The sequence below is a fragment of the Tetrao urogallus genome (genome assembly GCF_951394365.1).
Source record: "Tetrao urogallus genome assembly, chromosome: 3".
Lineage (NCBI taxonomy): Eukaryota > Metazoa > Chordata > Aves > Galliformes > Phasianidae > Tetrao > Tetrao urogallus.
Window position 1 is genome coordinate 67,499,268 of NC_136815.1, and position 72,089 is coordinate 67,571,356.

The following is a 72,089-nucleotide window of genomic DNA, read 5'->3' on the forward strand; positions in this document are numbered from 1 at the left end:
AGCTAGACAGGTAGAACACTAAGGTCTGCTTACTTTGCTATCAGTATACCTGTTAACTGCACTACACGGCAGCTTCTGGCATTAAACTTTCTTCATTCTCTATCTTTCAGATAAATCCTGAACTGCCATAAATATCTGAACGTTTGGTTATGAGCATATTGTAAACTCTAATTCTTTTAGTTTTATAAGCTCGTAACACAATGCAATAAAAACATATTTTTATTGAAAGAAGCCCCAGCTTTTCTAGCTTCCTAATTTGGAGCTTCCATTGCACATTTACTTTCACATAGTTCATATTTTTTCAAAGAGAGAGTTTTCAAAACATCCTCCCAACATCAGGTTTTGGGTTTGCTTCTCAACGAACGTGCTACAGGATATGTACCAATCAGCCCATACAGTTGCCATGGCTGAGATGAAAGGAGCAAGTCAAAAATACTTGCCAAACACACAAACTCTGCTTTAAGAACAAACAATAGCAGTGACGTGCTCAGACCCAGAGAACTAAAGCCCACCTTCTGCACAAGGGTTCGAGAAAACACCTTTCTACCACATCACTGGTGTTTCTGACAGTCAGGGGAAGGGGGATTTAAACCGCATACAATGACTGGCCTAGATTTCTATGCAGAGCTGACAGTTGCAACCTGGTATCTAGTTGTGCTTCTCCAGACAGTTTACCAAAGAAATTTGTTCCTAACATTATCCGGAACAGTTGTCCTGGGTCCAGCCTACCTTTTCCAGTTCAATTTAATTCCTGTAATCAGGCAGTAGATGAGGAAAATTGAGCTTCTCAGCTAAGAATTTATGATACCAAGGAATGAAGAAAAAAGTCAAACAGACATAGCATTTAATATGCATGTCCAAAGCAAGAGCCTATCCTTCTATGAAATGAAAGAGGTTGCTCTTTTTAGCAATTAACTTTTTCTCCAAAACTCGCCACTGAATGATCATTATAAGCATGGTACATTAGGTCATAAAAGTTGCCATGGCTTGATGTAGTGCAGTTACTAGCATATAGACAGCAGATAAAGAAATGAGTTAGCACAGGAGCAACGTAGTTGAATAATTAGACATTTTCATGTTAGGAGCTTAGCAGTAACTGTCTCAGTTAGTAGTATTATATATTCCCAATACACTTATGAGCTACTTTTGAAAAGAGAAAAAAAAAATCCAAAGCAAATTCCTTACCCTCCAAGCTCCTCTCCTGTACAGATGCAGCAGTTAAATTTAGAGCGATTTTCACCACTTCATGGAAAGTCTGTCCCAGTGGCATCACAGCTAAGTCTTTCAATGATACTAAGGTACTGAAAGGTAAATTTAAAAAAATAAATAAATAAATAAATAAATCAAGCTCTCCATACACGCAAAACTGAAGGGGTTTGGTGGAAAAAGATGAAGCTCAAGCAGCTGAAAATTAAAATATATAGCTTGAATATATAGCTGAAAAAAGTGAACTTCTGTTATATTATGTTTTTAAATCAAAATATCACAAGGTGAGATTTTACAGTTAGAGTTTCACCCACTTCTCATTAAGAAAATGAAAGAGATCTATCAGTGTTCTCAGGAACGAGAGACAGAAAAAGAAGGAAATATGAGTTAAAAATGAGAACCAGAAAAGATTGCTAAAACACCACAGGCATCCTCCCAGTCTTCCCTGCAGCAAGACATCAGGATGGATATAGAATGCTTTTATTTCCACTCAATCTGCAGAGAAAAAAAACATTTAAAACAACAGCACAAGTATTCTCACAGTAAATTAGAGCAAATTACAGAATGTGTTAATAAAAATGTTTCTGTTGAATTTCTTACAACTACCAGTTTCAGTCCACCTAGCTGTTAATTTTTATTGATCTTAATGTAGCTGTAATTTACTACTTAAACTTTATGTTAAACTTTTTAGTTATTTCCTATAATGTATTCCTCTGTTACTTAGCAAATAAAAATCCAGCTTTTTTAGACTGGATCAGGAGCTGCAGAAACGCTTCTTAAATAAGTGAGAATAAACAGTAACACTAAGTTACCTGAATAAGTATGTGAAATGTTGGACCAGGACACGTCTCAACCAGATAGTTTACTATCCCCTCACAGAAAACACAAGACAAGGACAAATATACATATATATATATATATATATATTTTTTTTTTTTTTGGTAAGCTCTCAGGTTGGCTTTTAGTAGTCTCTTTTAATCTGGTGGGCTACTGTCTGCTAAGTACCTCTGAGAGCGTAAGAAGGATGGTACAGGGCAAAGAAACAGGAGAAGTTGTAAATTTAGAATCTTCTCTGCTAACTAAATTCTGCCTGAACCAGGACCTCTGTCTAGAAATGTAAGTTAGAAATATGAGGACAGTCACAAGGCAAGCATTGTTTTTTGTGGTTTCATTTCCAAATGCTATTATTTATGGAAAATTCTGTCATTCAAGGGCACCAACACTGTGAAAAAGCCATAAAATAATAAATGAAAATAGAAAAACATAAGCCAAGTCTCCTGCCATTAATCCCTTGGGGACTGACCCAGCTGGCAGCAAGTACCCACACATCTGCTCACACCCTTCTCCCCATCTCTCACTCTGACCTTCCTATGAGCTCAAGGTAGAAGAAAGCACTGCTGAGATATACTATCAGGTTAGTGGCTTGACCCAGCACAGCAGACAATGGTTACTGTTGTCTTTGGCCATTGCTGCTGAAGAAGATAAAAATGATAACCACAAGCTTACGGTCAAGTTTTTGCCTTAGGAGTGCTTAGATTCTGAATGAGTTCACAAACCTTTCAGAAAAAGCCTTCTGCTTTGGGGGTATTGACCTGAGCCCAGCTATCCAGCCTGTCTTCCTACCCCCAGGCAGATTGACACTTCCTGTCAACTTGGTGTCATCTGCAAACTTACTGAGGGCACACTCAATGACCTTATCCCAGTCATCAATAAAGATAATGAACAGAGCAGGCCCCAGTAGTGATCCCTGGATAACACCACATATGACCAGTTGCCAGCAAGATGTGACTCCAATTCACCACCACTCTCTGAGCCCAGACATCCAGCCAGTTCTTTCTCCTTTGCTCCCCAGTTTCAGAAATACCTTATGCTATTATATCCTTCATGCCTTTTTTAATGATAAAAAGACAGTGAGATGTTAGAGGATAAGCAGCAACAGTTGGCATTCAAAGTTTTTAGGCCTCTGCTGCCCAAGGAATAAGGCTGGGGAAGTTTGTGCCCAATCTTGCACAAGCAGATAGGTTTGGTGGCTTCCCAAAGCCTTACAAGTCTGTTCACTGAATTCAGTGACAATTTCTTATCATCTATTACAATTACCTACTCTTGCAAATGTATTTGTCACTTCAAGGTTTCCTTATTTCAATGAAAATTCCTGCAGCTCCTTTTTGTATTCCGTTCTTTTGATAGCATAGGTCTCTCTCTGAATCCAACTGCCCTTTACCTGAGGCAGAAACTATCACATCCAGAATACAGTCCTCTGGGTTTTTTCTTACTGCTTCTTTTCTTGCAGTAGAAACAAGAGTCTTGAGAAATGCAGTGGATATTGTCCAAATGCTAAATACGTATTAAGCTGATTACAATCCAAATTGTGAGATTTTCTTACATTCATATATAAATAATCTTTTGAAGAATGCCAAAATACATGGCAAAGTTTAAAGCCATTTTAACATAAACCTCCTTTTTTCCTAGAGAATTATCACTGAGCTGGACAGACATTTAAAAAACAGTTATGAAGTACTCAGAATGGGTGAAAGCACCCACAGTGTCTCTATAAAAGCAACACATGATCAAGAGAAAAATTCACCTTCCTTGCATGTTAAGAATACTGATTAAGTAGCCTGTGAAAAGAACAGGAGTTTCAGGTAAAATATTAAGAGAGTATTTATAAGTACTTACTTTTTAATAACTTCCAGAAACTGTGCTATGGCAGCTAATCCATCCTCTGAATATAAGTTCTTTGATTCAAGGCGAGGAAGAGAATGCAAAAGGTTCCAGAAAGATGGCTGTTTGTACAGGTTTTCTATTTTAGAAATGATTTCTTCTGCTTCATTCAAATCCATCTTCACGTGAGGAAAACACATTTACACGACACTTGCATTAGCAGAGAAAACCAGCAGGCATCTGCTACTTCCCCAACCCTGTTGAACTTAAAACTATTTCAAATATTTTTTTCAAGTATGAAGCGTACCCTCTAACTTCATTAATTCACAATGTCATTTTGGTGATACTTTGAACTAAGAGTAGTTATCTTGCACGTGACTTTGTCTGCTCTTGTGGTAAATGGAACTGGGAGAAAATCTGAGTAATCTTTCTGCTCAGACGTGCAAGGAGACACATTATACTCCCCTAAAGAGAAGGGTTGCCTATGCTATCTCATACACAAAGAGCTCTTTACCCTGGCAATGAACTTTAAGCCTAAGGATATAGGGCAGCATGCTGCCAGGGACATGCCATCCTCACCTCACAGCTCCTCCCATGGAGCTGGGACAGGTGTCAAATACTGCTTGGTGAAAATGGCTTTTGAAAGATTAACTGACTGGGGTAAAAGAACACAAAGCACATCTTTTGTAGGACTAAACCATCAGATGGATTTATCATAGTTGTTCATTATCCAGCCCTTATTTATCTAGTTTAATGTTTCAGTGGAGCTCTTCTGCATAATAGTAACATGAGAGACATTCTACTAAAAGATGCTTGCATATGCAAGCCATTAACAATGGTACACTTCTTTCAGATTTTCCCCCTCTATCTTTATGAGGTCTCCTCTGGAGTACTGTGCCCAAATCCTGGGGCCCCCAGCACATAACGGATGTGGAGCTGTTGGAGAGAGTCCAGACAAAGGCCACGAGTATCAGAGGGCTGGAACACCTTTCCTAAGAAGAAAGGTTGAGGAAGTCGGGCATATTCAGCTTTGAGAAGAGAATACTCCAAGGAGAGTTCATTACTGCCTTCCAGTATTTGAAGGGAACTTACAGGCAAGAGTGGGACCAACTTTTTACATGGTCTGATAGTGATAGGACAAGGGAAATGGCTTTCAACTAAAAAAGGGGAGATTTGGATTAGGTGTTAGGAAGCAATTTTTCACTCAAAAGGTAAGGAGGCACTGGCACAGCTGCCCAGAATAGCTGTGGTGCCCCATCCCTTGAGGTGTTCAAGGCCCAGTTGTTCCTGTCCCTGCGCAGCCAAAGCTGGTGAAGGGCAGTCCTGCCCACAGCAGGGGAATTGGAACAAAGTGATCTTTAAGATCCATTCCAACCCAAAACATTCTATTATTCTATGATATGATTAATAAAGTTCCATCCAATCAAGTAGCTTTTGAGTAATTGACAAATATTACTATGAAAATGCTATCTGATTTGTAGTTATGAATCAGAAATGTAGGTCTCATGAAATTGCAAGCTGTAATCAATTAACTACGGAGAAAAATAATTTTACAATATTTTGAAGTGAAACCAGTGTTCTGTGAAAGGTACAAAATTGACAGCAATTGAAATCCACTGCTGTGCCTGCTGAGTCGTCCTTGTTCTGTTGAGATTGCAAAGGTGGAAAGACTGCACAGAGCCCATATTCACTTCACATGCAAATGAGTTCCAGAAGGAGTTATGCTACATTTTACAATCTTGCCTGCCTTTATTCCCACTTTAGTCTTCATGTTGTATTTATTACATAATAAATCTGAATTCAAAGTAATCTCCAAGAGACCAATCTTCTCAATCTCACTATATTCCTTTTCTAAGGTGTTAGGGTTTTTTGTTTTGTTTTGTTTTTAAATAATGAGCACACTTTAAGAGTTGCTTCTGAGATGTTTTGTAATATGATTGATTTTATGGAACTACTCAAAGTTTGGAGACAGTTTTAATTTGCTCCAAATAAATATCTAGCCTTCAAAAGTTGTGGATTTTGGTTACTAACAACCTAGAGTTGTTTAAATCAGTGCACAAGAAACCACTGAAGCATCCAAGATATTATTTCCTTCAGCAATATAACAATTTTTTTAAAGGCAGTTCACTAAAACCTGACAGGATAGAAATTTCTAACAGTTACAATAAAGACACTTAAAAAAACAGAACTATTTAGAAATAAAATGTAAAAGTACTTACAGTAAGAAAAGTGGTGCCATTATGAAGCCCTGTAAAATCAGATATTTTTCCTTTACAAAGAGGCATTATTAACTTCAGAAGATCCATTTTATAAGTAATAGCAAATAGTAAACAAGGTATACTTCTAAAGGAGAAAACAGGTGTGAAACAAGTAATTCTGTAGAAAGTTAGCAAGCCACCAATTTTCTATGCTTTCCAATATTTTTACAATTATTACAGAAACAAAAGAAATGCATTACCATTCACTTTTCAGTACGACAAAATCATCACATCAATAGTAGGTGAGTGTATTAGCCCCCACAGAGCCAAGTATGAAATCAACTGCTTCACCTTAATCTTTCTTCTCGAAATCTCAGCCACCTGCTACACAGCAAGACTGAGCAGTATGAGTGGGAGCAGAGTGGGGAAAGTCAGAACATGGTGTTTCCAATCACGCCCTTTTAGTTCAAGACTGATTTGTTCACCTAAAGGTTACAAGGTGCAAGGAAATGAGTTTCCTATCCTTCTACTCTCTACTAAAACAGATATAACTGGGAAGACAGGCTAGGTTGTTATCCAAACCAACAGATCCTTCTGGCTAAACCTGATAGTTACACTTGAATGCATACTAGACTAAGTATCCATATACTCCAATTAATAATCATTACCTTTAAACCTTCACCACAGAATATTTTCTTAACAATCAATAAAAACAAGAGTACAGTTCCAGAAAGCTGAGATTTTAGAATAGCCACAGTAATAATAATCACTAAAGTGGCTTTTATTTTTGTGTTAGCTAAATTTGACTTTGCTAATTTTATTTAAAATAGAAATATTCCTTTGTCTGATGGGTATCGTTATAAACAAAGCAATTCATTATTAGAAAAATCAAGCTTACCCGAGAACTTTGAGCTTTCTTCCCACAGTTTTTCTAAAGCCATGGTTTTCTCTGTGGTTTCAGTAAATCCCTTTGCAAGTTCTTGTATCTCTGTCATAAACGCGAAGTCAGGTCCTGCAAAACTTTCCGAACCACTTTCAACACCTGAAGTACTTTTCCACAGAAAAACAAGAGGACAAGATAAGTAATTACAACCTGGAAGCTAGTCATTGAGAAAAATGTTGCCTTATAGCAGCATTCTAATTGTTTGTTTTTGTTTTCAGAACTATTATACACTTAGTTGGTTTTTATTTTGTTCATTTCATTAGTGTGCAAGTTTCAAACTGAGTCAAAACCTCAGGAAAGAGAGCACTGTAAATTTGCTGAGCTGAAGCAGCTCACCTGCTCAAGTAGTACAAATCTGACAGCAGATGGACACATACAGTGAAGTCAAATTTGTTCCCTTGTACATCAAGATTCCAGTTGATGATGATTCTTTCACAGCCTGTACCCTGAAGTTCACATGTTCCAATTTCATGTAAGCCAATACACTGCAACCAGTGTCCAGCACAGTGGAGACATCACCAGACAGAATGGGGATAAGGCCCTGACAAAAGGTGCTTCCCTTTTAGTTTACTAGGCAAAAGAATTGTCATAACAATTACATCACATTAACAAAAAAAGCAACACCACCAACACCTGCACACTGATTCCAAGTGACACGCTCCTCAAGGTACCTTTCTAATTGAAAAGTGAGAAGAATTGTGTCACTGGCTAAATATCTTTCCTTATGCTGACATACATTCTGAAAGTGTCTGTTAAGAAAACCTGTACCACTTGTACATGAGATTATGTATTTTTTTTTTTCCAGATACATGCAATAACTTACAAAAACGTCAAAAATCTCTTAAAAAGATATTGCCCGTACCAGCTTTCCTTCGGTTTTAATTTACAGCTAAACTCCCTCCAATGCTACCATCTAGAGGCTTTTCAGTAACACAACAGTTCTATAATAATACTTCCACTGTGAAATAAGTTCAACGATTTTTACACACCTCTACAGGCCAGCATTACTTAGACTACCCCAAGGCACCATAAGCAACGGAACAGTTATCTTTAACATGTTGCCAGGCATTTTAATTTATCTTATAGAAAGTTCAAACGATATAAGGGTGAAGTCAAGTAGCAAAAACATTGTGAATTTTCATTAGAAGAATAATTAACTGACGCATAAGCACTACTAAATAGTAGAATATTTATTTAAATAGTCGCATTCCTTTCTTGTCAGACTTGAACACGAATTTTAGTTTTCAGCATGATTGCTATCAACTAGTAAAGAAAGATCTAACGAGAAAAAGATCCACAAACTAATTCACTTGATTCAGCTTATCCTGTCTTATTTCTTCCAGTTGATTCCTATAAACATCACCATGAACATCACAGAGCAGAACTTCATTGCAGCAAGTCTATGAACAAGCATCCCAAAAGGAACACATCCTGGTTAGACAAACAGTTCCTTTGCAATTATTGTCAATTCTCTAGGTGCAAAATTTTCCAGTCAGCATTTTTTTGACACGCCATACAAACTTTCAGCAGTGGTAGTATCTCAACTCATTTAAGGCCACAGAAATCCTACGGGTACTTCAGCTAGAGAGGAAAAGAAAATGCATGAAAGAAGTCATGGCAGAATCCTAAGCTTGACTTAAGCTGTATACAAAGGCATGGAAAGTGAAATTCAGTGTCGAAACTCAAGGAACCTAATCACAAAGTTTGGGTTATTTTTAAACTGAATTGCTGTGAAGAAAATGTACATAGCCTACATACAAAGTCAGAGCATTAAGCTCCTGATTCTGCTAGAAAAAGGAAATTACTAAGGACCTGAAGTCCCAAGAGGCAGATAACTTGAGATCATTCACACATACATGGTGTTTACGTCCTTTTAAAAAATGAAAATAATTTTATTCTTTATCAGGTTATAGTTAAGAATAAATATTAAGCACTGTCAGAACTACTTAATTAGAATAATTTTTATTTCATCTATGATCCTTAGTTGAATCCATATTACTGTTTTCCTCCCAATTATTTAAATAAGATACTAAGAGTCATAAAATAAAAACAATAATGCACATAACTGGATCAGATATGTTCAAAAGTTCTGCTAAAATGCAGCCACCGAACAGCATGCAGATGAAGAAGCACCTTTCTCTTGCACTCCCTCCATAATCTTTATTTGTTCAGAGTTTCCTGCAACTTTAGATTACAGGCTGATGAGAAAATTTAAGCTAAGAACTACCAACAAGTTATTTATTGTTTCAGAGCAGTTTATTTTGATCCCAATTTAGCTGCCAGCCAAGAGGATTTTATAAAAATCTTTCACCAACTTCAAACTTTCACAGATTATCCCAGTATCCTGCATCTCTCTGTCCAAAACAGCATATGAGAAACAGAAAATAGCTTTCCACATGACTTTGACCATAAGCTTGACTTGGCTTACCATGTGCCTATTTCAAAATAAATGAGGCCCAGAGTTGTCTATTAACTTCTTGCAAATCACCCACCCACTTTTCTCTTTGACTTGATGCTTGATTTCATGTACTCCCCATACAACCTCCCTGCTTTTCTCAATGTGTGTTGTCCAGAGAAAGTCCCTGATACGGCACAAGCAAAATGTGATCTCAGCACACAGAGCTGTAAGATGATAGCTCAGTCATCCACACCAGTATCAGAATCAAGTCTACCCCTGGGCCTTATTAGATTTAATTTCAAGTTTTTGCAAGTTTAGCAAGTATTTCTTTTGGAAGTTATCAGGTCTTGATATTTATGCTACCAACTACAGCTGTTTAAACACTACATGCAAGGAGGTTGGAACTGACAGTCTCCAGAGGTCCCTTCCAACCCCTACAATTCTGTAATTCTGTGAATTTAATTAAATTCATCAACATTCTTAGAAATAGCAGTCTTGAGTCTTAGTTTTTAATCATCTTAAGTATTTAAAGTGCAGGAAAATCTAAACTTATTTTCTTTGTGGCATTGAAAAGACTAACAAACATTGATCCAGGAGTCTGAGTTGGGATTCTACCTTGCAACTCATTCTGCAAGATCTGCAATGGAATTAAAAGCATCAAGAATATATTATGTCTACATGCACATACATACTTATTTTTGCATGGGAACATAAAACTACTGAAGGACACTGTGCTGGATGGTTTTTACATGATTTGCATGCTCTCGGTTTTACTCTGTGCTCCAGTAAGATAGACTGGAGTGTGAAAAACATGGGAAAGAGAAGGCAAAAACACACATTGCTTTGGGAGCTCCTACATGCACTCAAATGCTAAGGAGGTCAGAGATACTGCTGTTTGATGGACTAGGGAATCACATCAAATTTCTGCAAGCAAGAACCTGTTGTAGTGACTGAAAAAAGGAGTAAGAAACAAAACCTTTGGCTAGTTGGGGTCAGCTGTCCTGGCTGTGTTCCTCCCCAGTTCCTTGTGCCCCTCCACCTCCAAGCTGACAGGGCAGCATGAGGAACAGAAAAGTCTTTGACTCTGTGTAAGCACTGCTCTGCAACAACTGAAAACAGTAACGTTATCACCACTATTACCAAGTTAAAAAAAAAGAAAAAAAAAAAGAAGAAAAAGCACAGCATCATATGACCCTCTATGAAGAAAATTAACTCTATACCAGCCAAAACCATGACAAAGGCAGGGGCAGATATTGCTGAAAAGTCAGTTAATCCTGGCCTTCACCTGACTCATCTGCTCACCAAAAGTCTGTTGATGGAGTCTGTTAGACTGGACAGCTATTTGGGTGTTTATGGTTTTCATAATGGAGGTTCCAATAAAAGTCACAGGATTTTTTTAATTTTTTTTTTTTTTTCCAAAAAACAGCTATATTTTAAACTGTCAGCATCAATGCAGTATGCGCTGTGAAATGTATCACATGTCCATGCAAACTAGAGTCCTTGATTTGCCTTTAACAAACACATTGTTCATGAGAAGCATTCCTGAAAAGGACCATAAAGAACCAGCTATGGTTTGACATAAATCCTCAAAGGGAAAATATTTAATATTACTATTCCTATATCACCCTGTCTCTCAACACAGGGACATTGTAGAGTTCAGTGGTATTTGGCTGACCAAGCTGACAACCAGGATTCCTAAGGCTGGCAGACAGCATAAGCCAAAGCAACATTTAGGCTGATTTAATTTATGCTGATGAACCTGCTGTAATAGACTGACCTCAGGATGAACCTAATGTTACCTTTTACCCTTTTCCTGACATAGGATGTGATATTCAGCGTAGCCTTCTGAGGATAGAAATCTACATACATAGAAGAATTTATTTTTCAATTAAAAAAGAAAAAAGCAACTGAATAATTTCCTTCATTTTTAAGTAGGTCTAAGACTGCCTCCAGGAAATTCCTTCCTGATTTTCTTCTGAGCTGAAATATAATTTGGGCAGCTCAGTCAAAGTAGTGTAAATAATCACGCAAGGCAGTTGATATAATTCATTGGTCCTAGGGGCTTAACACACTTAAAATAGCAACTGGAGTGGTGATGTAAATAAAAACTATCCATTTAGGAATTTTTTTTTTTTTTTAAAGACTAAGAGCTATTTTGACACCATAGCCCAATAATTTGATATTACTACTGCAAGTAACAAGCTTCACAGAGTTTGCAAGACCACAGCATAGAGGTTTGTTACCTTCTCTTTGTCTAAACCTGAGATGTGCCTCAGTTTTGTTTTTTTTCTGGGCAAATGGTTACGGTTTTTTATTTTACTTTCACACATCACTGTAAAATACTACTATAGTTTTACACCTATAGGCTTAAAACATGATCATTCAAAGCAGAATAAGATACTTATGACTAACACAGGACAGTATCATGACAATATCAAGAAAAAAATAACATGTAGGCCTTCCTACAGTTTACTTTTTCACATTCTCTTGTTTACAGAGGTTCTGCTACTCCTTTTTGGCTCTTTGTAGAACTTACTTAAGAGCTGTCTTTGTTTTACTTTTCTGCATGCATACTTCCCACCATATATGATCTCAAAGTATAAATCCACGTACGGTATATTTTTTTTTGGCCAGTCTCACCTTCACAGAACAATAGTCTTTCCTGTTAAGCATAGAAGTATGCTCTTGTGTGCAACAGTGAAGTGCAAGAATAGCACAAAATTTGTCCATGAAGGGCAAAGAAAATTAGAAAGAGACATAAAACAAAGCCTTGTGACTTCTGCACTCATAATGATACTAAAAGAAACTTCATGTGGTTACAAAATCCCCGTTCTTCCTATCTACAAGACAAAAATATTTGCTGTAAAAAGACCTACCGTGACTCTTATAGCACTGCATAGACTTGTACATCTTACCGTAAGCGGTTGTATTTCTGTGTTGAGTAACTGGTATTCCTGCATCTTGAGCCAACATTACAGAAAAGAGACCGCACGAAAGGATAAAGGCCCCGACTTGGCAAATCCCGAGCTTCTAAATAACCTAAAAATCAAGCAGCAACAGAATTAAAACTAGCAATGCTGCAGTTATAAAACTTGTACCATAACATTGTGTACCCTTCTCCTAGAAAGCTGCTCTGTCACCTGCAAATGATGATGTTGCATTAGTGTCAAGTGTTCCATCTTAGCACAACTAATTCACCACAGAAAACAGGTAACTCCCACATCAGACTATGGCAACGTAATGGTAGAGAGCACTTTCTGAAGAGCTCACTCTCATGGCAGTAATGCCATTGCTACACCAAAACCTTGCTAGCCAGTCAGTCCAAAATGTCTTGCAAGCTAGATCAGAACATATAATTACTCATTAAATATTATTTCCTCTTTTCTTCAAGGCTTTCATGAGGTGAAGGAACTGGTGTTGTTATATGTGAATTTACATTCAACATTGATTAAAGTGAAGTTTCTTTGTATTCTGAGAATTTAAACCTCAAAATGACAGGTTTTGTTCTCTTTTGTTTTTGTTTTTGCAACATAAGGGATAGCTATAGGGTTCCTATTTAACTTAATCGCTAAATTTAAAATAGCAAAAACTAAAAGCATCATTGAAAGATCATTCTGCTTTCCTCAACATAACTTCCTTTTGGCAACCAATATATCAAATTAAGGAGTAAATATCTAGAACTAGTCTGACAGATGGTACCTTAAACTCTGTATTTTTTCCCCCATCTAAAAATGACTTGCTCAGGACCACAGCTGGATAAGATCTAATCACACCCTAGGTTTCTATCTCTTGTCTCCACTACATGTAAGTCACCCCTCCTGGTTTATCTTCAGTATTTCCTGAATGCTTCTTAAAAGAGAGTCCAGAGGAAAAACAGCACAAGTGAAACAAAACATACAGTTTTCCTTATGTTTCGGGGGCTCTTGGAAGCGGATTGCAGCCAAAATCAGGAAGAGCATGCATGGCCAGAGTATTTCAGAGAGGAACAAGACCTGAAAAGGGAAACAAAAACAATATTAGTGATACAGAAAAGAAAAAAAAAAGAAAGAAAAAAAGAAGAATTTGGTAGCAAATAACTTAAGTCTGAATACCTTTTAATAAAAAAAAAAATCTCATCTACAAATGCTTACAGCAAAATAAAATAACAAAATAGCAATTTACAGTTTATTTCAAACTCCTTATAAATTTACCAAATATGTACAAATGCAGTTTTCAGCTCTTCTGCTGATAATGTTATGTGATACCCTCTGGTCAATACAAAATAAGCCCGACACTACAGAACTACAGCTTTCCTACAGCTGGTCCTCTTGAGAACCCTGTGTTGCAATGCATCTTGATGAAGTTCTTCATGCTCCCCTGTTGCCTTCTGTCCTGAACCTTGACTGGCATATCCCCTCATCCTCCTCAGCTGATGCAGTGTATCATTGCTTTCAGCTGCAGTCATCACTCTCTAAAAGTTGCCTTCATCACCCCAGCAGTAAGGCACTCTGAAGACTACCTAATAGACCTCAGGCTACCCATGGCCACCTCTCATTTCCCCACCTTCCCATTCCCAGGGCCACAATGGAAACATATCCAAGCTGGTACAGTGTGAGATGTATAGAAACAAAGCATATTTCTTATGAGCAAAAAGCATCTGCTTCCATCTCCAGGGAGAGGATGCAGCTCTCGCCAGAAAGATTCCATGAAGGAAAAGAAGCAAACAAAGACTCCACAGGTGCCTCAATTTCCAGCTGAAAAAGGAAAAAAAGACAGAACCTGACCTTTGGCAAAATTTCAAAAAGAAATCAGTGCTATTTTACTGCCTATAGAAGGCAGTAAAAGTGGGAACAATAAGGGAGTTAGGGAAGTGTGAAGACCAATCTTGAAAACAAGAATGCAGTAGAAAAGGCACATTAAATATCTCCCATTAGAGATACTGAAAGAGGCTTTTAGCTTCTCTGAAAATTATTGAGTATTTTTACTTCAAAACATAGCTTAGTTGTTGATCAAAATTCACTGAGAAAGCAATTTCTAAGCTTTGTGTTACAAAAACAGCTGAGAAAAGTACATAAGAAAAAAACCCAGAAGCAGAATCAGACCTATGAAAAAGGCCAGCTAAACCCATTTAAAATCAGGTAGAAGCAAGCCAAAGAACACCAGGTTAGGTACTTTTAAATTTTTGGGTAATAATGAAGGACAAAACTTGGCTGGACAAGAAGCCATCCCTGAGGTTCCCATGAGGTGAACAGGACAATCCCAAAAACTACCAGCTTCAACCAGAAGTTCAGATCACATCATAGTGATGAAGCAGATCAGAAAAAAGTCAGAAATCAAACTTGCAGATCAATGTAAAGTCCAATGAGAGCAACCAGAATCAATCACTATCTTATGCTACCTAGACAAAACCATGACCAGGCACAGTAGAGCCAGACTGAGCTAAATAGACCAGGCTGGGAGAGTGGCTGGAGGTTCCAGGTGAGGCTGGTTAGGCTGATCTAATTGGTCAGATCTGATCTGAAAAGATCTGATTGGTCTTAACCAATCTTTGCTCCTAGAGTCCTTGATTCCTTTGTTTGACTAGAAACTTTTGGTGCATTTATGTACTTATAACATCCTTCAAAAAGGGCAGAGGTTTTTTTCTTTCATTGTCTTTTTTTGCTTTCAGTTATCTTTTTGTAAGCAGTAGCAGCCAGGTGGAATTGTGAATCACAGAATTGTTTGGATTGGAAGGGACCTTAAAGATTATTCAGTTCCAGCTTCCTACCACAGGCAGGGCTGCTTCCCACCTACTCAGGCTGATACCCACCATCTCAGGCTGCCCAGGGCCCCATCCAACCTAGCCTTGATCCCCTGCTGCTGGCAGTATGTATCTCCTGAGCTTCTAAAATACATAGTTTAAAACTTCATCCTTAGTGATCTGCCTTGAATACTCTTGAGTATATGCAGATAAGGCACATTCATGGCTTGGTATTCATGCAGTGAGCATATAAGGAGATTTTCAAGAATTTCTCAGGGCAGTTCTGGCTCTAGACATGAAGAATTATGTTTGATTCAGGTCATTCATTATAGTTCCTGGTTTGGGGAATTTTGCATCTCACTAAGTTCTCTATTCAGGAAACGAACCGTTAAGGAAAGCTTAAAATTTAAAAGAATTAAAACTTTTTCCTTCCAAAAATATATTAGGCAGAGCAGGATGAGAGAATGATCAGCATGGAGGACAGCAGGAGGTATTAAGCCATTTAAGACACATAGGTTGAATTATCAGGAACTCGAAGCATTCAGAAGTGTTTGGGAGTGATGAAGAATATAACAAACAGTATCCCTTCCAAAAATATAACAATATTTTTTAAATATACCACGTGAAATCATATGAAAATGAAATTCTCTCTCTAAATCACAGCTTATGTAAAATATTTCTGAAATGGAAAGCTCTATTTTTATTTAATTGAAGTAATCAAATCTGAAGTAGCCATCATGCCTCACTGCAAATCCCTAGATTGACACAGACAAGGGAAATCAATGAGAAACTAGTAACTGTAGTGACATCTTTTTCCTGCAAAAATGTTATTTCACTTGACAGAATTCTCTCCTTTCTGACTTAAAATAATTAAAATTTGGTACTAATTACACATGCATTACACCAATCACTGGTATCACCAATGATTACTTCTAATGTGAAGGAAATTGATTTTAATCCTGGTTACTGCTACAGGCACTGGTAGTATCTAACGATAATTAGAAGATTATCTGTGGCTCTTCAAAAACTTTTATGAGATTTTCTATCTTAATTTCAAACTGTGAAGCATTACTGACTTCAGCCATTTTAGAATTAAATCACACTACTGTTCTATATTTGTATTTCCAACAACAAGGAGACAAAAAGCAAAACAAGAACCACTAGCAGTCAGCCAATCCTTTAACAGTGTGCAATGAGAAGGGAAAATCAGGACAGACTGACAGATACACTATTTCCAGCAGAGAGCTCAGAATACACTCTTCTTAGCAAAATAAGGTTTGAAATATTTATTTTATTTTATCATTTCCAAAAACTCACCGGTTGCCTCACACGGCAGAGCCAATTCTTCCAAAACAGTGCCTTGAACTGGCGTACTGCGTGCCCCATTATCCTCTTTTCTTCATCTACTTGGAGAATGGCTTCTTCAGGACTTTCTAGCCAAGGATCATCTCACCAAGCAGTCCGAACATACTGTTCAGTAGCTGAGTGATTCCAGCAGTGAGGAAAGGTGCAAGAGATTTGCCTGCTTGTTGAGAACAAATGATATTATGTTTCTGCCTCTTGTTTTGCTTTCATGGAGGAATCTCATCTTTCCTCTTGCTTCTCAGTGCAATGAACAGTGAGGGGATGGGTTTATATGAATGCCTTCAGGGTGCTTTACTCTCCCGCATATATTCCGCTCTTGTTTTTATTTTTCTGCCACAAAAAATGAATGCAAATAACAGGAAAGAAAAAAAAAATGGACAGCATGTTAAACACTTTTGTCTTTTTCCAGAGTTCAGTGACTTTTCATATCTGCAGTATTAACATCACTTCATATGCAGATTTGTAGCCTTTTGAAAAAAAAAGAAGTGAGGAAGTATGCTATTTAGCCTTATAAGGACGCATCTAACACTGTGGTGATCCCATCACATCATCTTATGTATATAATGTATATGTAATATATACATACGTATATGTAATTTTATCTTACAGTGGGTGTTTGTTTGACATTTATTTTTTCTTTTTCGCTAAACACTACCTATGGAAAAAACTGTATATTCTGGACAGAATCACACATACAAACTAAAACAGTGCTATGCATGAACAAGCATTCTTTATCTTTTTCTACTGCTGAATAAATTGGATCATTACACTTTCTGCAAATTGTATACAAGTGAATGAAAGAGGCATCTTAACATGCATGGCTGTTTTTCTTCTTAGAGTGTAAAATCCTCAAACACTTAAAAACCTTTTAGGTACAGAAGACTTTGGTGAGGAGTCTGACTTCCTCAAGATTTAAGCTAAGAAGGCAATCAAAAAAAATTTAAGAAGTCTGATATTTCTGCATTAAGCAACCGTTCATCACAGAATCATAGGATCATAGAATGACCTGGGTTGAAAAAGACCACAGATGATCATCAAGTTTCAACCCCCTGCTATGTGCAGGGTCTCCAACCACCAGATCAGGCTGCCCAGAGCCACATCCAGCCTGGCCTTGAATGCCTCCAGGGATGGGGCATCCACAACCTCCTTGGGCAACCTGTTCCAGTGCATCACCACGCTCTGTGTGAGGGGTATTCTATATACAGTCCAAATATGCATTTTTACAAATTTATTTGTCAATACTTGAATGCTATGAATATGTGTATGGGCTCACGCAACAATTTTGGAAGGCTGGAGGCCAGAATCTATATTGAATGTTTTGTAGGAAATGATAAACTAATCATTCAGTATAATGAATTTCAAACAGTTATTATCAAAGTAACTGATACGGTTCTCAACAGTATGCAAACCATCTGCCAAATTATTCTGAACAAGTAATTCTGCAAAATCTCTGCTCATCTGACCGTATGATGTACATAATTTGATATGCTCTATATAATTACATGCTCATAAACGCATTCCGATTTTTAATGCTAAACCGCTCTTTGTGAATATAGAAAACAACTGGTTTGTATGCAATTAATTTTCAGCACTAATTAGTAACCAACTCCTCATTTTACTATATAAGACACGCAGCAATAAACAACTTTCATTAGTGAGATCACAGAATCACAGAGTGATAGGGATTGGAAGGGAGCTCTGAAGACCATCTAGTCCACACCCCTGCTAAAGCAGGTTCCCTGTAGTGGGCTGCCCAGGAAAATATCCAGGCGGGCTTTGAAAATCCTCACAGAAGGAGACTTTGCACCCCCTCTGGGCAGCCTTGTTCACTGCTCTGATACCCCCACAGTAAAAAAGTTCTTCCTCAATATTAAATTCATTTGCCCTCGAGTATCATCGTCCCTTCCTAAAGAAATTCACTCCTGCCCATAAGGTGTTCTCCAGTAGCACACTTGTTTTTCTAGAACAAAACAGATGAAAGCCAAAGATAACATCATAAACATTCATCCAAGAACAATCCCTGTGGGGCCATTCTGGGAAATTACCTCTAAAACAGGTTTCATTGTATTATTTGCAGTGGTCTAGAAAGATGAGAAATATGAGATCAACCCTTCCTGACAAACCCTTGGCACCAAAGAGATGACTATTAAAAATAAAGCAGGCATGCAGATCAGTTCTAAATAGTTTCTGAAAACACATCAGCTGTTTTGCTGCCAACCTGGATGTTCCTGAGTGGTCTATGTTTCATCAGCACAGTGTCAGGGAGTCTTGAATATTACAGAGCAAATTAGAAGGTAATATATTTTACTATTTGCTCCACTCATTCTTTCTGGAATAGGAAATATATATATGCTCAGAATCAGCTGGACAGGGTGGGACAAAATAGAGCAATGCATGCTCTCTGATTTCCACTCAGCTTGAGCAGGCTGTCACAGTGCCGAATTGGACATTTCTTGTTTGAGCGCACAGGATATCTGGAACCACGGGGGCAGAAAAGGCAGCAAACTCTCCACCAGCATTCAGCCTCAGCTTCAAAACCTGACTGCTTTATGGCACCACCAACTCTCCGTGTCTGTCCTACAGCTTTAGTGCATTCTAATTACAGCTCAGCTGGCAAAAACATTCAAAGAAACTTAGTTTTGTATGTTAAGTATATTACAGGCCAGGAGCTACGTGTACTGGTTGGTAGACAGGAATACAGTCTAATTGTGCAAGAGCATGGCTGGGAATCAGGCAGACTGGCCTGTTTTCCTACCACCACCCACAACTTGTCTCACAAGGCTCACTGTGTGATCACAAGGCTTCCCTTTGAACCAGTGAGGAGTGCTGCTTGTGAATATTGACACAGAACAGCCCTTCAGCACAGACAAAGCAGAATGACAACGATTCAACACAATTCAATTAGTCTTCCTGGGAGATGCTTCCCATGGACTAAGTCAGGAGACAACTAAAAACGTTGGTTGCAGGCAGGGTCCGGTAAAAGATTTGATTAAAACAGAGCTGTGCAGTGAACAAAGACAACAGCCCGAACTGGGCAAGCAGGGCTGCTGGTGGGGCTGCGCTTCTGGGCAGCAATAGGGAGTGTGTTCTTGTAATGGACAAACTGGTGGTAAACTACGGGAAATTTTCTCACAGTTACAAGCTGATGAGAAGCATCTGGAATCAGGTTTCTGCGTCGTGTAAAACCGGCTTTGTCTGTCTTTTCCCACTTCAGCATTTTCCTGCAGCCTACACAGAAGCATTGCCCCTGTCAGCACAACTCCTGCTATTACAGTGGCAGAATTTCAGATTTAGTGCTGTTTCTCTCAGTAACCTGTCTTCTCTCCATTATACAGCAGGCAGAGAACCTTTTTTTTAACTGTAATTTAATTCATACTCTGGATTAAAATGCAATGTGGCAATTATTTTAGAAAAAGAAACTCTGTATTTGAGTCACTCCAACTTAATGACTGAATAACTTTCTGGGAAAGGAAAACTTAATATCTCACATAAAGCAACTGTAATATTATCACTGCTGTGCTTTCCTGCAGCCACCCATTGCACACAGGCCTGATCTCAAACCTCAGCTGTTCCCTGCACCAGGAAGGGAGTGCTGATGGCACATCCACATGCTCTGTCTTTGGCTTCTTTCTCCCAGCTTGCCAGTGGAAATGAAACACATCTCTGATTCGAGGATGTTAACTGCAGTACTTTATACATTTTATTTCAAAATATTCTCAGGAGGACTTGAGATGGAAATCCAGCTCTGCTGCACAGCACAATGAAAGTCCCTTGAAAGGACACAAGAAGAATCTTTAAAAAGATGTTATGTATTAAATGTGTGTAATTATGCTTCCAGGAAATCCCCAAAATACCCTAAGAATTATGTTATTTGTTTTAAAGAGATAAAAACATTTATACTGCAAGCATTTTTTGAAATTGGTCATTCCATCACACTTCCCTTTAGGATTTCTCATAACTTCCACCAAACAAAAACATCAAGATGCAAGAAATAAAAATTAACTTCCCCAAGTGAACTCAACTTCATCAAGTTACTGCCCATTCTCAGTCTCTTTCAAATTTGCAACAGATGTGTTTTAAGCTATCTTACATTGTGCTCTCAACCATTTCTTTCACAGAAAGATTAGATCAAGCCAGAATGCTAGGAATCATTGGTAGAAAAATCGTTTTCTCGTCATTCTTCCATGCTCATCACATCTGCCTTCCCCCTTTGTTGTTATCCCTACTGATGTCTGGAATAAACTGTTTCTGGAGCGTATTGTTAAGTATATGCTGACTAGACAGCACAAGTGGAACTTTGGTTGCTTTTGGTAATGGACCTCTGTAAAATCTACCGGAAAGTAGCTTCACCGCCGGATGCACACACAGCTGACTCATGTCTTTATCTTTCTGTCCATACACAGTCAAAAGGTCTAATTCAATTGTTCTTATCAGGTAACTTACTGGCAAGTTTCCTCTATAGCCAAGAGATTTTTTGGCAGGTAGGATGCGTTTATACAGCACCCTCTTGTATTAGGAATTAAGTATTGCAGGATGTTGACAGTGGGAAAAAAAAAGCGTATTCGGTCTCCTTTGATTTCTAATTTTTTTTATGATGATATAATCCTTTATATCACTTTTTGGAAAGAAGAAAATTATTTTAAGAGGAAGAAAAATACAATGCCCTAAGGAACGGAGGGAAGGAGAAGGACATGGCTGAAGTTTTCTAGGAGTTCTTTCTTCCAAGCCCACACCATTTGACTCTGCGTAGGCACCACTGCTTCAGCCTAGAGTGCAGCATGTTTATTCTTAAAGCAGTCTTCTTATTTCCTTCCTACTGTTCTGGGAATTGGAGGTTAAAGAGCAAGGCTGCTCTTTGTCACATATCTCACTTCCTGCAAAGCACAGGCAAGCACTGGGTAGAGCTACACAATTATTTTTTTTAAGAGAGAAACAGTTCTAACAAAATGTGGAGATTCCGTTTCACCCAAAACACTTCCTGAACTTAGAGGGGGAAAAAAAAAACATTTTCTGAAAAGCTTACCTTCATTGCTTATCCTGAACATAAAATAAGAAAGTGAATTTTTAGAATAAGGAGAATAAATAAATCAAAGGTATTTAAAGCATGATCAAATTAAAAAGAAAACAATGACAACACCGTTTTCACCTTTTCCACTATCCATTCCCAATATGTTCCCAGTTAAAAAGTTATAAAAAGTAAGGACATTAGTCATTGTTTGCAGTTTCCAATTTGCAATAGACCTCCCTTCCATTTTTGATGAATTGATCAAATTCTTCCAGTTTTTGTCTCAGTGAACATGCCTACTGCTGCATCACTCCCTTTCTGATCTAACTCTCGTGCTCTCAGAGGGTTGTAGACTATTGTCATCAAAATAAAACCTACATTAGCTAAATTATAGAATCATAGGATCACAGAATGGTCTGGGTTGAAAAGGACCACAGTGATCATCTAGTTTCATCCCCTTGCTATGTGCAGGGTCACCAACTACCAGACCAGGTTGCCCAGAGCCACATCCAGCCTGGCCTTGAATGTCTCCAAGGATGGGGCATCCACAGCTTCCTTGGGCAACCTGTTCCAGTGCATCACCACCCTCTGTGTGAAAAACTTCCTCCTAATACCTAACCTGAACCTCCCCTGTCTCAGTTTAAAACCATTCCTATCACTATCCCCCCATGAAAACAGCCATTCCCCCTCCTGTTTATATGCTCCCTTGAACTCTCTCTTCAAAGTTCTTTTTAACTTTCCCTTATGGTACCTGTTGGCTATCGGTTCCATGCTGATATTAGGGACAACTGTTCTGAGTTGAGTCTCTTGACCTGTGACCCCTACTAGAATGGTGCTATTCATGGCAGTAGAGAGAGAGAGAGAGAAACACATTGTTCTTTAGTTGATCACATACTTCAACTGCAGCAGCAAAGAAATGACTATGATTTTAAAAATAAAAATAAAAAACTACCTGCACTAAAATAAACTAGGCTAATGACAGCAGAAAAAATATGCAGACATTTTCAGTGGCACGTGCAGTCAATAGTTATTCTCCAGTTTTTCAGAACTGGAAACAACTGCAAGAGTGAGTGTTAAGTGTTAATGAAAAAAAAATTTAGAAAGAAACGAAGTGGGAGGAAGAAAATGAGCCGCATCATGCAGCTCATGTGCAGGATCATCCATGCATGCATCATCCTGTGAAGATGTTGTGCATCTCCTGAATGCCTCTAACTTTGCCTTCAGGCTGCAGGAGCAACAATTCAGCAAAAGATTTTGTGTTCTTCCATGCAAAATGACTACAGTAAAAGTGCTCTGTGGGTTAAACTACCCAACGGTGTAGTTTAAATGAGATACAAATGATGTTGTTGGATCAGTATCTAGCAAGTACAGATGTTCAACAGCTCAGTGTCAAATCCGTAAGTCTGAGGAAATCCAGTCTCACACTTTGCAATTCACTGAAATATCACCATATGAAAACAATACTGTTTATTTGTCAATGTCTGGAAAAAACAAAGTGCATTCACTCTAAGTTTTCTTTACAAAGTGAAACAACAAAGGCAGCTATTATAATTTATATAACTTTATATATTTTTTAAAAAACAACAAGGAAGGTATTAACATTCTTAAATTAATTTTAATTTGGTGGTTTGCAAGTACTTTCCAAAAAAGTACTTTGTTTTCTTCCTACTTTTTCTTTAGCAGCAGGGATAAATGAAGCTTTTTCATATGTCACAGCAAGCTTCTCCTTCACAACAGATCCACTTTCCACTCAGAAAAGGGAATCTTAAATCCCAGCAACAATAACTAAACTAATCTTAACTGAAGCGCATTCAGCACACTCAGTTCCCAAAGCACACTGACACAAATGATTAACTTCCACATGTACATGGAATGCTGAAAGCTATTCTGAGGCAAAGAACCTTTAATGCATGGAGGTTGTGACCACGACTTCCGCTGTGCAAAAGCCTTCTGTTTCTAAAAACCAAAGACAGACACGTCATACTTTCCCAAGACTTTTCTTAATAAAATATCCCACTAATTTCTGTGGTCTCTGCTGATACTCCACAAGTATATCGTGTGAGCTGCTGATCTGGTCCCCTTCGAGCCGATTCAGGAGAGTGACACACACTACAGCAGCTAGAAATGAAAAGACATTCTAGTTAGATATGGCACTCTGGTACTCAGACAGTCTAAAATCATAAACATTTGAACAAACATAAGAACACTATAATTATTCTTTTTTCCTGTAATTTACTGAAAATTAATTAGCTTGTGTAAAAAAAAAAAAAAAAAAAATATCTCACTTTATAATTAGGAAAGATTTATGATGCTACCAAAAATCTGTAACTGTTTAAGAATTACAGCCGTAAGTCTACACAAAATCTGCTTTCAAATCTATATAAAAGTGTAGACAGTGATTTTAGCACTATACATTTTAAAACCATCTGGTTGATTAAATTAACCAGTTGCTTCCAGCAAACTTCAAAACCTAGCTGAGAAAAACAAATCAGTGCTACAGGGTAATTAAGTGCTTTTATGACTTATGTGCTTGCCAATGGGTGGAATAGCAGTTGACCAGAATTGAAGTATACGAGAACTATGAGAAGTTTGCATAAATTTTGAATATATGTGACTAAAATCAAGCAATCATAGTAACAGTTCTACAACCAGAGCTGTTTCATGCAGATGGTATATTATGCAGAAGATATGTCAGTACCCCATTGATAATTTTTGCCTAAATTCTCCTGCACTGAAGAAAAAATTCTGATATTGGATTAAAGCAACTTTAAGTTAGTTTTTTACCTCTGACACCGCTGAGATTGCACATGGCAGCAAAGACAGAAGATTCCATCTCAATGTTTCTGACACCAGAATCATAAGCTTCCTTCAAATATTGCAGTTTTTCTTCTTCATTATACAAGCAGATCGCACCATCCAACCTGCCCTGTCCTGCAAAGCCATTTTGTAGAAATACAAGAAGTCATAAACCAAGTTAAATTTCTAAAATACCCATTTACTGCAATTTCCCATCCACAGTGTCTAGATTTTACTAACATTTTCCTCCATCCCCAAAGACAAATAAGACAAAAGTGACTCTCAGTTACTGCTAGAGCTTCTAAGTATTACTTGCATTTTTTATAATGTGACTCACAATAACTTTACTGGTTTTCTCCAGCTTAAACTTTCAAACTCACAAACAGAAAAATACATCATGTGGTTTTCCCCACATGGGGCACATGTCCGAATTTCACAGCAAACTACATCTGCTTTAAGCTGCATGGAAGTACAGCACTTTTTCCTGTATATAATCATTGTCGAGAAAAACCACCAGGCCTGAAAATGCCTTCCTGATACTAGCTTCAAATGGTTAGAGATTGGGAGTATCTTCTGTTAAATAGTTAATACTAATTCTTAGGCAACTTCTAGAGAGAGAGCAGTGGAGAGCTACAAGGATGATGAGGAGCGTGGAGCATCTCCCTTATGAGGAAAGGCTGAGAGAGCTGGGACTGTTCAGCCTGGACTTTTCAGCAGTGCCCAGCAACAGAATAAGGGACAAAGGGCACAAACTGGAACCCAGAATGTTCCATCTGAACATGAGCAAGAACTTCTTTATTGTGGGTATGACGGAACAATCTCCCCAGAGAGGTTGTGGAGTATCCTTCTCTCAAGATATTAAAAACCCACCTGGACACTTTCCTGTAGGGAACCTGCTTTGTTAAGGGGGGTTAGACTAGGTGAGCTCCAAAGGTCCCTTCTAAACCCCTCAATTCTGTGCAATACCATTCTTTGGAAATTAAAATTTATTCAGATTATTTGAGATTAACACCTACAGGTAAGCTGGCAGCACATCACATACAGCATAATTAAATGACATGGTACTTTACTATCTATTTGTTTTCAGGAGGCATATTCTGAAATTCACACCCTTAAGCCTCTTTTCAGCTCCTGCTATCTGTATCGAAAACATTCCCGACTCCTTTTTTCAGTGCAGCCTGTCTCTGCAATTGGCCTGAATAAATGCACAAGCTGACACTGTTTGCTTCTGATCCATCTTGGGGACTATGTGCATGTGTCCCCCTGCACATAGCACCCTTTGTCACACACCCAGTAACTGCCTGAAAAGCAGGATTAGTTGCTGTCTTCAACCCATTCTCATGAGATTTGAAAGATTTTGTTAACATATTTGAGAAACCAGAGAAGCACCTGATGTCTGTATGTCAATCCATACTTCTGCTAGTCTGTTGCAGTCATACCTTCATAGAAGTCCAAAGTGCACATAGTGTTTCCAATGACAGTATTGAACTGATTGATTTCTTTACTGCACTGCAGCAGCTCTTTAGCCAGCTCTTCATCTAGATTTGTGCTGCGAATTATAGTTTTTCCCAGGACAACCTGTTCAAACTGAGGTTTGAAGGTGGCATCTACAGACTGCCTGGTTATAACCACTGAGCCTGGCTCCAGACCTGCAGTGGGAAGAAACAGATGCAGTTTCAATAACAGATACACGTAATGCTTAGTTTCCACAGACAGAAACAAACATCTTCACCCAATCCTGTTTCTTTTAAAAGTGATAATTTTACCCCTGAAATCACAAAGAGATATTTTTTGTGTGTGTATGCCTCACCGCATCAGTTTATTATTGCAAATATATTTGGGAAAAAATGAAATCTTGACTTTTTCATTGTATATTCTTTCTTATTTTTGCTATTTTATACAGTACAGGAATGTCCTTCTCCCTCTGTCAGATCTCGTAAGTGCATTTTATCTATCTAGAGAGGTAGATATCTCCTTTTCTATTAAAATTATTTATTGTTTTGAAATGAAAGGACATTAGGACCCAGGAAATAAAAGAAATATTACAGTTTTAAGCTAAAAGAGGAAAGATGTTAGGGAAAACTTTTTTTACTCAGTGGGCAGTAAAGCGCTGGCACAGCTGCCCATACAGGCTGTGGTGCCCCATCCCTGAAGGCACTCAAGGCCAGGTCGGATGGGACCCTGGACAGCTGAGCTGGTGGGTGGCAGCCCTGCTCATGGCATGGGGTTGGAGCTGGGTGGGCTTTGAGGTCCTTTTCAACCCAAACCACTCTGTGATTCCATTATATGATTAAATGTACTCAGACAACCTGCTGTGGAAATCTGTTCTGAACACAAATCACTTGGGGAGAAACACTTTGCTCTCCAACAGAGATGCCAAATGCTTTGGTTTGAAGAAAAAAGGAAATCAAGAGGGGAAATACCTATTCCACCCGAGGTGCCAATGCGAATAATGGTTATGTTGGAACACTTGGCATGATACAACATTTTGATCAGCTCGTGCAACATGATTGAAATAGAAGGAATGCCCATACCGTGCTGAAATGAAAGCAGAAATTCATGTTCGACATTCACAAAGACAATGAAAAATATACATGGAAGGAGTTAGGTGTTATCTCCTTCTTGATACTTTTTCCAAATGCCACTTAACTCACCATCAAAAAACGCTCATGGGCCCACTGAAAAACTTTTGAACAGTAAACACAAGGACTCCCACTGAATCTGTGGACTATAGATGAAGTTTGGTGTTTCTAATAATCCTGACTCATAAAATATTTATGCTCTTGAAAATATAATCAGTATCCTTTCCTATGCTTACAATAAGTTTACTTCACCACGGACTTTTTCTTAAACACGGGAAAAAAGCCTCTTTTTACCGACTTGAAACGCTAGTGACTAATTAAGCTCAAATTTTTCAAAACACAACCATTGTTTATTTAGTCACAAAGTTCAAATGCAAGTCCATTCAGCTTGTATGATGATGTCAAGGGAAAGGGTGAGAATGATATTACAGTTATGTTATTGCAATTCAAGTGTGTAATTACATCTACAAATTGAAGGTGCAAATTTTTAGAATGCATACACAAGTTGGCGGCATAACTCTCATGGAATGCCCATCGTAAGCTATGTTAGCACACTTGAAAATGCCACTGTAGGAATGTGCAATAGATGCATTTTTTCCAGTGTCCCACATATATCAAGTGATGATTCCATTATTCAGGATAAAAAACAGGGATGAGACAGCAGTGATTCCACTCAAAACATTTCTAAGGCTTTGCAACACCTCAGGGTTACACTGAGGGAAAAGAAGGCAAGAAAAGAATCAGTGTCTCGGGGACAAGCCCTTTTACAAGAAAGGGATAAACAGAAAACTCTTAAATAGCCAACAGGACTACTGTGAACATGGATGAAAACACATAAAAAGTGGACTTAATCAAAAGCGTTTAAAAGAAACATGCTTCATATTTTCTACTTCGAACAGCATCACTAAATCATGTTCAATATCTGACGTACATGTAGTATCTGGATGGACATTTTTACATTCTGTTTCCTAAAGGTCACTTACACTGACTGACAGAACGGGTCCCACTTTGTACATGGCATAACGGTCAGTTCCCGCACAGATGTTGGGGTAGTCACCACCAGGGCTCCCAAGTCCAAGTTCTTCAGCTATGTAGGCAATAAAAGCTTTCATCCGTGAAGGACTTCCTCCTACACACACGAACTGGTGCGGATGGCATTCAACAAAACAAAAATTGATTGGATGATTCATGCAGAGGTAAACAAGAGTATGCTGGCACCTTAACACAAAGCTACTCATAGACGTGGTTCTTCTCTCAATCATGCTAAAAAGCCATTAAGAAAAAGTATACCCCAAAAAAATTCAATACAGAACTCAAAGGCCTTCAACCTGATTAAACTAGTAAAATACAGATTTTGACTTCAAGGCCTCAAAAATGGATTTCTCTACTTAAATAGAGACTGCAATATTTGTCTTTTACTTCCTGAAAAAAGACAATCAGAAACTATTATAACTGATATGGATAGTAAAAAAAAAAACCAACAACCTGCAAGTCTTATCCCCTTTCCATTCCTCCCTCAACTGGCAATATGCTGCCTTGTTTAATTTTATTTAGACAGCTCTACTTTTTCCTTCTGCAGAAAAGCTTTAAGCCTGCTGAATGAAATGCAGCTTCTTACCTTTACATCTCCAAACAGTGCAGGAAAATCATGGGTACCGGTCCCAAGAGCAAAATGGTATAGGATGTCTTCTTTCATTTTTTCCAGGTGAGGGTTGCACAGATGGATAGAATTTTCTCTGTCAGGACAGCAGCATGGTGGAACATATAAAATACATAAAAACACTTACATCAAACATCCTAATTTTGCAAAGTCGGGCAGTAAAAGTTGGGAAATGCCACATCTAAGCCTGCCTACACTACCTGATCTTGGTTCCATACAGATTATGTTAAGGAAATCCTAAATTTTATAATCTCCTTCTATCATGTAATAAGTCACACCTGATAGTAAGCATTCCATTCATTGCACAGGATGCAAGTGCTGAAGAAAAACACAGGCAGTGGAAAACATTTACAACAGTGCAACCTTTACCTTGAACAATATCAAAGCTGTGTCCCAGGGTGGGGCTTGGAGGTGAGCAGAGCAATGGGAACAAGACCAGGGGATATTCAATAGATCACTTTAGTACACAGACAGTATACAACAAAGCCGAAAAGCAAACTTGACCTCTGTGTTTTGAAAGACCCTCCTAGCTACCTGGGACAGGTGGGAAGAGTTGGGCTTTACAGACAGGCCCAAACACAATTTTTGGCAGTTTGCCTCACTGTTTACTCTGTCATCCAGCCAGGAGAAAATAACCTATGTCCTGAAATCAGCAAAGAGAGCGCAGAGAAACTGAATAGTCCAGGAAAGAAGCAAATGAAAATATGAAGCAAAGAAAGAAATAGAAAAGAAATAGAAAAGAAATAGAGAAGAGAAGAGAAGAGAAGAGAAGAGAAGAGAAGAGAAGAGAAGAGAAGAGAAGAGAAGAGAAGAGAAGAGAAGAGAAGAGAAGAGAAGAGAAGAGAAGAGAAGAGAAGAGAAGAGAAGAGAAGAGAAGAGAAGAGAAGAGAAGAGAAGAGAAGAGAAGAGAAGAGAAGAGAAGAGAAATACAGTACAAGAAAAGAGGGAAGGAAAAGTAAAAAGAATTCATTTCCTCTTAAGTTGCTTCTTGTAAGGAAGTGATACACCTAAAAAAGACAACTTTTGGAAAACCAGGAAATACCAAAGCAATGAGAGAAAAATGAACTAGTTAGTGTGTGGGACCGCCTTCATGGAAAATTTGGTGGTGAACTAAGCAAGCTAAATGACTCATAAAACATCTTCCTTCTCTCTGTACTCCATGTTTACTGCTCAGCTGAAACAGGTAGGAAATATGAGTCAATAATAACAAGCTGAAGTAAAATACCAATCAATAGTTCAAAGCAGTTTTTGAGAGATGAAATAAAGAATAAAGTATCTTCCAGACAAAAGAAGATGACTTAACAGCTTAATGAATGCTTACTGCAGACACAGCGTGGCTCAGCAAATTTGGACTAGTTTGTCAGAGGAGACAAATGAAAGAGTTTCTCTGGAGTTTATGAAAAATAAAAAATAAAAAATAAGAATAAAGACTTTCCAGGAAAAACTCTGAAGCCTAAACACAAGTGTCTGTGTTATTTGGATGTTAGATGTTTTAGGTTATCCTGTCTTCTAATGCCTCTAGTACTTTCCTGTTGGACCTACATCTTTATCTACCAATTCTATGCAGGATCTGTTGTTACCTTAAGAAGCCTAAAACTGCCTATATGCCCATACTGAGTTCACTGAATTGTTCCTTAAGCAGCAAAGAAAGTAGTTAAAAACCCAGTGCTCTATCACTTATTTTTGAAAGTCCTTCTCTAATGTTACCATCAGTTCATCAGCAGCTATTACAACCAACATAAGGCACCCCAACCCACTCACTTTGCTTCTGCTCACCACTGCTTAATGCTTTTCAGTAACTGAAAGAGCAGTCTGACACGGTGAGCAGCTCTTCTCCTTCCACCCAGCTCAACTCCTGCCTACGGAAAGAATTTTGGTATGGTGAGACCAGGAGAAACAAAGAGCAGGTTATGGCACTTCGGCACAGTGCACATCACCCAGGAGACTGCCAGCTCCCTCAAGCAGAATTCCCAGGCTGCCTTCTCAGAGCTGTTTCGTGGGACTCTCTGCCAAAACCAACTGGATCGCTAACGCAGAGCAAATAGCTGGCTGGGCTGATCCTGATAGTAATGGCTATTAGATATAAAGAGGATATAATCTGAAATCACTTTGCAGTTCGTTCTCGGACATGTAAAATATATTTCCTCCTTTATGAGAACACCAGCAGTAAAAGCTTCTCTCCAGGAAATAAACTGGAAAAAGGCGAGGCCCCTATTAGAAGGCTGTGAAACTCAAGTGGTTTGTACCAGCACTGCTGTCTTCCTGCCCTGCCCAACTAGAGCTTCCTTCCTCAGCTGTGTCTGCTTTCCACCTCTTTCATCTCCTATCCTTCAGCAGCACTCCTCACCCCACAGTCTCATTGCATTTAAATGCTGTAACTGACATGTGCTTGTTATCTGCCCATCCAAATCTAATTGCAGACTTGGACCCTGGAATAATGGGCAATAAAAGTAAGCATATTGCTATCTGCATATGGAGCCAATGCCCTGCATTTACAGTTAAGGCAAAGTTTGCCTGATAAAAATCTTGAGCTCAATGGAGCAGACAGTTTATTCCCTCACACTGCTCAAGGCACCTATAATTCTGGGGGTTTCATGAGAACATGAATATCTGAGGGCTAAACACACACATATGGCTTTACTAAAATGAGATAAAGGATGAGACAAACAGGTGGAAATTTTTGTTCTGTCTCTTCAGGCTGCAGATCAACTTACAGGCAGCAACCAAAGTCAGCATTTCAACAGCTCACCGGATTAAAAGCCATCACAGCATCATCTATGCCTGAAAAATTTCACATGAAAATGGTTTTCCAGAAAAGCTCTCTTTGTAGATACTTGATGTTACAGTCAGTATTCCTATAACATTTCATCTTCCATTAAACAGCTTTGTAATGAATTTTAGAGTTTGGGAAGGAAAGTAAGAGTGAACTTGGACATGAAAAGAAATTTCTCAATCTCACCTTGAAGACTGTTCATCTTCCATTTTCTTCTCATTTGAGACACCGGGAGCCATGTATGCTTGAACCTAGAATTATATTTTAAAATAATTTGCTATAAATGCACTAGAACAGTCTTGTCTTTAACATTAACACTGATAGAAACCCCCTACATAGATGACACTGTCACAAATACTAAAACAAAAACAAAGAAAAAACCAATTCCACCACACTATAGCTTTTAGAACTCTGGCAAAATGAGCACCCGCTGTTTACATGGCTAAGCACCCCCCCCCCCCCCCCCGCCCTCCTCTTGAGACAATCCCCACCTCACCACTGCTTCTGTTGTCCAGCGGCACCTGCCTTACTGCCGGAGAGAGGCCCTTGTGGGGGCTCTGTCTGTTCCTCTGATGGCTCTGGCCGGTCCCCGCAGCTCCTCTCTAACTGTCATACGCCTAAAACACGAGTTCCAGGGAACCACTTACTCATCATCTCCTCCTCCCGAAGCTCCTTCTCGTAACCCTAAAAGCACTTCTATCTGTGCCTCCTGCAGAGTAAAGGTGACCAAACACGAGTTCCCAGAAATAACAGCACTCCTATCCCTCGCTCATCCCTTTTTCTAATCCATTACCCTAACCTACACGAAATAAATGCATAAATAAACAAGATGATCTACTATCATTTTCAGCAGCGACTACGTGCAAAGCTAGCTCTATCAGGGGATGCCCTTTCCAGGAAGATCCGAGTGAAAAAGCCTTCCTCCTTCCACTCCTTACAAAGGGACCGATCGCACGGAGGTACTATGACGAAACGGAAACCACCCGGTTCTTCAACAGAATTACAAAAGGGATGCATTTGGAAAGAGTCGAGAAAGAACCGCGTGAGAGAAAACTGAAGGCTGCACGTTAAAAGCCACCGAATAAAGGAAATGTATTACAATTCATAAAGGATGATAAATCTCCCTCATTTAAAACAATAAACTCTTTCATACGTTCACCTCCGCAAGAGACGGAGGGAACGCTCACTCAACCCCGCTCAGCACCGGCCCGGCATCCTTACGGCGGCGCAATGGGGGCGGCCGCAGCGGAGCACCGCGCTCGCTACACTGGGACGCGCGGACCCCGCGCCCGCCTGTGCCGCCCCCTCGTGCGGCGATCTCACCTGGGCGCCACGGGGCAGCGAACACCACCCGGAGCGTTCCCACAGACCCAGCCGTGCCGCCTCCCGGCAGCGGCAGCGCTGTTGAGCTGAGCCGCCCCGCCCCGAAGGAGCGCGGCACCGGGCGCGGTTAACTCCCTGCGTGCCGGCTTAGCGGGGTTCGGGGCCGGCTGAGAGGCGTGCGGCGGTGGCCGAGGTATCCGGCAGCTGTTCCTCTACTCTCTGCCTCGAGGCTGCGGGTTCAGCACAGCTCCTTCAGCCTTTCTTCGTAAGAGAGATGCTCCAGCTCTCTGACCATCCTTATGGCCCTCCTCTGGACTCACACTCTGTTCCATTTCTTGTTCTGAGGCCCCAGACCTGGATACAGTACTCGAGATGGAACCTCACAAGGGCAGAGCACAGTGGGGACAATTCCCTCCCTCTCCCAGCTGCCCCTCTTCCCCCTCCACCCCCTTTTGGCACAGCCCAGTTGGCCTTCCAGACTGCAGATGCACACTGTGGGCTCATGCCCAGCTTTTCATTCACCAGAACCCCCAAGTTCATTTCCACAGGTCTGCTCCCAATTAGATTCTTCTCCCAGCCTATACTCATATCCGGGATTGCCTCAACCCGAGCGCAACACCTTGCACTTGGTCTTGTTGAACTGCATTATGTTCATGTGGGCCCACATTTCAAGCATGTCCAGGTACCTTTAGGTAGCATCCCTTCCTTCTGTTGTGTCAGCTGCACCGCTCAGGTTGGTGTCACCAGCAAACCTGCTGAAGGTGCACTCAGTCCTGTGGTAAAAATACTGTGAAGAGCACCAGCTCTAAGATGTGGTAGTGATGCGTCCAACCATGATGCAGGAAACAAGGGATTCCCTGGCCTCTTATCACCAACTAGAAGGAGGGAACTTGAGATACAGGGGGAGACAAAAGCAGGTAGAAGAAAAGACGGAAGGTAAAGATAGATTTCTGCTCAGGGTGGCAGGTGAATCCCCTCCCTGCCTACCCAACCCTCTGAGATGCCCTTATATAGCAGATATGAGGTTCAGGAACTTGATGGACAGGCAAACAGTGGTGTAGATGAAGGTCCATCCAGGCTGAAGGAGTCAGCCAGGGTAAGTCAGCCTGTCCCCTAAAACACAACCACCTCTGTCACGAAGAAAAGAAGGGTTGTTGTCATGGGCACCTCCCTTCTGAGGAGAATAGAAGGCTTGATATGCTGACCAGACCGAACCCATCGGGAAGTTTGCTGCCTCCCTGGGGCCCAGGTAAGAGATATCACTAGAAAACTCACTAGCCTAGTACACCCTCTGACTATAATTAGTTTTCCTTGTCAGCAAATGAGGTAGCAAGAAGTCCCAGGGCAATCCAAAGGGAGTTTGGGGCCATGGGGCAAGCGTCTAAAGCAATGAGGGGTGGGTAGTATTTTCCTTTACCCTTTCAGTAGAAGAGAACAATAATGAACAGGCAGACCCAGTTGATACATGTGTGGCTTCGACGCTGGTGTAACCAACAGAATTTGAGGTTTTTTCTTTCACAGGATAGTCTATGCAACACCAGGTCTGCAGGGACCTGACTGGATGTACCTTTCTCAGAAGAGGGAAAGGATTCTTGCTCAGAAGTTACTGGGGCTTTAAACTAGATTTGAAGAGGCAAAAGGATAAAACTAGGCTCAGCAGTGATAAGCTATAGGATGACATGCCAAACTTCAAGAGTGTGACAGTGAGATCCTTCAGTCTGTTCCACAAGGTGCTGGGTACAACAAATTTGAAATGTTTCTACATGAATGCACATAGCATGAGGAACAAGCAAGAGGAGGTAGAAGCCTTGGCTCAGTCCCAACAACATCATTGGCACAAGTGAAACCTGGTGGGAAGAGTCCCATGTCATGATGGATGACTTGTGTGTCATTCTTGGCCTTCAGCAGGGACAGGCAAGGCAGGGGCTGGTGCTGTGTAAGGGAGGAGCTGGTTACAGAGCTCATAGTTGGTGATGACACAGTTGAGAGCTGCTGGTTAAGGATTAAGGGACAAGCAAATAAAGCAGATGTCACCGGGTGAGTCTACTATGGACCGCCCAGCAAGGATGACAACACTGATGAATTATTCTTTAAGGAACTATGCAAGATTTCTAGACCAAACCACCCTTGTTCTTATGAGACACTGCTCTGAAAGTAACACCTCCCATTTAAGGTGTCGCCCTGTGATGTAAGAGGCAGATATTGATGGTATGGCAGTAGAGGTTGAACTTTCCTGCCAATATTATATTTTATTGCTGTGTGACAGATGGCAACAGAGAGGCAGTCTGATAGAATGGTGTCTGACAAGGAAGTGCATATGGAGCATAGGTGTGTCATCAAATTCCTCCATGCAGAAAAAATAGCACCCACTGACATTCAGTGACACTTGCTGAATGTTTATGGAGAACAAACAGTGGATGTGATTATAATGAAGTGGTAGGAGGTGCATTTCAGCAGTGGCAACAGCAGGTCACTTCCACTGGTGCAGAATTTTACAACAGCAGCAGGCATGCTCTTGATCACCACTGATGAAAATGCATAGTTAATGGTGGAGACTGTGTTTTGTAGCTGAGAATTTGCTCTGTAAAATAGTGCTCTTTCTATCTGTTATATTTTCCACAGAAATAAACAGGAGGAATTACTTTTGGAGTAACCTATATAGGTTTGTTACTTGTAAAGAGAAAGGGTCTCACGGATGGAGCAGTGATTGTAGAAAGCCTTAGTCATAGCAATCATGAAGCAGCTGATTTTTAAATCTTTGGAGATAGGAAAAAAACTGCCACCAAAACTTCAGCTCTGAATATAAGGAAAGCAGATTTCAGGTTGCTCAGGGAACTAGTTAATGAGGTCCCCTGGGAAACAGCTTTTGAAGGCATTGGGGCCCATCAGTGCTTCTCACTTTTTAATTATAACCTCTTGAGAGCACAAGAACAGGCAATTCCAAAGTGTTGGAAGACAAGCAGGCAGGACAGAAGGCTAGCCTGGAAGAATAGGGTTGTTCTAGAACTTAAGTAGAATAAGAAAGTGTATGACTGCTGACAGCAAGGTCAGAAGACTATGGAGATGCCATCTGCCATTGTAAGGAGAAAATCCGTGCAGCCTAGACTAAGCTATGTAGGAGTTGAAGCTGGTCAGTACAGTTTTGGACAGCAAAAAGAGCTTCTAAAAACTATGTTAACAGTAAACAGAGGAACAGAGATAATACTGGCTGTGCCTCTGCCTTTAACACTTATGACAGGCTTAATTCTACATCTTTTTCAACTGAAATCTGCACGTTCAATGCAGACATGAGTTTTCAAGGAACAGATATGCTGAAATCAGTGACACTATAGATGCTTAAGAAATGAATGAACCAATTCAATTTTTCATTTTTTTCATTGCAGTACAAAATAAATGGGTTTATATTTAAACTAGTCTAAAAAGATGGAAGAAATAAAATGATGCATATATTCAGTCACTTTACAATGAGAACAGCCTTTAGATGTTCCTACAGTTAAGTGGCTGCACGTAAAAGGAAAGTTATTCTTTATGTATCTAAACTGCCAAATTATTTTTAAATCTTAATCTGGAATTATAAGTATTCACATATTCAATACACTTGGATGTAATTCATAAAGTGAAATTGCACTTCTGTTTTATTTTAGGTCTTGCAAAGCAATCAGTATGAAAAAAATGAAATTATGTCACTTAAAGATATTCAGCTCAAAGATGAAGCACAATACAGCTAAGTAAATGTTCCAGCATTTAAAACAAGCAATGCTAGATTTTTGTGAGTGAGTGCCCAGCTTTTTACATCAGCAGCTCTCTGAAAGCCCTTCCAAAACTAACAACTTCCATTGCTATTAAATGCAACTGCTGATGACTTCGAAAACTTAGCCATTGTGTGATTGTATTGACTGTAAAGCAAACAAAATAATATGATTAGTGAAATAAGGTGAACTTGAGAAAACTTCTCCACCTGTGAATTCATCTGGAACTTCCTGATTTGTTACACGACTTTTATTTGATGCTTATTGAAGAACATGTGAATTTTGTTATTGCTGCAGCTTTCCAGTACTCTGAATGTGCAAACAAATTCCAGGGCTTGCCACCTGCTTTTATAAGAAGAAATCTTAGTCTCCAACAGCACTTCAAGTTGTTAATATTTTAACTCACAGTATTCAAACTGATCTGTGAAGATTCAGTTGGCTGACTGTGCACAGCAAACTCCTCCTTGGCCTCACTAAGGAAAGCTGTGTATACATTAACAGCACACTAAGGAAACTTCTGAGAATTTGAGGAATGTTCTCTGGGCAATACCTAATGGGATGCAAGATAAGAAGAGATCATTAAAATAAGATATGGCTTACACTTTTAAAAGAAAAACCACCAAAATACAAACTACTAAGAACACAACTACAGTAAAGCACTTGAACAGTGCTGAGTTACCAAGTTAGGATCTTGGCTGTTCTGCCTCTAACAAGTTCTTTAAAAAAAAAATTTAAAAGTCACAGAACCACAGAGTGGCTCCTTGAAGATCACCCAGCCCCAACCCTGTGCCATGGGCAGGGCTGCCACCCACCAGCTCAGCTGCCCAGGGCCCCATCCAACCTGGCCTTGAACACTTCCAGGGATAGGGCACCACAGCTTCTATGGGCAGCTGTGCCAGGGCCTCACCACCCTAATAGACACCAAATGTGGACAATTTTGGACAAGAACTCCAATACAGAGGAAATCATTCAAGATTAGTGAAGAGGGATTATACATCAAACTACGCAAGGCAATAAAATTATTTTAGGGAACTCTGTACAGACCTAACAAGAAAAGGAGACCATACCAAAGAAAAGGATGGTTGGAATCTTCAAGTCACCAGTACCGGAGTTATGAACACTCTCACAAGAATTCTTACTTTATGGAACTGATTTTGCAGGCTTTGATTCAGCAAGTATCTTTAAGTTCACATGATCAGGAGATCTATGAATTTGTCAATACCTTTAAATACCCATGCTCTTATTTCTCCATGACATTACGGTCTCCAACTTGAAGTGAATTTGTACTAACCACCTTACAGAAAGCTTTCTAAAGAAATAAAATTGAAACGAATTCAATATTTTTTTTTTTAAGAAATAAAATTTCTTACTCAACTGATGAGAGTTAGAAAAGATTTTGCTGCCTCACTGTTAAGCAGTTTAATGCAAGAGTTTAATCATCTTCCCATTTCTCCTTTCTTTTACATTTTTAAGCAGTATAGCATTTCTACTGAGTTAACTGAAAGCAGTATCTGTAAAAAAAGTTTCTCCTAGAATTGGAATATCAAAGTATGACTGAAAAGCAGTAATATTGCTGATAGTTCACAAAGTTATGCTACATTTCTCAAGCTGCATTCTTTTTAATGTTGCAGTTTATCATTGGTGGGAACGAGAAGCCGAACTTCAGAATACATTTTTATAGGTGATAAAAATAAAAGTAGTAACCAAAGGCTGCATTAAGTGGACACAACTGAATTGCTTGATTAAGTATATTCATATGACTCAATTCTGAAGAAAAATAATGAAATGGTGCTTATTTTTCCCAGAGCATTAAGCAACTATTGGCAATTGTCTTTTGTGAGAAAATATATATATAACTGAAATCCCAAGGGTATTAACAATTTGCCTGTTATGCATTCAGTTTCTTCACACAGGCTTATTCCTTAGTGCCCTTCTATAATGACAAGAGAGTTTTCCTACTGGTAAGGTTTCAACACAATAAGCTCCAGCTCTGACATCTCCTGGCACTGCAGCCTAGAAAATTACATTAAAAACTGCTACGAGACTAAAACTAAAGGTTTCAACATATCTGCACACAATCCAATTCACAATTTTTTTTTTTAAGTTAAAACTAACTTAAAATTGCATTTTTTTTTTTTTATTTCCCCATCTCAGATGAAGCTTCATGTTACTTAAACTTTTTCTTTTTACATTTGGAAAATTTTGCCAACCAGCCAAGTAACTGTGCGTTAAGCCATTTTCACATGTTTTTTTCTTTCTTAAGTATTGGTGTGGCTTCACCTTGAGTACTGTGTGCACCTCTGGGCTCCACAGTGTAAAAAGAATGTTAAGGTCCTTGGAAGCATCCAGAGCAGTGCAACACTTGTGAAAAGGCTGAAAGCCACATCCCACGAGGAATGCATGAGGACATTGGGTTTGTCTGGAGAAAAGCCTAGAGAAGAGAAGGCTGAGAGACAACCTCACTGGTTTTTACAACTTCGTGAGTAGGAGAAGTGGAAAAGGAAGTGTTGGTCTGCCCTCACTGGTCACCAATGGAAGGAGGCACAAAACAGCACAAAGTTGTGCCAGAGGGGTTCCAACTGAACATGAGGAAAAACATCTTTACTGAGAAGGTGGTCAAAAACAAACAAGCTTCCCAAGGGTTGATGTCCCATGCCTGTTAGCACTCAAGGAATTTGAACAATGCTTTCAGTAGCATGCTTTCCTCCCAACCAAACTGGTCTATTCTATGCACTGTTCAAATAAATGTAATTTCAGTAAAACATTTTAAAATATTCATCTCTCAGATTCAGAGGTGTACAATGTGATGAGTGCACTCAAACATAAAAGTACAATTTCATTTATGAAAAACTTTACTTTTCATAGCATAAGCAAAAACATCTTACTGAAACTGGATCAGCTTCCTAACAGTTTTTATTATAAAGCATTTAATTTTTAATAGAATTTAAGGTTATGTTCTAGTTCAAGCACACAAAAGAACAAGTGTTAACATGTCCATATGCATATTTCAGAAGCCTTAAATAATTTGGATACATTGTTTTCTAAAGTACAAAATGTTTTATTGCTTTGAGTAAAGAAAAGTATCTAGCATATAATACATTTGTTGCATTCAGAATTCAGGATAAATATTTATTTTTAACTTAAAAGGCTGAGTGTATAAATGTGCAACTTAGCCCATGCCACTTTTAGCCTACTGATGGATCTCCTTCCATATTAGTCTTCAATAGGAAACGCCAACAAGTCTGGTATAGAAGAGAACTTCAGTTTTTATATAAAGAAAAAAATCCAGGTATATGTACTGGCAGCTTTTCTTTAAAGTTTGTTGTAATTGAGCACAATGATGTTAATCAGTGTTATAATTCAGCTGAACTACAATCAGAAATGAGTTCAACTATAAATGTAAGCTAGTAAGATAGAAGTAATCAAGCAAAGATGTAAATAGTGGACTTTATCATAAGCTATACAATACCTTACTTTCCCCAATAGCCTTTCTAATTACTGTTTACACTCCTGAAACTGTGGCTTCAATTCATCGCTTGTAGGTGCTGATTCAGACTGTGATGGCTCTGAATCTGCAATAAAAACAGATTAAAGTACTTTTGATAACTTCAACCTTAAGAATAAAAAGGTCAGATAACATTCACTTTCTCACTCACATCAAAATACACATAGATTTCTGTACTTTAACCCAAGAATGTAGACAAGCTACATGCAAAGTCTGCAGTATGATGCAAAACTATAACACAACACAAGTTACAGATTTCTGTATACAGTGTTTTATCTCTCCTGTCTGATGTGTCTTGGACGTATACTATGAAACAGACAACAGAAAAAACTTCACCTCAAATGTGAACTGCAACATGCTCATGCTATTGATTACTTCAAATAAGCAGATAAAAGTACTCAGGAGTGAAGAAATTAAAAGCACTTCCTTCAGTGCACACCTGAAGGCATGAAGAGAATAACATCAAAACCGAAAAGCAGCTTCTCAGGTTAAATACCCAATGTCAGGTCCAGACTGAGATCTGACTTCATCCCCTAGTTTTGTAGCAGCTTTTTTTCTAAACAGTAGCACAAAGAAATATAGAATCATAGAATTATCTAGCTTGGAAAAGACCTCTGAGATCATGAAGCCCAACGATTGTGTAACACTACCTAGTGCAGCACTAAACCAAGCCCCTAAGCACCACAACTACACATTTCTTAAATACTTCCAGAGACAGTGACTCCACCACCCATTTGGGCAGCCAGTCTCTAACCATCCTCCCCATGAAAAAAAATTTGTGCTCCCCTGGCACAAACTTCAGGCTGTTCTCAAGTCCTAGCACTCACCACCTGAGAAAAGAGACCAACACACACCTCATTACAGCTTTCTTTCAGGTAGTTGCAGAGAGTAAGACTCCCTCTCAGCCTCTTCTCCATACTAAGCAACCTCTGTTCCTTCTGTTTCTTGTCTTGTTTTCCAGCCCCTTCACCAGCTGCACTGCTCTTCTCTGAGCACATTCCAGAAACTCAGTGTATTCTTGCAGTGAAAAGCCCCAAACTGAACACAGTATTTGAGGTGCAATATATATGTAATTTTACATATATATTTACATATTAAGCAAAATTACTGCAAATGTATTATTTTTAATATGAATGGAAGACAAAAGTTTATTCAGAGAGCTCCAAGTGTCAAAGAAACTAAACTCCCTGATCACTAAAGCCTTCCACACACTGACATATCAAGTTCAAGAAAGCCATGAATCCATAGTTCATACACAAGCATAAGCAACAGGTTTTCAAGTAGGAGGACTATTTTACCCTTTAGCCTTTATTTCCATCTGTTTTGGAAGAGAAGTACTTCATAGCTACTTCTATTGTGCATGATAATAAATAAGCACCAGATCATTTTTTAATCCAATAAAACCATTGGAATGCCAAGTTATTTAATCATATGGATACATTTGTTTTTATGAATTATAAAAAGTGATCTATTTCATAAACAGATGTATTGATGACAAACTGTAACAAGGTTTTCAGAAAAAAAGTAGGGCCAAGCACTACTCACAACAAATAGCAACTGTTTTACTGTCTGCTTAACTTTAAGCAGGAAGATAGATGTCTCTCCAGGATTTTACAAAAATATGCCAAATGGAAGCCCTCGGATTGGAACAGAACATGCTTTTACAACAGCAGAGTAAAAAAAAAAATACATTAAAGCACCCACCTTTCCTGATAACAAACAGGAGGGCATGTTTCCTAAGCTGGCCATAGGGTACTAACATAAGTCAAGCCAGGTGACTCATTAAGTCTCACCTTATTCAAAGGGAGAGACTGCAATTATTCTGGCTACCTATGGATGTTGCCTTCAAATCCCAACTCATTTTAGAAGAGCAAGCTTTCAGTAATTTTACCTTGGGACTTCTTGCTATCTTCTGATGTATTTTGAATCTTTTTTCTACATCCACTATGTTGCAGAAGCCAGTCTGTTCCATAACCATTGCTGATTAATTTGCTAAAGTTTATTGCTTCACCTTTTCTCTGAGCAGGCCTGTAAGTCAAAATGTGTTAAAAGAAAATGCAGCATAAGTAAACCAAAACAGTTAGGAAGGAAATTTATTTTGCACAGAATAGCCCTACATAACTGATAGGTAACTAACAGTAAATATCAGTAGGTTGCTCCAAAAGTAATGCTCCAACATATTTCCTTGGAAACTACAAAAGATACACAGAGCACAATAACATTTTGTTAGAGCAAGTTCTCAGCTATAAGAATTTTTGCTGTGTCTGACCTTCTCTTAGGGTTTAGCTGACATGATTTCAAAAAATGGTAGTCCTACCTGCATCCCTGTAATCAACGTTCATGGAATTAATATACATTATAGTTTGCATCTGTTCACTGGTATAAACAACTAAAGAACAGATCACTTTGAAGGCAATAAAAGAGCACTGCAAGAAGATATTTTACTACACAACTTGATGCCTACTTTATCTAAAGCAAAGATATTTTCAATAGCTTTACCATACAAGTTAAACTCCTGTTGCTTTAGGTATTTATCAAACTAGTTCAGTCCTAGTCAGCAAGTTTAGTAGCAGTATGGGTTCACAAAGGCCATGCACAAACCCCCCCACTCTCTGCAAGTTCAGAGTAATGTTAATGTACAAATGGTTTCAGGATTAGGAGATGAATGAATTTCATAAGCACACTACTTACATTGGTGGAAAGGAAAGCTTATTTTTCCCACTGAATTCCTTGTTCATACAAACATTTGCTGTTCTGCTTGGATATTTAGCATTTATAGCTGGGAGCTTTACCTGTGTTAGAGAAATCTTAATTTAACAAAAGGAGCCATTATAAATATAACTAAGAGATGTCACAAGAGTTATATTAAAAGCCATAGCAATCTTAAAACTGTACTAACAACACACAAAGCTGTTTTTTTTTTATCCCAACAGCATTCAAAACAGCTGCCAAAGGATCAACGTACTTCCCTCTCAAATAAAAGCATTTAATGATATTTCCCCAACAATTCCTTAGGATTTTTCAATTAACAACTGGTTAAGAAATTCAGAGATTCAAGAGAAAAAAAGGGGGAAAAAAAAAAACCAGCATTTTTAAAGACTGTACAGCTTCCTTCATTGCATAAAGAGTATAGGAGGGAATCCTCAAGACTGTACAACTACAAAACAACTCAAATGCACACATGAGGAAAAAATGCCATAACAGATGTAAGCACGCAACAAATGTTTTAAGGACCATGTGTAGCTTTAGCTAGGAAAGGTCAAAAATTAGTGTTTGAGTACAACTGATCCAAAAACAAGCCATCATTAAAAAGTTAAAAAAGCAGCTATAAATGTTTGGCAAGTGTGGATTTTATTCTTTTCTGGGAATGAGTGGAGCCTAGGACAGACAGTTCCACTTATTTTAAAGCAGAAGGTAAATATAAATCAACATGTTCAGCCAATGATGAAGTTCCTACAGACTTTATTCAAGCCAGAGTTTTTACTAGAAGAGAAATTCCAAAATCTGACAAAGAATTAGTGGATGATCTACTAGATTTCAGCCAAACAAACTGACAACTACATTGAAACTTAAAGAGTTGAAGAACTGGCACACCTGTCAAAGGTGTAGTGAGGGATGAAGACCAGGGTCTGCTGTCCAACATGGAGATTAAAAAACGAAAATAATCAGCTGCCTACAACTGCATTTAAAAGCCATATGTGCTTACCTGCTGTGGCACGGCATCTCTGCTTTACTTTTCAAAAACGCTGTCCTACTGCTCAAGAAAACCTACTGCTGTTTTCTATTCACTATTAAGCTGCAATATTTCAGATCTGGAAGTATTAATCTTACAGGCTATATGTACACATTTACCAATTTCACATTCCAGAAACACTAATTGTGATTTATTGGGAACAAACTGAAGTGATACTACTTGAAACTCATGATGCAATTACAGTCCTATCAGACTGTAAAAAGGTAGATGTTTTCACTGAGAAAAAACATAATGAAATACCCTCATCTCAATACTTTTTTGGCATGCTTGAGTGGTAGGTGAACAACAGTGACGACTTTCCAACACGGAAAGCTAATAGTACCTGAGTTAAATCCTTGCTCCTGTGATGAAGAACAGAATCCCACATTACATTTGTTTAAATTTCTTTGAGATAAAATGCTGACCTGAGATATCTTTTAATACAGCACATACATACATATGTATGTATTCCCACCCAAACATATTAATGTATAAAGGTGGAAATTTAGAAAGATAAAGAGCATCTTCACTCAAGACAGTGAATTCCAATAACAATCAAATTTAAAAGTGTAGTTCTATTCTTTGTCAAGGCTAATATTATGTAAAGCAACGTCATACTGCAGTTCTTAAGACCTGTCCTTTGTTAGGAGCAGCAGAGAAGTACGGAGGAAAAACAAGACCTAGACAGTACACACCAGAAATGTAAACACAAAGTTTGTATTTAAAGGTTATGATTTAGTACAACAGAAATGCTTTATATTCCAAATACTAAACATACAGCTGGATTACTTGATCACATTATCCTTTGCTTGGAAGAAAATAATGTCAACAGGAGTTGCACAAAGTGAGCCTAGATACAGTTAAAAGCCCCTCATTCTTCAACAAACCTTCGCAGCTGCATATCAACCATACGATAGGTTTCAACTTTTTGCAGGGATAGGCTTCTTAAACGTTTGGCTAAGAAATGTTTATTACAGAAACTAGAGGCTCCTTCAGATCAGCTCTAGTAAAAAGGCCATAAGCAAAAAAGCACAACTGAAAGCTCTATTAGTATTGTTTGTTTCTACTAATAGATAATGCACACATGCCTGTGTATGCCTACAGAACTCAAAGACAGCGTCCAATAAAGATCCATAGGCTTGTCTCCATTTTACAGAAACAGCACATGAGGCAATTTACCATGGACCAAGCTAGACACAGAGGTGAGAACAGGTGCTTGAGTGAATAATCAATAAATATTAAGATGCTATAACTATGTAATAAACAAGAAAGCTATGCAAAGCAGATTACAATAACAAAAAGAGAATAGACAGAAAGCTTACTCATATCCTGGGCTCACTTACAAAACTCCAGCAGAGAGGATCTCCAGAAGAGATCCTTCCCCCACTGGTAGCCAGCTCTTAAATGGGTCTAGGAGAGGTGGAGCCAGGCTCCACCCCTTCCAGCAGCATAGGTGAATTGCCTTCACCTGTGCTCCCATGGCTGACTCATTGCTCGCCTCAGGTGATCAATCAGAGGTTCAGACTGTGACTCAGCAGTTCCCAAACACTTAGGGAAGAGAGTAGTTAAAAAGATGAAAACAGTATTGAAAGCATGAATCGCTCAATGACTTTCAGCCTACTTATATCAGAAGCACGGTTACTTGCTTGCATGACTTGGACAGCTACGGAAAAGGATCACTCCTTTCAACCTACAGAAAATGTATCCCTTAAGAAATACCAAAAATCCTTTATTGATTGCAAAATGCCTGAAAGTTATGACTTCAGACACAAGATACTGATCTTACTAGTGTTGTGTTACAATTGTTTGACACTAACTTTGATGCCCTCTCCAACTAATTTACCACCCATGCACAGCCCTCTCTGTTGGGTCACACATACATTAGTTCACATAGTACAAAAGCAAAATAAGGCTTCTGCAATTTGGCAGAGATGCTAGCACTTCAGAAGAACATAACATAAATCTTTAAATCTCCAGAGCAAGAGCCTGCTTGGGAACAATTTTTTGCAAGCTGAGTAGAGCAAGTACCCTTGGAGGTTTAAATGCTTCTGCACTTGCCCCTACAGACTCCCTCTGGGATTTTTCTCCATGATTGCATCCTAAGTCTCTCTTCTTAGACTTAGTCAGACTGGACTGAAAAATGTTGTCTAGACAATATCACTTAACTACTTGAGGTAGTTTCTTACTGCAATATCATCACTTAGTCAAACATGTACACTGAATACTGCCTAGAAATCTGTCTGTGATGTTTTGGGAAAAATCTAACCTTTCATTATAGAAAATATACAGTCAGGAAAGTAGAAATCAAGACTATTTGATAGGAGTAGTTCCACTGTCTCACTCGAAGATTTTTCAGGAAAGTGCTCTTAACACTGAGTCAGAGAAACCTTTCCTAAACGAAAGGAAATAGGAGATGTAAGGAGGGTACAGAAAAGGTCCTGTGAAACAGGACAACTATTTCAGAGACAGTGGTATGAAGGGGGAGCTAAAGCTAAGGCAAGTGCTGTAGAATCTCACATCTTGAGAACTTAAAGAGTAAGGTTCAGGATTTTGTACTCTAGACAAAATTCAATTTCTGCTTCCGAAACAGTACTATAAAATATACATCATGGCCTATACAGATTTGGAATCTGAGCTGAATATGTAACATCTATTCACTGTGTAAGAAAACATATGGGAATTCTCATGCTCATGAATATGAATCAAACTGGGCCTCAAAGTCTTTCTCAAACCCCACCACTAAGAGAAACAGACCTTCTACCAGTCTCCACATGGACATCAACTACACACTGTTACAAAATTTGACTCCTAGAGCACTGAAGATAATGGGTTCTTAAGGGAGCACTTAATCTTTTTCCTGTTTTGATCCTCTGTAAGGCTTCCATGGCAGTGTGAGTTCCTGTTTTCACTGCTCTGAGGCTGACTGAAAATAGGTTTTCCCAAAAGGCATCAGCAAATTAGTTTGTGCACACATCATTCTGAAGCTGCACTCATTACTCGCCTCAGCAAAGGTTAAAGACTTTTGTAAAATGTCCAGCGTCTGCACTTGTATTCAAGTAGAAAAGAGTTACTGGTGTTCACCTACATCAAAAGTCTTTCCATATATTCCAAAGGGTTACAGTAACTGAAGCACCCACAATTACAGATCATTTTATAAAAACTTAAATCTTAAACATCTAAATGGCCAAGAGGGGGAGGGTGAAAGATGGAGGATGGGAGATAGGTTTCCAGCACAAAACCCCACAGAAAAGCTGCTCTAAGCATACTTTGCCCTACACTTATTTTGCATAGGATAAAACTTCTAGGCAGCTAGTGGGGACTCTTTCAGGATTCTCTCTTTATCTTGAACTTCTTAACTTGAGCTTTCAGATAAGTTTTCAGATAAGTTTTCTGTTCCTTCTTCGTCCTTCTTTTTCCTTCTTCCTCCCAAGACCTCTAATCAAGAATTCCATTCAACATCATCAAGTGCAGAGAAACAAAACACATGAAATTAGAAACTAAGTCCTGCCTTTCATTCACACTTAAATATACACACCATATAATGCAAGTGAAATTCACATTTCTGGTTCATATGTTACACCCGTAGCACTTCAACGTGGTTTTACTGTCATTCTCTAGCAGCAACATAAAAATTTATTCTGGAATATGGAAACCATGGTGGACTAGAACTTCTTTTCACTAAGAACTAACAAGTTCAGTTAGAAGCGTCTTCACAAGCTCTGCAAAAAGAGCAATCCACATCATACCTTTTTTTTCTCTGTGTTTTCTTTGTCCTCAGCATCTCGTTGCCAAACACTTTTCGTATCAAAATCAAAAGGCCCTCTTCTTGTCTGATAATTACTACTATGATGGTCATCATTAAACTCTTTGTGAACCATATAATCAGGCAGAGTGGAAATACTGTTCCTGCAGACAGATTTAACAACTGTTTGTAGCAGCAATTGAAATCTATCACTTTATGACAACATTATTCTGAAACACAGACAAGGAGAGAACATGAGAAGTTATTCAGGATCTTGGCAGACCTACCATGGCTCATTGGTTGCTGGAGGACTGGAGTGGTGCAAGTACCAGTCAGGCGCAGCATATGCTACTGGCGTTGACTTCCTTGTAACAGGAGCATAGTGCTTCAGCAAGTCTTAAGATGAAAAGACAAAAGCCACTACTTCTCTGACTTTCATTCTGACTATAAACATATTGTCATCTCAAGTTGCTTTTTTACCACAAAGACACATTTTTTTATTCACTAAACATCTGTCTTCCTTGGTTAAACAGGCAAACACAACCTTGCAGCACTGTTTCAGTGGTACCCAGTTTATCTAATTCTAAATGTTCTGACACGTTTCTGCTGGTGTTTGTTAATTCATATTCCTGCATTTGTCACTCTTCTCTAAATGTTCATGCATGCCATTTGTCTAAGTATCTCAACTTCCCTTTTTTACTAAAGGAAAGAGTAAAATCATGGAGCATCCCATGGAACAAAATATACATAGATCTGTAACAAACTGGACATCATTAGAAAAAAAAAAGAAGAAAGAAAAAAGAAGAAAGAAGAAAGAAAAAAGAAAAAAAAAAAAAAAAAAAAAAAAAAAAAAAGAAAAAAGTAAAAAAAGCACTTCACAGATACCTACTAAGCTGATGAGGCTTTTCTGGTTACAAGATCATTTTTACCAGACTATCACTTACATAACCCTAGCACAGACTGTAAAGACCTATCTCAAATGAAGATAAACAGTTGGCATCATCCAAGCAGATTGGAAATAACCCAAAAGTACAAATTTTGCCAACAGGTAGCTAAATGCAGCAGACGTCATGACAAGCTGACCTATTAGGTGACATTTTCAATTAGAAGTTTTTTCCATAGTTTAATTCCAAAAACCCGGAGGACTCTTCCGATAGGACTATAAGCTTTTTCTACCACCATACTCAAGTAAAAACCTAAGAAAATACTGCTAAAACAAGTAAACAAAAGATAACACACCAGGTCGGCCTCCTTGCTTTGCTAGCCTTATGTAAGCTGAATCAGTATCTTTGATCCACCTCCTACGGCACCCAAGCATCCCTTCATTGTGAGCTTTTGCAAGATCACCAAGACCTGGAATCTGGGATGTAGGAGGATGTGGGATTTCTGAGTTCGTCAATTTCTCTGGCTGCTCCACAGGCATCTGGTAATATCATTCTGAAGCAACAGAAAGGAAAATATTGATGGTGAAATTCAACTGTTAGTGACCCTTTGTCAAGAAACTAACAAATCTAGCCAACTTGAAATTAAGTGAAATGCTGCACTTCTTCACAAAGATAGAAGACAAGGATTCTATATTCCAGGGGACAAAGCATGGGACATTTCAGGAGTTCCACATTCAAAAAGAGAAGGCCTTGATGTAATATATGAAACATCATTCAAGCTGTCCCATTAAAACGGGGGACTGCACATCTTCATGCAGCAGTCCAGGTCTAGGGCACCAAGAGCAAGAGTCATAGTCAACAACTGAAAGCAGTTAAGTCTTCTGTTACCCTTCCTTCTCAGCCATCAACAATAGCAAAGAAAGCTTTCTGACTTGTCCGTTTTTAGGTCTCTGTTTGTAAAATAACCCCACCCGATCCTCCATTCCTCCCTCCTTTAAAAAATAAAATAAAAATCAAGACATCTCCAAATATATTCTTTTCTCTGCTTCCTGTGCACAAAAATAAGCAATTACACAAAAACAGAAAAGAAACTGCACGACTCCTTGAGGGGAAAACAATGGCAGACAGGGAAGAAAAAGACACTCTAAGGAATTGTGCTAAGAAACACAGGAGACTTACTGAGATGACTCCAAATAGAGTTACGTAAGTGTACCACACTGTCTTAAGGCAGGTATCTTCCTCAGGTGCTAGTACATAATCATCATGCTGACATGTGCCTAGGAAAAAGATTGCCTGTAAGAACTTATTTTCCTTGCATTAGGGGCGAAGAATCATTACAGTGTTTTATTTCACTACAGTAATTGGTCTTGATATTGGTTGGTTTGTTCAGCAATAGTACATTAGTTTAAGAACCAATATATTTGTTTAGCAAAAGGAATCTGTCAGTTATAGTTTCAAAACTTTCCATTTCAATTTTAGTGGGTGCATAGTCTTGTTTTCCTCAGTAATTTTGCACTGTGGACGTAACAGAATACTTTTAACCTTCACCTCAATGATTTTGCCTCACAAGAAGCCATAATAGAATACTTTCATCTTTTGCACACAGTAGCTGCAAGAACATCTTCCTTGGATTCCACATTTGTTGTTTTAAAAGTGGTTATGGCCTAATAAGCAATGGAAAATTTTCCAAGCCGGGGAGAAGTGGCTCAAAGTTAGCCATAGCCCTCAGTGATGGTGCTGATGATGGAAAATGGGGAAGAAGTAGATAGGCACTCGACCAGCCCAGGTTCTATTGAGCATGCCCAAAGGGACATTAGCATAGATATTAATGAGTCCTTGGACAAAAGGATGAATATGTAGACCTATGTACTGCGTGCATATGTCTTAACTGTTTAAATATAGAACCTGAGCTCTGAAAGAGCACGCTTGCTGCTCAAGTCGCCCAGTACCATGAGGAAAAAAGGAACACCACTTTCCAGCACCGTGTTGGAGTCAGAGAGTTTTCTCCCCAGACTTCGGATGACAGTCTGTCAGAATCTTCTCTACCTAATTCTGTCAGAGCCCTCATTCTTTTTTAATTTGCTGTATTACTGCTCACCTGACTCTCCTTCTTCTAAGTGCTTGAATTGAAGGGCATACTGCAAAGCAATAAACTTCCGAGGCGAAATGCCAACAACAGATTCAAAAACTTCTGTAACACGGATAAACCATACCAATTGAACAGGCTAAATTCTGGGACTCACCTACGGTTTATAGTGCTGAGAGCCTCAGGGCAGTAGAAACGCTCGGGCCGGGCTGTCAGCTGTCAGCTCGCTGCAACCGCTGTCGCCGCCGCTTCCCGTCCCCTTAGCAACGCGGCGGCTCCAAAGCCAACGGCGCACCGCCCAGCAGAGGCGGGCACCAACGGTCCAATCCCGCCCCGCAGCCCGAGGCTGCCATATTATCTGACGGAGAGCGGCTCCGCTGAAAGCGGCTTGGCATCTCGTTGGACAGCACGTTGAGCATCAGTCAGCAGTGCGCTCAGGCAGCCAGGAATGCTAGCCGTAGCCTAGGGTGCGTCAGGCCCAGCAGTGCCAGCAGGGTGGAGGAAGCACGTTGGAGGAGGCATGTTGTGAGCGTACAACAGTGGAAAAGCCGTGCGACAGTTTGGTGGAATCCTTATGGGAACCACACGCCAGGTGGAATTAGCCCACAGTGCGACAGCCAGCATCAAGACATTCCCCTTCGTCTTCTTTATCTGTGTGTGCAGAGACTTCCCTGGTTTTCCTTGCATTCCACAGCAATCTTTGGGACAAAAGGAGTGTTGGGAGAAAGTAAAAGACCCCTGATACCCACTAAAGGGCTGGCAGTGGCAGACCAACAATGGACCATTATGGTGTTAGAAAGCTAGATGACATCAGAGATAGCCAAATAAGGCCATGTCTGTTGGGAAATCGCTGGGAGTGGATAGGATAACAAATTTGGGAACATAATGAATATCTAATACATTTGAAAACATAACCTGTTCGTGAACAATCAGCCAGTGACCGTTCTTGGAGAGTTATCCCAATGCCATCCCAGCTCTGCCAATAATGAATACCTTGCTTAACAGTAACAAAGTGCTGCTGTTAAGTTTATACACATAGATTTCTTCAAATCAGTACACTGCACTGGTGCGGCCCCACCTCAAACTCTGAGTTCAGTTTGGGGAATCACAGGACAAAAAAAAAAAAAGCCAGCATGGAGTACTGAATGGCTTCAGTAAGTAGCTGTGCACACTGGAATCAATGACTTGCATGCCAGAGGACCAGGTTGGCCCCCTGCTAAGTAACAAAAATACAGAAGCACACAATTGGGCTCAGTGATCTTGAACGTCTTTTGCAACCTAAATGATTATTTAATTCTCCTGAAGCCTGGAAACATAAGGACAAGCACAAATGCTTGGTATTCCCAGCATAAGTACTTGTTCTCTTTTCTCTTAACAATTACTCAGATGGACTAAAGAGGCTCCACATGGGAAAAGTTATTTATTCTGAAGTAAACCAGATAGCTTTCTCCTAGCATTACTGTCATGGTGGAGTACCTTCATGATACACACAGGTGTACTCTGGGTGGCCCTGGTTGCTCAGCAGTTGCAGCCTTATGTTACTGATGAACCCAGAGCACTGGAGATGCTATCTGCATGGTACGCTGTTGCTGGAATTTCAGTGGTTTATCATAAATGCTGTGGGAAAGATGGCCACAAGCAACTTGATGAAGACATGTCCCTGTCTTTGCGGGAAGGGCCAGCACGTCTACCTCTCAGAGGCTTACACCACAAGCCTGCCTCCCACTCACGCTTTCTGATACTCCTGAACCTCTCAACCTCCTCCTGCAGGGCACACTCCACATCCTTCCAGCACTCCGCTCCACACTCTCTACAAGTTTCCTGCCTTTCTTGCGCTGAGGAGCCCGGGACAGGACACGGTACTCCAGATGCGGCCTCACCAGGGCAGGGGAGAAGGGGAGGATCACCTCCCTTGACCTGCTGGCCACGCTCTTTGGAAGGCAACCCAGGATCCCACTGGCCTTCTTGGCCGCCTGAGCACCCTGCTGCCTCATAGTCAGCCGACTGTCCGTCAGTACACCAAGTCCTTTTCCGTCAGGCAGCTTTCCAGCCATCCCTCCCCAAGCCCGTAGGGTTGCCTGGGCCTGTTGTGACCAAAATGCAGGACCCGACACCTGGCCCTACGGAAATTCATAGAGTTTACCGTGGCCCAGCGACCCAGGTCCCTCTGTAGTGCCTTTTCCCCCCTCTGGCAGAGCAACGCTCCCTCCCAACTTGGAGTCATCCGCAAACCCACTGAGGGTGCACTCAATTCCCTCATCAAGATCGTTAATAAAGATGTTAAACAGAAGCGGCCTCAGTACCGAGCCCTGGAGGACACCACTCTGGACTGGCCGCCACCTGCACTTAACTCCACTGACCACAGCTCTTTGGGCCCGGCGTTTCACCCAGCAGAGCATACGCCCATCCAAACCATTGGCAGCCGCCTCTCCACAAGAATGTTGTGGGGGAGAGTGCCAAAGGCTTTACTGAAGTCCAGGCAGACCACGTTGACAGCCATACCTTCATTCATAAAGCCATGCTGATTGGGCCTCACCCCCAGCTTACCATTAACTGGTCCGTGAGGCCTCCCGAGATGATCCATTTCATGGCCTTCCCTGGCACCGAGGTGAGACTACAGGTCTGTAGCTATCAGGATCATCTTTCCAGCCCTTCTTGAAGATGGGTGTCACGTTTGCCAGTCCAACGGGACGTTTCCAGTTAGCCAGGACTGCCGAAAGAGGGTGGAGAGTGGCTCGGCAACCACATCCGCCAACTCCCTCAGCACCCTAGGACGCAGTCCATCTGGCCCCACGGACTTGTGAGCACCCAGCTTTCAGACAGAGCAGGTCCCAAACCATCTCATCGTGGATTGTGCAGGGCCTATTCTGTTCCCCATCCCTACTTACCGGCACAAGGGGCTGTGTGCCCAGGGAGTAACTAGTCTTGCTATTAAGGACTGAGGCAAAGAAGGTGTATGGGAGCTGCTGAGTCACAGCCTGAACCACTGATTGATCGCCTGAGGCAAGGACTGACTCAGCCACGGGAGCACGGGTGGAGGCAGTTCAACTGTGTGACCCGGAGGGGTGCAGCCTGGCTCCACCTCTCCCAGACCCCATTTGAGGGCTGACTGCCGCTGGGGAAGGATCTCTTTCCGGAGATCCCTCCCTTTGCAGTTTTCTACTGTGAGCCTAGGGCCACGGCTGAGCGTCTAATTTTTGATTCTCCCTTTCCACCACGATAATCTTTCTAATGATAAAACCCGTATAATACCATCCTAACCACGCCACTCTGCTATCTGTGCGTTTGTAAATCATACAGAACAAGTACCTCAGCCTTATCCTGACCGCGTTGCCCTCAGCATCATCCAGCAGGGGATGGAGACTCTCCCTAGCCTTCCACTCGCTGCTGATGTATTTACAGAAATATTTACTGTTGTCCTTCACCTTAGCGGCCAAGTTCAGTTCTAGCTGGCCTTTGGCTTTTCTAATTTTCTCCCTGCACGGCTTCACTACGTACTCGTAATTGCCATAAGTTGCTTGCCCATTCTTCAAATACCAAAACCTTTACTTTTGTTCCCGAGTTCCAGCCAAAGGTCTCTGTTCAGCCTGACCAGCTTCCTTGCCCGTCAACTTGTCTTCCATGACTCGGTGACGGTCAGCTCCTGCACTTTTAAAACAACTTCCATAAAAGTATGCCCAGCCTTCCCGGGCTCCTGTGCGCTCCAGAACTGCCTCCCAAGGGACCTTCTCAACCACGGTCCAAAGGAGGCCAAGGTCTGCCCTCTGGAAGTCCTAGGGGGCAGCAGTTCCTGCTGACTCCCATCCGTGCTTCAACAGGGATCGGAAAATGCAGTATCTTGGGATCACTTTGCCAACTCCCAACCAGCCGCTCCCTCCCTCCTCCTCCCCAACAGGAGAGCAGGAGAAAAGGGAATGAAAAGGCTTATGGGGCGAGATAGACAATAGGGAGATCTCTTAACAGTTACTCCAACGGACAGAAGAGACTCAACATGGGAAAAGTTGAATGAATTGATGTTATATTTGATGTTAACGTTGTGGCTTTGTGATTTTTGTTGCTGATATTCCACCTCAGAAGATAACGTAAAATAGTGGGAGTTAAAGAGTTAATGTTCTGGTTCCTTGAACTGCCATTCATGGGCATGTGGGGTCCTCGGATGGGAGGGGAGGAGTGGCATTCCCGAGGACCTAGCGCGCAGAGGAAGAAAGGTGGAGCTACTGGCAGGACACCAGCCTCTTCTTCCCACTCTTGGTTTGCCACGGAGAAAAGCACGTGCTTCCCCTGCAGGCTTCTAACATGAGATCTTGTATTTTGGATACTTCCGTCTCTCTCATTTTGTTTGATTTTGTTGGATTCAGTAAATTCAGCTCCTCCTCAGACAGTTGCCGTTGATTTTGTTTTTGTTGTTGGTTGGTTTTTTGTGTTGTCAGACACACGTGTTGTCTCCCTTCCCCCTCTCCTGGAGCGCACGGCCCGCATCATGCCTTGCCTTGTTAGTCACAGAGCCGGGGCCGGATGTGCCGCGCTGTTAGAAGGTAGGGTAATTTTTGTTGCCACTCTCTTTCGTCCCCTGGGTTTGTGCCCCTGTCACGGGCTCAGATCTGGAGACCCCTCCATGAAAGGTAAACCAAGTGGCTTTCCCTTAGCTTCACCGTCAGGGGCTGGATTGCCGTGGAGCCTGAACTGATACACACAGGTGTAGTCCAGGTGGCCCCAGTTGCTCAGCACTCGCAGCTTGATGTAATTGATGAACCCGGAGTGCTCATTCTGCAATGAGAAAAAGAAATGAACTGTGTTTTCCTCTCTCCTCTTTGGCCACTGACAATGCAGGAGTGACATACTCACGCATCATCCTACTTCAGGCTGCCTTGCTAGGTCTTCTGACATGCTGATAAGCTGCCATAGTGCAATCAAGACATTTCTTACCCTGCTCCACCTCTTTGGCCACGTGAGTTTTAAAGAAATAAACAGCTACCAAAAGCTGCAGCAAATACACAGCCAAGTTCTTTGCACTTGCTTTGAGTGTGTGTTCTCGCACAGAAAAACGCAGGGGTCGTAACTCTCATTGCTTTCTCTAGAATGTCACCCATCAGAATGGCCTCCCTGATGCTGCCCGTTACCGGCAACGACAAAGTCCTTGGAAAGCCACACATCCCCCGTGTGAAAGTAGCCCGCCAACAGTACTGCACCCTACGTGAGGCAGCCGCTTGTGTGCAATTGGAAGCCACCTGGTCATGGCAATTTCTGCTGCAAGTGTAGCTGGAGCTTAGCGGTGCTATAAGCTGAAGCAGCTCTGAAGCTTAAAAGCCAGAAGGAAACAGAAACAGCCCAGCGGTCCGGGCATATGCAGGCAGTATAGAGGCAGCAGCAGAAATGCAAGAGGGCCCCCATACGCCTCAGGCTTGGAAGCTTTTCCCCAGCCAACCGCGGTTCCCCTCTCCCACGCTTCACGTCCCTCTTTGTAACCTTACCTGCAGCTGGAAGGTCTGACTGGGATCCTGGCCTGGCGTGAAGGTGAACTCTCCTAGCAAAGTTCCTTCCTCGTCACCTTCTTCCTGCAGGCCCTACAGGAAGACAGGGGTGGAGAAAACAGAACAGTGGGATGCGCTGCTGGAAGAGGATCACAAAGCCCCACAGGGCTTTCTGAAGCAAAGGTGGTCTAGGACCATCCACTGTGCCAGTTCCCTTTCCCTCTGCCTCTCAAACTACCAACTCGTCCCAAGAGCGGGAAACCTTCTTTGCTGTGCTACCTTGGACAAAAAAGGAACGCTGTGGAAATGGAGCAACTCTGAGGAGCTTGTTACTTGCCCTGTGCAGGAAAGAACCGCACGCAGCAGCCCTCTTGGATCTGCAACCACCCTCCACGTCAAACGCTACGCAAAACTACCACCACAACCCAGAGGAATCACTTACATAGACAGCAAAGTCCTTAGGAGCACTGGAGGTGCTGTCTGCACGGTAGGCCGTTGCTGGAACTCCATGGTTTAACGTAACTGCCGTGGGAAAGATGGCCCTGGGCAACTTGATGAAGACGTGCCCTTGGCTTCCTGGGAAGGTCCAGCAGTTACCTGGCTGATTGTCAGGCTGAAAAGAGAAGAAGAAACAGCGTTCATGTGCAAAAGAGCGTCCTGGCTGAAAATCCTGCTGCAGCATCAGGGGCTCTGCAGGTGTACTGGCCCATCTGCTCTGCTCCAAAGCACAGGCATACGGGCATGGCGGTGAGCTGGGTGCACAACCTGCAGAAGCTCTTGGGCTCCTTCTTTTGTGGGGCAGCTTGCAAAAAATAAAAAAGAGGGACTGCTGTGGCTGAAAGGCACCTGCCCGGGGCAAAGAAGGGCCCACCTGCATGAACCTTTCCTGCAAGGGGAAGCTCCCTCTCATCCAGTCCCACCCCCTTCCCCCGGCACCAGCCAGGGCTCTGACTTGTGCAGGTAGCTCAGGAGCAGTGCCAGGATGGGCTGGCAAACACAACATGGGGCCCTCCTGCAGTGCACGCCCTCCGCGCCCTCTGGGGTTCATTAAGAGCCCCAGCGTTCTCGCAGCCCAGATCTCTCGTGGCACCTTATGGGTTCTCCTTCAGTGCCGGCCAGACAGCTCCACAATGGCTGGGAAGACAAGCAAGCTAGCCTGGCAGAAGCTTCCACAGAGGACCTGGGGCAGTCTGGCAGAAGAAATTCTCTGCCAGGATACACAAGAGGGGAGTAGGTCCTCGCAAGAAGGGGTGAAGACAAGGGTAAAGGCAACCCTCAGCAGGGCGTTTGGCCCCCTCTGCCCCGCACCATTCTTCCTCTGTTTCACATTGTTCTTACCTCAAGAATAATCTCAGGAGGCCTCATATATGGTGTCACCAGCAACGAGTGCCAGAAGGCTTTCCCGCTTCCAATCCAGGAGGGAGAAGTCTTGGAACGAACGATAGCGGCGCCTGCAAATAAAAACACGGGCACAGTGGTCAAGCAAGACCAGGAGGAACCAAGGGCTGCTGACTCTGTTTTCCACACGAACAGCTGCACAGAAATGCCGGCTGCCTTTGCACTGTCCTCTTCAAAAGAGTTTCAAAGGCAGCCATACATCCCCAACAGTGATATTCCCTTCGTTCTCACTTGCCGTATCCCTCTGCAACACAATGCAGGGACTCGCTCAGCTATCCTAAGGGGCCACATAAACTGACAGCCAGCTGAGCAGTCACATGAGAAACAACACCAAGTAGGAGTAGCGCTTTTCAGATGTGCTCCAGCCCGCTGAAGGCTCTCTCAGCAAGCACATTCTCAGGGCACAAGGTGGCCATTCACTCCTCACCCCTTCTCCCCTACCCTGCCGGGTCCCAAATGCCCGTCCTGTCAAACTGGACAAGACGCCCTTTGGAACCACCATCTGTGGTCTGGTTGTTTCTACAGCTTAACGGCACCTGAAGTTTTGCTGGCATAATTACGCATCTGGAATGGGCTTTCTTCCAGCTTCTCCAGGACTTGATTGATCATCTCTTGAACAGCCTGGGAAGGAGGACAAAGGAGAGCGCTCGTCAGAAGGAAAAGAAAAGGGAAAAGAGTTGCCTCCCAGCTCCCCTACAAAGCCTGCCAAAGCAAACTCGGCTGCTCCACTTGGATGTAATTCACGCTGCCTGGGAGTTGCCTGCGAACCTCCAGAGCTCTACTATGACCATCTGGCACGGGAACAGAGAGGCTGCTCACTCCAGCGCACTGGACATGGATGCGGCACAAATGGGCTTTTCCTGTCGAGATGCCCCATGACAGGCAGACTGCGCTGACAGTCCTGCTGGCCAGGAGATGGGGCTCGAGTCAGGCACGAGGCAGGGATTGCCCAGAGGTCACCACAACTGCTGCAGGCCAGCCACACACAGAGAGTTAACTTAAAGCAGAAGACAGAGCTTGCCTACTGCAATGGGGAAGAAAGGCAAAACGCAGAAGGAACTAATGCCAGCCAGGCCTCGGGCTAACATGGCCTTTGAGATTCCCATCACGGGAATCACCGTCAGCTTAGGTTTCGGGCAGACCTGGGGCTGTGCGAGCTCAAGCCACCAAAAGAGACGGTATCCACGGAGCAAGGGCTCTGAAACCAGAACAGCCTTCAGACTGGATGCCCCACGGGGAGGCTGAAACACAGCGTCTCCTGTGCATCTGCACAGGCCCCAGGCACCCAGGGCAGCCAGGCTCAACTCAGGGTGCTGGCTTACAGGTCTTCCAGGGGAACCTGCCACTTCATGCACAGCAGCAGGTGCAGGGAAGGACTGACAGAGAGCAAGAAACAACTAAGGCATCTGAAATTCCCATCAGAGCTCATTCCTTTCCCCCACAAGAGCTCCGGAGCAACAGAGAAAAGGACCGATGGTGATGCACCAGCATTTCTTCCTGCTGGACAAGCCTTTTAGCTGTCTGTGACAGGGAACGCTAGCGAGATATAATGCCACAGTGGGGAAAGAACTCTCTCAGCAGAGCTTTTTGCAATGTCCTCTTACCTCGCCGGTAAAGCCTGGGAGCTCAGTTCTCTTCAGGGCCTTGTGGAGAGCACGCAGGGTGATGTCCTTTGCTCCCCATTGCAGGAAACGAAGCTGCTGCTCGATCTTCTCGAGCTCTTGTTCCACGCTCAGCATTTCCAGATCATCACCCACCAGCCTAGAGACAGCAGGTAATTAATGGAGAGAGCGCACACAGCTGTCTTCTCACAAGCCGTGAGATGTGAGGCAGAGAACGAGCCTCACTCCGCGTGACGACAGGGTAACCGAGGTTTAATAGAGAGTTGACAATACTGGTTGGCAAGCTCCAAGAGCTCCCGACCGAGAAGCTGCTTCCTGGCTTCCTGGCTAACTTTGGGGGAACTAACGGACATGGAGAGATAGCAGCTCGAATGGGGAAGGGGAGAAACTCGGGGCATTGGTCACAGAAGTTGGACTCGGGTAACAAGTGGTCATGGACAAGGGGCAGAGCTCTTGTAAAGAAGAGTCCAGCCAAAGGGAGATTCTTTTCTTACCATGAAGTCATTTTTTCCGATGCCCTTGAGCCTCCAGCAAGACTTCCAACGGAGTAAACACCTGCCAGGAATTCCACAAAGCTCTCAATAAATCATCTCTATAAATGTTCTGCCTTGGGCTGCCCACTCCCCTATCCCTGGGCAGAACAAATTGTTGGAGGCTTCCGAAAGAAGCATCCTCAAATCAGAGCTCTACTGAGACTCACCGAAGGACACCACAGCCACGGTGAACAGCAGCAGGGAAACTGTCATCCAAGCCTTAGGTTGCCTACAAAGAAGGAGAAGCGTGGTGAAGAATGGTGAAGCAGGCCGTATCTGTACAGTGCAGAAGACGACTACGGAGCAACAGATGTTTAAAACTTGGGAAGGAACCATATCCTTACCAGTCCCCACGCCTGCCTTGCCATCGTTTCGCCATTTCTCCGAAGCACAGCGACAAAAGACGCAGCTCAAAGCACAGCGACAAAAGACGCAGCTTGAAGCACAAGCCACAAAAGACGCAGCTCGAAGCACAAGCCACAAAAGACGCAGCTCGCAAGGAGTGAGCCAAACCCTGTCCAACAGCTATGCCGCCAGGACCGAGAGTGGCTAAGGGCGGGGACAAGCTGCCTCAGTGCTGAGGGCCCTTTGTGACTTCACAATGGTCAGTGATGTCACCGCAGAACAGGCAGCGCCATGTTTTGAGGGACAGGGAACAAGCTTTGCACCTCCTGCCTGCAGGGGAAAAGATCCTACAAGGTCAAAAAAAACCAAACACCTCCTGCCCAGCAGCCTGCTTGGTAGGATTTTGCTGAAGGGGAACGGGCTGGGAGCTACAAGCCGCCTGCCTTTTTCGGTCCCTGCTTTTGATGCCCTGTACATCAGATGTCTCACTCCGGGTACCCAGACTTTTCCAATGCTTTCCTATATCTGTCTTCCTACTGTCAGCCAGCGCTTCATTACAGCCAGGGCACAAGCAGACGTGAAGGACCACAGATGTTGGTAGAAAGCACCAACAGGAAAAAACTGCACGTAGTTCTCCCTGCTCGTGAGAATTTCCACGCACGTACATGCACGTCAGTTGTTGCCTTTTATAAGATGTCAAGTAAATTATCCCGTGGTCAAAAAAACACCAAAATTCTTCTGATTGCACCAACCTCTAAGGCATTTATTTGTGAGGTGGCTTTTGCTGATCCTCTTTGTATCCTTCCCCGCCACGGAAGGGGCAGAAGAAAAAACCACTTGCACACCCGCTCCACCAACTACCCGCGCAAGTCCTCTGAAGTCTTTTTTCATAGTCCTCATGCTTTTCTTGGTGACTTCATCACTGCCGGCCTGAACTATCAATAAGGGGTAATAATCAGAAGGGCCAATGAGACCAGGAAGTTTCCCAGAAACGTCCCTGACCCACGCCCCAAGGAGGCAGCAGTCCTCCCTACTGGTAGGGTCCAGCTGACAAGCAGGGCCCTCCGCTCCTCTCAGCAGGGAGCTGCCAATGACAGCCACCCTTCTTTCCTTCGGGTGGAGGCAGTCTTGACGCGTGAGGTCGACTGCTTCGCCCGGGACAGCCTCACAAGTGGACCTTCCCCCACACCCTGATCCACCTCTCCCTCGAGTTCCGGGGCCTCACGCCTATTTTGCAGAGGCACCTGGGGAACCGAGCTTGGTCAGGACGGCGCTTGCCTACATTGCCTGGCCGGGACCCATTTCCACTCCTCCTCTTCTATCAAACTGCCTCGCTCCGCTTGGCAACGGCAGGGCAGGGGGCCAACCTCTGCCTGATGAGTATCACCCCCACATCTACCTCTCAGAGGCTTACACCACAAGCCTGCCTCCCACTCACGCTTTCTGATACTCCTGAACCTCTCAACCTCCTCCTGCAGGGCACACTCCACATCCTTCCAGCACTCCGCTCCACACTCTCTACAAGTTTCCTGCCTTTCTTGCGCTGAGGAGCCCGGGACAGGACACGGTACTCCAGATGCGGCCTCACCAGGGCAGGGGAGAAGGGGAGGATCACCTCCCTTGACCTGCTGGCCACGCTCTTTGGAAGGCAACCCAGGATCCCACTGGCCTTCTTGGCCGCCTGAGCACCCTGCTGCCTCATAGTCAGCCGACTGTCCGTCAGTACACCAAGTCCTTTTCCGTCAGGCAGCTTTCCAGCCATCCCTCCCCAAGCCCGTAGGGTTGCCTGGGCCTGTTGTGACCAAAATGCAGGACCCGACACCTGGCCCTACGGAAATTCATAGAGTTTACCGTGGCCCAGCGACCCAGGTCCCTCTGTAGTGCCTTTTCCCCCCTCTGGCAGAGCAACGCTCCCTCCCAACTTGGAGTCATCCGCAAACCCACTGAGGGTGCACTCAATTCCCTCATCAAGATCGTTAATAAAGATGTTAAACAGAAGCGGCCTCAGTACCGAGCCCTGGAGGACACCACTCTGGACTGGCCGCCACCTGCACTTAACTCCACTGACCACAGCTCTTTGGGCCCGGCGTTTCACCCAGCAGAGCATACGCCCATCCAAACCATTGGCAGCCGCCTCTCCACAAGAATGTTGTGGGGGAGAGTGCCAAAGGCTTTACTGAAGTCCAGGCAGACCACGTTGACAGCCATACCTTCATTCATAAAGCCATGCTGATTGGGCCTCACCCCCAGCTTACCATTAACTGGTCCGTGAGGCCTCCCGAGATGATCCATTTCATGGCCTTCCCTGGCACCGAGGTGAGACTACAGGTCTGTAGCTATCAGGATCATCTTTCCAGCCCTTCTTGAAGATGGGTGTCACGTTTGCCAGTCCAACGGGACGTTTCCAGTTAGCCAGGACTGCCGAAAGAGGGTGGAGAGTGGCTCGGCAACCACATCCGCCAACTCCCTCAGCACCCTAGGACGCAGTCCATCTGGCCCCACGGACTTGTGAGCACCCAGCTTTCAGACAGAGCAGGTCCCAAACCATCTCATCGTGGATTGTGCAGGGCCTATTCTGTTCCCCATCCCTACTTACCGGCACAAGGGGCTGTGTGCCCAGGGAGTAACTAGTCTTGCTATTAAGGACTGAGGCAAAGAAGGTGTATGGGAGCTGCTGAGTCACAGCCTGAACCACTGATTGATCGCCTGAGGCAAGGACTGACTCAGCCACGGGAGCACGGGTGGAGGCAGTTCAACTGTGTGACCCGGAGGGGTGCAGCCTGGCTCCACCTCTCCCAGACCCCATTTGAGGGCTGACTGCCGCTGGGGAAGGATCTCTTTCCGGAGATCCCTCCCTTTGCAGTTTTCTACTGTGAGCCTAGGGCCACGGCTGAGCGTCTAATTTTTGATTCTCCCTTTCCACCACGATAATCTTTCTAATGATAAAACCCGTATAATACCATCCTAACCACGCCACTCTGCTATCTGTGCGTTTGTAAATCATACAGAACAAGTACCTCAGCCTTATCCTGACCCTTGGTCACCGCGTTGCCCTCAGCATCATCCAGCAGGGGATGGAGACTCTCCCTAGCCTTCCACTCGCTGCTGATGTATTTACAGAAATATTTACTGTTGTCCTTCACCTTAGCGGCCAAGTTCAGTTCTAGCTGGCCTTTGGCTTTTCTAATTTTCTCCCTGCACGGCTTCACTACGTACTCGTAATTGCCATAAGTTGCTTGCCCATTCTTCAAATACCAAAACCTTTACTTTTGTTCCCGAGTTCCAGCCAAAGGTCTCTGTTCAGCCTGACCAGCTTCCTTGCCCGTCAACTTGTCTTCCATGACTCGGTGACGGTCAGCTCCTGCACTTTTAAAACAACTTCCATAAAAGTATGCCCAGCCTTCCCGGGCTCCTGTGCGCTCCAGAACTGCCTCCCAAGGGACCTTCTCAACCACGGTCCAAAGGAGGCCAAGGTCTGCCCTCTGGAAGTCCAAGGGGGCAGCAGTTCCTGCTGACTCCCATCCGTGCTTCAACAGGGATCGGAAAATGCAGTATCTTGGGATCACTTTGCCAACTCCCAACCAGCCGCTCCCTCCCTCCTCCTCCCCAACAGGAGAGCAGGAGAAAAGGGAATGAAAAGGCTTATGGGGCGAGATAGACAATAGGGAGATCTCTTAACAGTTACTCCAACGGACAGAAGAGACTCAACATGGGAAAAGTTGAATGAATTGATGTTATATTTGATGTTAACGTTGTGGCTTTGTGATTTTTGTTGCTGATATTCCACCTCAGAAGATAACGTAAAATAGTGGGAGTTAAAGAGTTAATGTTCTGGTTCCTTGAACTGCCATTCATGGGCATGTGGGGTCCTCGGATGGGAGGGGAGGAGTGGCATTCCCGAGGACCTAGCGCGCAGAGGAAGAAAGGTGGAGCTACTGGCAGGACACCAGCCTCTTCTTCCCACTCTTGGTTTGCCACGGAGAAAAGCACGTGCTTCCCCTGCAGGCTTCTAACATGAGATCTTGTATTTTGGATACTTCCGTCTCTCTCATTTTGTTTGATTTTGTTGGATTCAGTAAATTCAGCTCCTCCTCAGACAGTTGCCGTTGATTTTGTTTTTGTTGTTGGTTGGTTTTTTGTGTTGTCAGACACACGTGTTGTCTCCCTTCCCCCTCTCCTGGAGCGCACGGCCCGCATCATGCCTTGCCTTGTTAGTCACAGAGCCGGGGCCGGATGTGCCGCGCTGTTAGAAGGTAGGGTAATTTTTGTTGCCACTCTCTTTCGTCCCCTGGGTTTGTGCCCCTGTCACGGGCTCAGATCTGGAGACCCCTCCATGAAAGGTAAACCAAGTGGCTTTCCCTTAGCTTCACCGTCAGGGGCTGGATTGCCGTGGAGCCTGAACTGATACACACAGGTGTAGTCCAGGTGGCCCCAGTTGCTCAGCACTCGCAGCTTGATGTAATTGATGAACCCGGAGTGCTCATTCTGCAATGAGAAAAAGAAATGAACTGTGTTTTCCTCTCTCCTCTTTGGCCACTGACAATGCAGGAGTGACATACTCACGCATCATCCTACTTCAGGCTGCCTTGCTAGGTCTTCTGACATGCTGATAAGCTGCCATAGTGCAATCAAGACATTTCTTACCCTGCTCCACCTCTTTGGCCACGTGAGTTTTAAAGAAATAAACAGCTACCAAAAGCTGCAGCAAATACACAGCCAAGTTCTTTGCACTTGCTTTGAGTGTGTGTTCTCGCACAGAAAAACGCAGGGGTCGTAACTCTCGTTGCTTTCTCTAGAATGTCACCCATCAGAATGGCCTCCCTGATGCTGCCCGTTACCGGCAACGACAAAGTCCTTGGAAAGCCACACATCCCCCGTGTGAAAGTAGCCCGCCAACAGTACTGCACCCTACGTGAGGCAGCCGCTTGTGTGCAATTGGAAGCCACCTGGTCATGGCAATTTCTGCTGCAAGTGTAGCTGGAGCTTAGCGGTGCTATAAGCTGAAGCAGCTCTGAAGCTTAAAAGCCAGAAGGAAACAGAAACAGCCCAGCGGTCCGGGCATATGCAGGCAGTATAGAGGCAGCAGCAGAAATGCAAGAGGGCCCCCATACGCCTCAGGCTTGGAAGCTTTTCCCCAGCCAACCGCGGTTCCCCTCTCCCACGCTTCACGTCCCTCTTTGTAACCTTACCTGCAGCTGGAAGGTCTGACTGGGATCCTGGCCTGGCGTGAAGGTGAACTCTCCTAGCAAAGTTCCTTCCTCGTCACCTTCTTCCTGCAGGCCCTACAGGAAGACAGGGGTGGAGAAAACAGAACAGTGGGATGCGCTGCTGGAAGAGGATCACAAAGCCCCACAGGGCTTTCTGAAGCAAAGGTGGTCTAGGACCATCCACTGTGCCAGTTCCCTTTCCCTCTGCCTCTCAAACTACCAACTCGTCCCAAGAGCGGGAAACCTTCTTTGCTGTGCTACCTTGGACAAAAAAGGAACGCTGTGGAAATGGAGCAACTCTGAGGAGCTTGTTACTTGCCCTGTGCAGGAAAGAACCGCACGCAGCAGCCCTCTTGGATCTGCAACCACCCTCCACGTCAAACGCTACGCAAAACTACCACCACAACCCAGAGGAATCACTTACATAGACAGCAAAGTCCTTAGGAGCACTGGAGGTGCTGTCTGCACGGTAGGCCGTTGCTGGAACTCCATGGTTTAACGTAACTGCCGTGGGAAAGATGGCCCTGGGCAACTTGATGAAGACGTGCCCTTGGCTTCCTGGGAAGGTCCAGCAGTTACCTGGCTGATTGTCAGGCTGAAAAGAGAAGAAGAAACAGCGTTCATGTGCAAAAGAGCGTCCTGGCTGAAAATCCTGCTGCAGCATCAGGGGCTCTGCAGGTGTACTGGCCCATCTGCTCTGCTCCAAAGCACAGGCATACGGGCATGGCGGTGAGCTGGGTGCACAACCTGCAGAAGCTCTTGGGCTCCTTCTTTTGTGGGGCAGCTTGCAAAAAATAAAAAAGAGGGACTGCTGTGGCTGAAAGGCACCTGCCCGGGGCAAAGAAGGGCCCACCTGCATGAACCTTTCCTGCAAGGGGAAGCTCCCTCTCATCCAGTCCCACCCCCTTCCCCCGGCACCAGCCAGGGCTCTGACTTGTGCAGGTAGCTCAGGAGCAGTGCCAGGATGGGCTGGCAAACACAACATGGGGCCCTCCTGCAGTGCACGCCCTCCGCGCCCTCTGGGGTTCATTAAGAGCCCCAGCGTTCTCGCAGCCCAGATCTCTCGTGGCACCTTATGGGTTCTCCTTCAGTGCCGGCCAGACAGCTCCACAATGGCTGGGAAGACAAGCAAGCTAGCCTGGCAGAAGCTTCCACAGAGGACCTGGGGCAGTCTGGCAGAAGAAATTCTCTGCCAGGATACACAAGAGGGGAGTAGGTCCTCGCAAGAAGGGGTGAAGACAAGGGTAAAGGCAACCCTCAGCAGGGCGTTTGGCCCCCTCTGCCCCGCACCATTCTTCCTCTGTTTCACATTGTTCTTACCTCAAGAATAATCTCAGGAGGCCTCATATATGGTGTCACCAGCAACGAGTGCCAGAAGGCTTTCCCGCTTCCAATCCAGGAGGGAGAAGTCTTGGAACGAACGATAGCGGCGCCTGCAAATAAAAACACGGGCACAGTGGTCAAGCAAGACCAGGAGGAACCAAGGGCTGCTGACTCTGTTTTCCACACGAACAGCTGCACAGAAATGCCGGCTGCCTTTGCACTGTCCTCTTCAAAAGAGTTTCAAAGGCAGCCATACATCCCCAACAGTGATATTCCCTTCGTTCTCACTTGCCGTATCCCTCTGCAACACAATGCAGGGACTCGCTCAGCTATCCTAAGGGGCCACATAAACTGACAGCCAGCTGAGCAGTCACATGAGAAACAACACCAAGTAGGAGTAGCGCTTTTCAGATGTGCTCCAGCCCGCTGAAGGCTCTCTCAGCAAGCACATTCTCAGGGCACAAGGTGGCCATTCACTCCTCACCCCTTCTCCCCTACCCTGCCGGGTCCCAAATGCCCGTCCTGTCAAACTGGACAAGACGCCCTTTGGAACCACCATCTGTGGTCTGGTTGTTTCTACAGCTTAACGGCACCTGAAGTTTTGCTGGCATAATTACGCATCTGGAATGGGCTTTCTTCCAGCTTCTCCAGGACTTGATTGATCATCTCTTGAACAGCCTGGGAAGGAGGACAAAGGAGAGCGCTCGTCAGAAGGAAAAGAAAAGGGAAAAGAGTTGCCTCCCAGCTCCCCTACAAAGCCTGCCAAAGCAAACTCGGCTGCTCCACTTGGATGTAATTCACGCTGCCTGGGAGTTGCCTGCGAACCTCCAGAGCTCTACTATGACCATCTGGCACGGGAACAGAGAGGCTGCTCACTCCAGCGCACTGGACATGGATGCGGCACAAATGGGCTTTTCCTGTCGAGATGCCCCATGACAGGCAGACTGCGCTGACAGTCCTGCTGGCCAGGAGATGGGGCTCGAGTCAGGCACGAGGCAGGGATTGCCCAGAGGTCACCACAACTGCTGCAGGCCAGCCACACACAGAGAGTTAACTTAAAGCAGAAGACAGAGCTTGCCTACTGCAATGGGGAAGAAAGGCAAAACGCAGAAGGAACTAATGCCAGCCAGGCCTCGGGCTAACATGGCCTTTGAGATTCCCATCACGGGAATCACCGTCAGCTTAGGTTTCGGGCAGACCTGGGGCTGTGCGAGCTCAAGCCACCAAAAGAGACGGTATCCACGGAGCAAGGGCTCTGAAACCAGAACAGCCTTCAGACTGGATGCCCCACGGGGAGGCTGAAACACAGCGTCTCCTGTGCATCTGCACAGGCCCCAGGCACCCAGGGCAGCCAGGCTCAACTCAGGGTGCTGGCTTACAGGTCTTCCAGGGGAACCTGCCACTTCATGCACAGCAGCAGGTGCAGGGAAGGACTGACAGAGAGCAAGAAACAACTAAGGCATCTGAAATTCCCATCAGAGCTCATTCCTTTCCCCCACAAGAGCTCCGGAGCAACAGAGAAAAGGACCGATGGTGATGCACCAGCATTTCTTCCTGCTGGACAAGCCTTTTAGCTGTCTGTGACAGGGAACGCTAGCGAGATATAATGCCACAGTGGGGAAAGAACTCTCTCAGCAGAGCTTTTTGCAATGTCCTCTTACCTCGCCGGTAAAGCCTGGGAGCTCAGTTCTCTTCAGGGCCTTGTGGAGAGCACGCAGGGTGATGTCCTTTGCTCCCCATTGCAGGAAACGAAGCTGCTGCTCGATCTTCTCGAGCTCTTGTTCCACGCTCAGCATTTCCAGATCATCACCCACCAGCCTAGAGACAGCAGGTAATTAATGGAGAGAGCGCACACAGCTGTCTTCTCACAAGCCGTGAGATGTGAGGCAGAGAACGAGCCTCACTCCGCGTGACGACAGGGTAACCGAGGTTTAATAGAGAGTTGACAATACTGGTTGGCAAGCTCCAAGAGCTCCCGACCGAGAAGCTGCTTCCTGGCTTCCTGGCTAACTTTGGGGGAACTAACGGACATGGAGAGATAGCAGCTCGAATGGGGAAGGGGAGAAACTCGGGGCATTGGTCACAGAAGTTGGACTCGGGTAACAAGTGGTCATGGACAAGGGGCAGAGCTCTTGTAAAGAAGAGTCCAGCCAAAGGGAGATTCTTTTCTTACCATGAAGTCATTTTTTCCGATGCCCTTGAGCCTCCAGCAAGACTTCCAACGGAGTAAACACCTGCCAGGAATTCCACAAAGCTCTCAATAAATCATCTCTATAAATGTTCTGCCTTGGGCTGCCCACTCCCCTATCCCTGGGCAGAACAAATTGTTGGAGGCTTCCGAAAGAAGCATCCTCAAATCAGAGCTCTACTGAGACTCACCGAAGGACACCACAGCCACGGTGAACAGCAGCAGGGAAACTGTCATCCAAGCCTTAGGTTGCCTACAAAGAAGGAGAAGCGTGGTGAAGAATGGTGAAGCAGGCCGTATCTGTACAGTGCAGAAGACGACTACGGAGCAACAGATGTTTAAAACTTGGGAAGGAACCATATCCTTACCAGTCCCCACGCCTGCCTTGCCATCGTTTCGCCATTTCTCCGAAGCACAGCGACAAAAGACGCAGCTCAAAGCACAGCGACAAAAGACGCAGCTTGAAGCACAAGCCACAAAAGACGCAGCTCGAAGCACAAGCCACAAAAGATGCAGCTCGAAGCACAAGCCACAAAAGACGCAGCTCGAAGCACAAGCCACAAAAGACGCAGCTCGCAAGGAGTGAGCCAAACCCTGTCCAACAGCTATGCCGCCAGGACCGAGAGTGGCTAAGGGCGGGGACAAGCTGCCTCAGTGCTGAGGGCCCTTTGTGACTTCACAATGGTCAGTGATGTCACCGCAGAACAGGCAGCGCCATGTTTTGAGGGACAGGGAACAAGCTTTGCACCTCCTGCCTGCAGGGGAAAAGATCCTACAAGGTCAAAAAAAACCAAACACCTCCTGCCCAGCAGCCTGCTTGGTAGGATTTTGCTGAAGGGGAACGGGCTGGGAGCTACAAGCCGCCTGCCTTTTTCGGTCCCTGCTTTTGATGCCCTGTACATCAGATGTCTCACTCCGGGTACCCAGACTTTTCCAATGCTTTCCTATATCTGTCTTCCTACTGTCAGCCAGCGCTTCATTACAGCCAGGGCACAAGCAGACGTGAAGGACCACAGATGTTGGTAGAAAGCACCAACAGGAAAAAACTGCACGTAGTTCTCCCTGCTCGTGAGAATTTCCACGCACGTACATGCACGTCAGTTGTTGCCTTTTATAAGATGTCAAGTAAATTATCCCGTGGTCAAAAAAACACCAAAATTCTTCTGATTGCACCAACCTCTAAGGCATTTATTTGTGAGGTGGCTTTTGCTGATCCTCTTTGTATCCTTCCCCGCCACGGAAGGGGCAGAAGAAAAAACCACTTGCACACCCGCTCCACCAACTACCCGCGCAAGTCCTCTGAAGTCTTTTTTCATAGTCCTCATGCTTTTCTTGGTGACTTCATCACTGCCGGCCTGAACTATCAATAAGGGGTAATAATCAGAAGGGCCAATGAGACCAGGAAGTTTCCCAGAAACGTCCCTGACCCACGCCCCAAGGAGGCAGCAGTCCTCCCTACTGGTAGGGTCCAGCTGACAAGCAGGGCCCTCCGCTCCTCTCAGCAGGGAGCTGCCAATGACAGCCACCCTTCTTTCCTTCGGGTGGAGGCAGTCTTGACGCGTGAGGTCGACTGCTTCGCCCGGGACAGCCTCACAAGTGGACCTTCCCCCACACCCTGATCCACCTCTCCCTCGAGTTCCGGGGCCTCACGCCTATTTTGCAGAGGCACCTGGGGAACCGAGCTTGGTCAGGACGGCGCTTGCCTACATTGCCTGGCCGGGACCCATTTCCACTCCTCCTCTTCTATCAAACTGCCTCGCTCCGCTTGGCAACGGCAGGGCAGGGGGCCAACCTCTGCCTGATGAGTATCACCCCCACATCTACCTCTCAGAGGCTTACACCACAAGCCTGCCTCCCACTCACGCTTTCTGATACTCCTGAACCTCTCAACCTCCTCCTGCAGGGCACACTCCACATCCTTCCAGCACTCCGCTCCACACTCTCTACAAGTTTCCTGCCTTTCTTGCGCTGAGGAGCCCGGGACAGGACACGGTACTCCAGATGCGGCCTCACCAGGGCAGGGGAGAAGGGGAGGATCACCTCCCTTGACCTGCTGGCCACGCTCTTTGGAAGGCAACCCAGGATCCCACTGGCCTTCTTGGCCGCCTGAGCACCCTGCTGCCTCATAGTCAGCCGACTGTCCGTCAGTACACCAAGTCCTTTTCCGTCAGGCAGCTTTCCAGCCATCCCTCCCCAAGCCCGTAGGGTTGCCTGGGCCTGTTGTGACCAAAATGCAGGACCCGACACCTGGCCCTACGGAAATTCATAGAGTTTACCGTGGCCCAGCGACCCAGGTCCCTCTGTAGTGCCTTTTCCCCCCTCTGGCAGAGCAACGCTCCCTCCCAACTTGGAGTCATCCGCAAACCCACTGAGGGTGCACTCAATTCCCTCATCAAGATCGTTAATAAAGATGTTAAACAGAAGCGGCCTCAGTACCGAGCCCTGGAGGACACCACTCTGGACTGGCCGCCACCTGCACTTAACTCCACTGACCACAGCTCTTTGGGCCCGGCGTTTCACCCAGCAGAGCATACGCCCATCCAAACCATTGGCAGCCGCCTCTCCACAAGAATGTTGTGGGGGAGAGTGCCAAAGGCTTTACTGAAGTCCAGGCAGACCACGTTGACAGCCATACCTTCATTCATAAAGCCATGCTGATTGGGCCTCACCCCCAGCTTACCATTAACTGGTCCGTGAGGCCTCCCGAGATGATCCATTTCATGGCCTTCCCTGGCACCGAGGTGAGACTACAGGTCTGTAGCTATCAGGATCATCTTTCCAGCCCTTCTTGAAGATGGGTGTCACGTTTGCCAGTCCAACGGGACGTTTCCAGTTAGCCAGGACTGCCGAAAGAGGGTGGAGAGTGGCTCGGCAACCACATCCGCCAACTCCCTCAGCACCCTAGGACGCAGTCCATCTGGCCCCACGGACTTGTGAGCACCCAGCTTTCAGACAGAGCAGGTCCCAAACCATCTCATCGTGGATTGTGCAGGGCCTATTCTGTTCCCCATCCCTACTTACCGGCACAAGGGGCTGTGTGCCCAGGGAGTAACTAGTCTTGCTATTAAGGACTGAGGCAAAGAAGGTGTATGGGAGCTGCTGAGTCACAGCCTGAACCACTGATTGATCGCCTGAGGCAAGGACTGACTCAGCCACGGGAGCACGGGTGGAGGCAGTTCAACTGTGTGACCCGGAGGGGTGCAGCCTGGCTCCACCTCTCCCAGACCCCATTTGAGGGCTGACTGCCGCTGGGGAAGGATCTCTTTCCGGAGATCCCTCCCTTTGCAGTTTTCTACTGTGAGCCTAGGGCCACGGCTGAGCGTCTAATTTTTGATTCTCCCTTTCCACCACGATAATCTTTCTAATGATAAAACCCGTATAATACCATCCTAACCACGCCACTCTGCTATCTGTGCGTTTGTAAATCATACAGAACAAGTACCTCAGCCTTATCCTGACCCTTGGTCACCGCGTTGCCCTCAGCATCATCCAGCAGGGGATGGAGACTCTCCCTAGCCTTCCACTCGCTGCTGATGTATTTACAGAAATATTTACTGTTGTCCTTCACCTTAGCGGCCAAGTTCAGTTCTAGCTGGCCTTTGGCTTTTCTAATTTTCTCCCTGCACGGCTTCACTACGTACTCGTAATTGCCATAAGTTGCTTGCCCATTCTTC

The 72,089-nt window shown here is 43.3% G+C and overlaps 4 protein-coding genes across 4 annotated transcripts; all 4 read right to left on the minus strand.

Annotated features, from left to right (window-relative positions):
• Nucleotides 1-23,473: 23,473 nt before the first annotated feature.
• Nucleotides 23,474-31,545, minus strand: UPP1 (uridine phosphorylase 1; the record flags this gene model as incomplete). The annotated part of the gene is made up of 7 exons (XM_079533816.1): nt 23,474-23,613; nt 24,280-24,426; nt 25,731-25,940; nt 26,715-26,829; nt 27,857-28,015; nt 28,492-28,609; nt 31,493-31,545. 7 exons carry the CDS (start codon nt 31,543-31,545, stop codon nt 23,474-23,476), a joined length of 942 nt encoding a protein of 313 aa, XP_079389942.1.
• An 8,328-nt stretch (nt 31,546-39,873) lies between these two features.
• Nucleotides 39,874-48,781, minus strand: LOC306945195 (uncharacterized protein C7orf57 homolog; the record flags this gene model as incomplete). Its single annotated transcript, XM_079533900.1, has 6 exons — nt 39,874-39,950; nt 41,775-41,911; nt 42,575-42,675; nt 47,363-47,522; nt 47,646-47,754; nt 48,598-48,781. The coding sequence occupies 6 exons, from the start codon at nt 48,779-48,781 to the stop codon at nt 39,874-39,876; spliced, it is 768 nt and encodes a 255-aa protein (XP_079390026.1).
• Nucleotides 48,782-54,915: 6,134 nt separating this feature from the next.
• Nucleotides 54,916-59,172, minus strand: LOC306945196 (SUN domain-containing protein 3-like; the record flags this gene model as incomplete). The annotated part of the gene is made up of 7 exons (XM_079533901.1): nt 54,916-55,095; nt 55,800-55,892; nt 56,242-56,412; nt 57,138-57,250; nt 57,734-57,818; nt 58,802-58,958; nt 59,045-59,172. The coding sequence occupies 7 exons, from the start codon at nt 59,170-59,172 to the stop codon at nt 54,916-54,918; spliced, it is 927 nt and encodes a 308-aa protein (XP_079390027.1).
• A 4,830-nt stretch (nt 59,173-64,002) lies between these two features.
• Nucleotides 64,003-68,259, minus strand: LOC306945197 (SUN domain-containing protein 3-like; the record flags this gene model as incomplete). The annotated part of the gene is made up of 7 exons (XM_079533902.1): nt 64,003-64,182; nt 64,887-64,979; nt 65,329-65,499; nt 66,225-66,337; nt 66,821-66,905; nt 67,889-68,045; nt 68,132-68,259. 7 exons carry the CDS (start codon nt 68,257-68,259, stop codon nt 64,003-64,005), a joined length of 927 nt encoding a protein of 308 aa, XP_079390028.1.
• Between the last annotated feature and the right edge of the window lie 3,830 nt (nt 68,260-72,089).